General features: G+C 41.2%; 1 protein-coding gene and 2 pseudogenes across 1 annotated transcript; 1 reads left to right on the plus strand and 2 right to left on the minus strand.

Annotated features, from left to right (window-relative positions):
* Window positions 1-5,987: 5,987 nt before the first annotated feature.
* ZNF365 (zinc finger protein 365) lies at window positions 5,988-33,088 on the minus strand. Its single transcript, XM_060642662.3, has 5 exons — window positions 32,943-33,088; window positions 30,483-31,238; window positions 16,443-16,623; window positions 9,529-9,566; window positions 5,988-8,791 (listed from the first exon to the last, which is right to left on the minus strand). The coding sequence occupies exons 2-5, from the start codon at window positions 31,223-31,225 to the stop codon at window positions 8,530-8,532; spliced, it is 1,224 nt and encodes a 407-aa protein (XP_060498645.1). The 5' UTR covers window positions 31,226-31,238; window positions 32,943-33,088; the 3' UTR covers window positions 5,988-8,529.
* A 13,293-nt stretch (window positions 33,089-46,381) lies between these two features.
* On the minus strand, window positions 46,382-46,985 carry LOC132684602 (large ribosomal subunit protein eL18 pseudogene; annotated as a pseudogene).
* Window positions 46,986-47,587: 602 nt separating this feature from the next.
* Window positions 47,588-50,808, plus strand: LOC132684672 (copper transport protein ATOX1 pseudogene; annotated as a pseudogene).
* The last annotated feature ends 21,281 nt before the right edge of the window (window positions 50,809-72,089 follow it).

The following is a 72,089-nucleotide window of genomic DNA, read 5'->3' on the forward strand; positions in this document are numbered from 1 at the left end:
TTACACCACTCACAAAAATAAACTCAAAATGGATAAAGGACCTGAATGTGAGACCGGAAACCATCAAAACCCTAGAGAAGAAATCAGGAAAAAACCTCTCTGACCTCAGCTGCAGAAATTTCTTACTTGACACATCCCCAAAGGCAAGGTAATTAAAAGCAAAAATGAACTATTGGGACCTCATGAAGATAAAAAACTTCTGCACTGCAAAGGAAATAATCAACAAGACTAAAAGGCAACCAACGGAATGGGAAAAGATATTTGCAAATGACATATCGGACAAAGGGCCAGTATCCAAAATCTATAAAGAACTCACCAAACTCCACACCCAAGAAACAAATAGTCCAGTGAAGAAATGGGAAAAAGACATGAATAGACACTTCTCTAAAGAAGACATCCAGATGGCCAACAGGCACATGAGAAGATGCTCAACATCGCTCTTCATCAGGGAAATAAAATCAAAACCACACTCAGATACAACCTCACGCCAGTCAGAGTGGCTAAAGTGAACAAATCAGGAGACTATAGATGCTGGAGAGGATGTGGAGAAACGAGAACCCTCTTGCACTGTTGGTGGGAATGCAAACTGGTGCAGCCACTCTGGAAAACAGTGTGGAGGTTCCTCAAAAAATTAAAAATAGATCTACCCTAAGACCCACCAATAGCACTGCTAGGAATTTACCCAAGGGATACAGGAGTGCTGATGCATAGGGGCACTTGTACCCCAACGTTTATAGCAGCACTTTCAACAATAGCCAAATTATGGAAAGAGCCTAAATGTCCATCAACTGATGAATGGATAAAGAAATTGTGATTCATATACACAATGGAATACTATGTGGCAATGAGAAAGAAAAAATATGGCCTTTTGTAGCAACGTGGATAGGACTGGAGAGTGTTATGATAAGTGAAATAAGTCATACAGAGAAAGACAGATACCATATGTTTTCACTCTTATGTGGATCCTGAGAAACTTAACAAAAGACTATGGGGGAGGGGAAGGAAAAAAAAAGTTAGAGAGGGAGAGAGCCAAACCATAAGAGACTCTTAAAAACTGAGAATAAACTGAGGGTTATAGGGGGATGTGGGAGGGAGGGGAAGGTGGGTGATGGGCATTGAGAGTACCTGTTGAAGTGAGCACTGGGTGTTGTATGGAAACCAATTTGACAATAAATTTCATATTAAAAAATGATAATAAAATAAAAAAATAAAGTATATTCTGAGCACTCATTATTTTTGCAGTCGCAAAAGATGTTAATGCATGTTCCCTAGAACTAAACAGTTCCATGGTCTGATAAGTTTGAGAAGCATTTGTATACTTTTTCCCCCTCTAGGAGATTCACAATGCACATTTGCATTTTAATGATTCTGAACCATCTGCAGTAGGGTAACATGTTTAACCTGATTATTTATTTATTTAATTATTAACATTCTGAGAAATTAGTATTCCTGGAACAAACGTTGGGAAATGCAGCCATACAGAGCACTAGTTTTCAAACTTTGGTGTGTATTAGAATTAGAGAGCTGATAGAGAACACAGATGCCAGGGCTTGCTTAAGTAGGATAGGTCCTAGACCACCTTTGTATCTTTACCAAATTCCCCAAGTGATTATGATTCCCACCAATGTTTAGGAATCACTGCTGTGGAGTAATCTCAGAAGAGTTTGTTACCATCTGGGGACACAGGCCTAGCTGTGAGCCCGGTTTCCGTCTTGCAGAAGCCTAGGCTATCCAGCGAGAAACAACATTAGCGATGAAATACTGACATCTAAGAAAGAACATTCAGACCACATGTGGGACCCCAAAGATTCCTCCCTCTATTCTACATACTGGAGGGATTCCTCCAAGTCTTTTTTCTTCCTTTGTAACCTCCCAGTCAACAGGGAGAGATATATTACTTAGCCCTGCTCCAAATCAGATCTCCTGAGAAGGATTCTCTCTAGAGTCAATTTATTTGTTCATTGAACAAATCATCAATCAGGAATTTGGCAGTATTCAGTGAAACAGACAGGCAAAGCCCTCCCATGAGGCCAGAGTAGGGGACAGACAATAAATAATTAAACAAATAATTTCAGATAGCAATCGATGTCATGAAGAAGATAAACAGTGTCACAGGACAGAGAATGGCTGGGTCTGGGATTCTGTTTATGTACTGTGGTCCTGGAAGACTACAAAAGCCCTAAGACCAGTCAGGGTAATGTAGACACCATTCCAGAGGCCACAGTGACTGATTGAGTTCAGAACACTTCACCAGCTACCTCAAATATATGTGGTCAGGAGGCAACCTATATCTCTTATACCTACTACAGTGATTGGCTTATTCACAGTCCCCCGTGAATAGTGGTGAGTGGCTGGTTGGATGCATGGATGGATGGATTGTTGTATGTGTATAAATTCAAGTGATTTTGCCAGGCAAACATGGCCACAGAAGGTGAAATAACATTGTTTCCCAGGGCTCACTGGTCTCACACTTCTAAAATGCTCTTCTCTCTTCTGCTGCCCCCAATCGTACTCATCCTCTAAATGCCACTTCCTTTTTGATCCTTCCCAGCTAAAAGAAAATGTACCTTCTCACTCTTCTTTGCTTTTAAAAAAAAACATATCTGAGGGTACTAATGTTCACACACTCTGCAAATACTCACTCACTGAAGACTCACTCTGTGCCAGGTACTGCACCTGGCACTGGGGACATACTGGGGATAAAAGATGTAGACATGGCCTCTTGTTCATGGAATGACAGACTAGTGGAGTCAGCAGATGTGAGTCAAGGAATCATTCCATTAGGTCTAAAGGGGCATCTGGGATTAGTCCTATAGGGCAAAATTACATGGTGTTGTAAAAGTTATGAGGCTGCCTTGGGGCAGTGACAGTTGACCTGCAATCTAAAAGCTACGTAGAAATTAACCAGGTGGAGAAGAAAAAGGGCATTCCAGGCAGAGGGCATAATGGGATATAACTGCTGTGTAGGGGGACAGCAGGTTTTCAAGAGGCTCTGAAAGGGAGTCAGTGGCTGGCATGGGGCAAGTCAGCACTGCAGGGCTAGAGGAAATAGGAGAGGGAGGCCAGAGCCAGGGCACGAAGGCAAGCTCTGGGCTTTGTTCTGCATCCTGGTTACTGCATCCCTACTCATTTGCTCTTACCCACCCCGTCACCTCAAACCTCTGTGTTTATGATAGGTTACCCCTCACCCAATAAGAATCCTAGTTCCCTCCACCAGCCCTGTGTTTAGGATTATATAAGAAATTTCAACTATGCTGTCAAGTTACAGGTAGACTTAAATAGGGATGAAATTAAAAGGGGCATTCTTGACAATGAGGGAAATGAACACCTTGCCTTGAACAAAGACCAGGGATTGAGATATATAACCAGTTGTTTCTCTATACATCCAGTGAGGTAAATGCAGTGTCCCTCTCATCAGTTTGCAAACTGCAAGTTTGAAGCGTCCAAAAACGTGTGCCCTAAATTCTGAAAGATCTGAAACTCAGGAATTCCTTGCCAACCTAGGGTGGCTCTATTATAAGGAGAGTATCTACAGATTGCCAAGTGGTGATATTTATATCCCCTCACAACAACTTGCATGAAATAGGTGCAATCATTAACAATAAATATTAAACTGAATTTTAGGACACTGGGAACCATTGTGCAATCAACAAATGCACACATTTAGGGCCATGTTCTGGGACTCTTGTCAAGGAGATGGCACAATGTGGTGAAAAGAGCACTGGCTGAGATTCAGGAAGATGGTATTCTGAATCCCACTCTCGCTCAGTCATGAAGGAGGTCTTGGGCCATGGGCAACTCTTCCCAACAATTATTAAGCCCCACCTTCATTGTAAAATATGGTGAAGTCACATTCTTCAGTATTATCAAAAGAAAGGCAAAAGTATCATCAAAACTACCTGAAAAATGCTTGAGAAAGGTATGATACTGGAGTCACACGTCATCCCTTACTAAGTCAAATATTGCCAATTCCCCCCAATTTGGACAGAATTGCTATTGACGCAACTAACATCAGATGAAGTAGTTGGCTTGTATTCAGGAGCCATGTTGTAACAAAAAAATCATACTTTCTCTTTAAACCCTGAAAACACATTCAGTGAAGTGAGATGCTTCCCCAGAGTCACATGGTCCTGACTGAGGTAACAACGCCAGTGTACATCTCCCATTTCCCCTGATGCTGTTTCTGCACATGCCAAGAGAAGAAAATGATATCTCATCCCTACCTACCTCAAAAGCATCTTCTGAGGTTAACTGTGGAAACATGTTCACAGCAAACGTCACCAAGTCCAAGTCAATGAAGTAAAATTTCCAAAATCAATTTATCACATCAACATTCAGTTTGATGCAGCCAACATTTACAATAATGTAGTATCAATACATATGATAGAATCCCAGGGCTCAATGTTCTTTGAAGAATCCAGTACAATTCCTTACCCAAAGCAGAGTCCCATCAACCACAAAGGAAAGAGTGGCACAGAGACAGGGAGCTCACTTTTCAACAAGGTGACCTATTCTGTGTTGCACTTAGACATTTTTCGTTCAATGACTTAAAAGTCTGCTTTTGTAGAACTTTCACTGACTGAAAGCCACACAAAAGAAGCATTCTTGCATGTGACAGCACTTCAGATATTCTGGGATAGCAATCATGGGTACCAAAAAGCTCTCCTTCACCTTCCCACACACCTATCCTTACATATACAAACTTTACCAGTGTCCCCTTACAGTGTGGGTAGGAGAGCCAGGCCCGCCTCTTTGTGAGGTTCCTCTAAGAGAAAAACTCATTTTTGGAACGGCTTGAAATATCTTAGAATAATGGCTACAAATGCAGAGTAAACACATCATAGTGCTACAGATTAAAGATCCCGTTCTTAAATGAACTTTTCAGATGTGTCCATTTTATTGATACAGAACATGGACAGAAAAGAATGAAAAAAAGAAAAAAATTCACCACCTTAAATCCACAAAAAATAATCCTACAATCTAAAGCTCTCCATTACTTAAATTTTGAAATGGTTCCAAGGTTTGTGCTTATCCCTCCATGTACGCCATCTCTGGAGTTCACTTTTCAAGGATCCAGCCTAAGCAGAATCGAGACACTGGGATTTATTTATGTTTTCTCCTGCCCAGAGATCATGAAGAATGTCACCGTTATTTTTCAAGAATATTATGACCTGGTGAATCCATCAACCTTAACACGAATAAGTAGAAGAACAGACTAAGGTCATCTCCCTAAAAGCTCTAACAACTCCTAAACAAATGGCACCCTCTCGATTTTCCTAATTCCATGGTTCTTAAAAGACCAAATGGCTGAGTAATCTCCCAATGATATACAGTACTTCTCTCTGTTATCTATTGTAATCGCTCTTGGGTCTTGCGATGACTGAGATGTATAGCCTATATAAGCTGGGATATACACTGTGAAATCTGTTCATGGTTTTTGCTAAGAGTTGCCAAGTTTAAAAATAGAGTGTAGGAAAATTACTCATAGTGTGGAGGAAGATGGGAGAAAAGTACCAAATGGGCTTTTAGTGAGGACTTCTCAGGGTGAACATATGTAAAAATAACTTTTTGATATAGGCATTGTGATCAACAAAAACAATCAAGCTTAGTTTTTAAGAAAGCTTATAGGGGGGCGCCTGGGTGGCTCAGTCGGTTAAGCGTCCGACTTCGGCTCAGGTCATGATCTCACGGTCCGTGAGTTCGAGCCCCGCGTCGGGCTCTGTGCTGACAGCTCAGAGCCTGGAGCCTGTTTCAAGTCTGTGTCTCCCTCTCTCTCTGACCCTCCCCTGTTCATGCTCTGTCTCTCCCTGTCTCAAAAATAAATAAAATGTTAAAAAAAAAATTTAAGAAAGCTTATAGGTACAAGATCATGGTGATTATATGTGCAGTGAACAGTTTATTCACTAAAAACTATTTTGTTCACTATTAATGGACCAGTACACTTGGCTCCCCAGAAACATTTCAACTAGACAAAACATACCAACACATTAGTCATAAATATAGCTTTATTATTATAATATTTCATAATCTAAAAACTTTTTCTTATCAATTCTGGGAAAAGAACATTCCAACTTACATACAACTGATCTACCCTGCAGAATACTGGAAAACAGTGTCTAAGCAACCTGAATTTAGCATTTGAGAATCCATAACTTTGGGAAGAAAGAATGAAAGACTAGTTCAAAGAAAAATTTCTTCCTTACAAAACAAATCATAAAAATTAGATCCATTCTTCAGTTTAACCTTGAACATGTTTTCCCAGAAACTTTGGTAATTTCTTCAAAAATCAACTCACAGGTTGACTGCCCATGTGGACAAAAAATATATATATTTAAAAATAAGACCCCAGCTGGACACAGTACATGGCTTGGGCCATGGTATGTAGGTGGAATATCCCTTGGAGTGAGCCAGCTCCCATGTTTCAACAGCAAATTTATGTCTCTAAGGAAGCACAACATCTATAATGCATTTCATTGTATGAAGGTCAGAATTTAGTTGGAATTAAAAAGAATTTTTTAATATAATAAATCTTAAAATCATCTGTCTTATGTAATGTACATACAGTAGATATGACATTATGGTGCTTTCTGGAGATCACAGAGTACCACTGTCAAAGAGCGCTGCCATGCCCTCTAGGCATATTAAATAAAAATCGAAAATGTAGGTCACATTAAATAAACAAAACCAAATCTGGCTATACTACCTTTAAAAACAAGTTGTTGTCATTGCACACACGTGTTACGGGACAAAGGGCATGCAATACAACAAGTCAGTTTTTTAGTATGTAAAAGGCTAGAGTGCAATCATGGTATAAACACCAATAATAAATAACTTTGGAGGAGATTAATTCTCCAAATAAACAATAATTATAACATTACAATTTTTACAGTGTTAGCCTAAACAGTGATATTCACTTCACAGCAATGTTTTTTCCCCACTTGATAGTTGCCTGTATATCATACGAATGGCCCACCCCCGTGAGCCAGATGTCAAAGTGAAGGTTCAAAAATCAACATTTTCACTATGATAGGTTCAAAATGTTTGTATAATGATAAGTTACACTTTTCAATTTATTGGAATTTTAAGTAACTGCTTTATACCTATTTTTAATGCATTGCTAATCTGATGCTTATTGTAATAACAATCATTCTACTAACGTTAATTAGGTTACAATTTTAATTTTTAAAAGAAGAGAATTCAACTTACATGAACTAATGTATATAGTTTAAAAACCACCCACCACAAACACACACCTTTTGCATGAGTATTTAAAAATAAATTATTAATATACTTGACATATATATTTTGTTTTATATATATATATATATATGTATATATTTGTGGACATAACTACTCTTTTCTTCCAGAAGGATGTCAGCACTTGTAAACTCTGCAGAAGACCTGATGATATTGTTAACGTTAAAAAAAAAAAAAAAAAAAAAAAAAAAAAAGGAAAATGGAAATTCATTCTTGAGGGAAATCATAAAGCAGAAGGTTCTTAACAGATGGTTCCTTGTGGAAACAAAGGCTATTTTAGGGAGGGAAGAGGGACAGTCTCAGACTGTGGATCCCACGTGCACTGTTTGTTTCAGAAACTACTTTAAAAAGCAGTGTTCAGCGAACACTTCCAATACCTGGTTGAAAGGGAAGGACGTATATTTAGTCATCAAAGGGCACAGAGGCAGCAGGAGGTGAAGAGTGAGGCCAGCAAGGAGACAAGTCATGCCTGCAGCTCACGGAGGCTGCCCACACGACCAGGGAAATAGGTCTTGGGAAAGGCTGAGTAACATCAACAGTGTCCCAGGCTGGCTCTCAATGCACTACACGTGCCATCTGCTGACATTCCAACCTTCAGACCCTGAACTAGTGACGGATGCTGATCAAAGGATTTTACGGTTTTAATCGGCTTTTCAGCCCCAACCACAGGCAATAATAACGGCTATGAAGACAGAGGCTGTGGCTTGGTCTTGGGTGCAGAATACGCAGCCAAAGAAGAAAGCAGAGGCTCCCCCAAATCTGAATAAACGTGCTCCCAGAGAAATAACAAACCTGAATCGAACAAAGTAGAAATGAGAACTGAAGTCTAACTGAACGAGTCCCTGAAGCAACCCAAACACTGAAATCTTGATTAACCAGAATACTTGGTTTGTGTGGCCTTGGGTCCTAGGTTTAATCACCCCTGCACAGAAACCCAGGTACAGAAATTACTGGAGAGTGGTCTAATTATTTTACAAGTTGGAGCTTTTACTAACATTTTGGAATAAAACTGCTTTCATTTTTTTTTCAATTCTTTCTGTAATCTGCCTCTTGCTTCTAAAAGGGGCCTATAATAAAACTCTGGTTCCCCGAGATTCCCGTTTGTCAAATTCTGGTTAATCCAGGTGCTTGTACAGACACAAAATAAATGTGTTATGCCCTTCTTTTTCCCAATGTGTCTTACTATGGGATGTATCCAAAAGGGCATTATTGTTGGCCCCTAGAACAACATTCCACAAAGTCCAGCAATGGTGGTCCAGGGCCACCCCCCTTTCAGATGATGTTCACAATTGCTGTGGGCTTCTTTTTGGCCACCTTGGGCCTGATGTTGCCTTTTCGGCAAAACCCCAGAGGCTCCCCTTTCTTCGATGGTCTGCAGAGTTCTCGTGGGGACTCAGCCTGTTCGTGAATGGACTTAGTGGGCTGCATGCTGGCTCTATCATCCTTGGCTTTTTTCAGGTAGCTCCTTCCCTTTGGATGAAAATGGATCTTGAGATCAGCGTGGTTACACACAGAATGTGGGTGCCCTCGACTTCTACAGATGGTCGCACAGAGGGAGATGAGCAGAAAGAAAGATTTTGTTTAGAACCTTTAAAGAAAAAACCCATCCCTGGCACAATCACTCCTGCATGCTAGAGTGGCAGTAATGCCACCAGTTAAGTCAAATATAAATTGGTATTTTTCCTTCAAAAATTCCTGTGGCCTTCACGAAACGACCTCATGACGTCAAATTCCCAGGGAGATCTTGCTAGCTGTATTCACCAGTGATAAGACTGAGACATAGAAAATTTAAGTGACTCTCTAGGATTAAACATACACAGCTGGTCTCTGGAAAAGTTGGGACCAGAATCCATAGCCCTGGACTCTTTAAGTGACTGTATATAGTAGTAGCAAAGCAATTACAAAGTATATGAATCATAGTATAAATTTACACATCTGTTTATATTATAGATATCTAATGTAGCACACACACATTAATAGCACTGTAGAGCTATTATGACTATAACTGTACTTCAATAAGAGAAAGTTACACTACAGAATACTGTAAAAGTACTCCAGTAATACTATCATACTGCCATATGGCATTTGCTATAAGGCTATCAGCATCGTTAAAAATCATATCCACAATTTACAAAATTAGGTACACGGGCAGGTACATTTTCACTTAAGACTTCCAAGTCCACTTATAATATAGATACCATATAAAACGTAACAGGAAAATACATTATGCAAACATTATCAAATGGCCCAAGTATAAAAAGATATACATACAGGCATTTGGGTTTCCTATTTGAGGAGATATCTGTAAGCTGAAGGAAAACAAATAAGAAGAAACATTACTTCGCTTGAACGTTGGAACTGACTTTAAAAATCTTTCTCGCTTCTATTTTTAAGAAATTGTTCCCATTAAGGAAGCCAGTAACTGCTATGGGTAACACGGCCCATGGCACCTGCTATCCCAGCACTGAACGAGAACGTCTTGTCTCGTGTTCAGCCTCAGCTGACTCTGGGAGCCTCTGTGCTCCCGGTTCTGAGATTTCCAAGAAGCCATTATCAGTAGATCTAAGAAATTTCAAAATGTTGAAGAGCCCTCTAATACAGCAACATTCGAAGAAACATGTTTTATAAAACTAGAATGATATGCCATTATTTCCTGATTAATTCAGGCTGCATATGCAGCTAATTTACCACAGCTGTGGTTGGTCACAGTGTATCAACTAAAGGGAAAATTGGCATAAAATGTTTATTGCCTAAAATACATCATTTCTAAAGTGAGAGCATATGAAGACCAACTCCACAACTGTCCCTGAGGCCATCTATCACTGAGATTATTTTCCACTGCCCATAAAATATGCACTTTTGTGGTTGGGCTCAAATATCATTTGCCAAACAAATTGAAAACTATCATTTTGTGATCCAGATGTCACCATCCACTTTAGAGGCAAACCCAGCGTATTCCCAACCTTCAATTCCTGATCTCCCTGGGGTAGCCTTCACTCAAAGTAGTGGTGTCATATCAGCAGGCAGACAAACAGAAGAAGAGGAGGACAAAGAAAATATGTAGTAAGGGCCATCTTGGTCTTGGGGCCCAGTATGGCCAACACACGAGTCCCTACTGTATTCAAATAATCAGAGAAACTAAGTTCAGCATAGCAGGGTCACTACCCTGGGTCATCTGTTTGCAGCTTGAGCTTTAGTCAGAAGCAAATCAGAAAGCAGCTTTTTCTTTAATTTTTAAAAAAATGTTTATTTACTTTTGAGAGAGAGAGAGAGAGAGCATGAGCAGGGGAGGGGCATAGAGAGAAGGAGGCACAGAATCTGAAGCAGCTTCAGGCTCTGAGTTGTCAGCACAGAGCCTGATGCGGAGCTCGAACCCACAAGCTGCAAGATCATGACCTGAGCCGAAGTTGGATGCTTAACCAACAGCCACCCAGCACCCCAGAAAGCAGCTTTCTTAAAACTTTGAGGGTCATGTGCCCAGCAGGGCAAGATGGGATTCTTGGCATCTGCCTTCTGATTCAGTCAAAAGTAAGCTTTATGGTTGACCCTGCTCACACTGGCTGGATTCAACACGAGATTAATCAATGTGTACAGAAAAAGGCACCTTGCCTGCATGAGGGTCATGAGGTTCTGCAATATACAAAGAAGACAGGACAGACGGCTCAGGCAAACACTAGGCTGGCAGCTTCTGGGAACCGCAGCAGTATGAGCCGTGGCCCCACAGCCACCAGTAAGGGCTGCTCAGCCCGGCTCCTTGGATAGACATTAGTATATGCGTAAACCGTAAAAACAAACAAAAACGTGTAGGGTTTTTCTTCCTCTAAATTGCCACCTACTTTGGGGCACCTGGGTGGCTCAATGGGTTAGGCATCTGACTCAATTTCAGCTCAGGTCACAATCTCACAGATTTGTGGGTTCAGTCTCTGCATCAGGCTCTGTGCACTGGCAGCGCAAAGCCTGCTTGGGATTCTCTCTCTCGCTCTCTGCCCCTCCCCTACTCACGCTGTCTCTGTCTCTCTCAAAAAATAAACTTTAAAATAAATAAAGTGCCTCCTACTTTTTAAAATTATTCTTAAGGCATAACAAATTTTTTTCACTTTACTATATCTATGTATGTAAGCATATAGTTTGATGATATGTTGTACATGTATATGTAATACTCTGGGATTTTATGTAAAACTGTGTGTGTGTGTTTACATACACATACATACTTCCCTCCCTGAGGAAAAGGCGAACAATGTTATCAAATGTTCAAAGAGGTCCCTGACTTCCAAAACGTTTTAAGAACCAAAACCTTGGTGCCTATGAATGTCACTGATGGACCCTGCTGGGACCTCAGGAAATTAAAAGAATTTACTGTATATTACATAAAGGGAAATGCACAAGTGTGGGTGCCGATGAGCCATAAGCCTCACATATACGCACATGTACAGGTACCATAACTTGTGCATGTCGGTACATCACCCACTGGATAAAATACGGACTACATAACCACAATTAACCCTCAAAACAACCTTATGAGACAAGCATTGGCATCCCCCTTTCACAGATGTAGAAAACAAGGCCAAAAAGTGATGCAGCTGGTTTGAAGCCTCAATCTTTACCAGTGTTAGAGCTGGGCTTCAAACCCAAGTGAGCACATTCCAAGTCCAAACAAGACTTCACTCGGCACAGCCTTCTCAAAGAGTATGTGTTTGTGTAAAAGTGTGCAGTTTGTACACAAAAGTTTCGTGGAATCCATAGCTGGGCTGGAATTTCTCCAGTGATCCTATAGATCATGGGGCCTCGGGTGGAGGCAGGGCGGTTATCACAGTCCCCACAGAACCTCACATGCTCTCCTCCCTGTGAACACAAGAGGCCACTGTTCCTTCTGGCCATACAGCCGCAGGCAGACAGGAACGCTCTTCCTCCTTAACCCACCTCACTGTCTCTGTTTTCTCCTCGTCCAACTATTTTGCCTTCTTTTTGTTTAGGAAGAGGCGAGTTTGGGGATGGGGATCGAGAGAGTCCTCAAGGAAGGTTCCAGGTTGGAAAAATATAAATAAATTTGTACTGAGAGCCAACCTATGTACTTCTAAAACTCAAACGTGGTGTCTCGGGTTGTTTTGGGTTAGAGAAACTGGACACCCAGCTCTCCTCCAACCTCCCTTGGTGTAAATAGCAGCACTGCAAACTGAACTGTTCAGGCCAAAATGTTAGATCCATTCTTGATTCCTCCCTTTCCCTCACCTGCTAAAAAAGTAATCCTTCAGCAAGGCCAACTGGTTTAGCCAATTCTATTCCCATGATACACCCCATACCTGCCATTTCTCTCCATCTCTGCTCTCACCAAGCTACCATCTGCCACACCACCACAGCCTTCTAACCTGTGTCCCAGTCCTGCACCTATCTGTTCCCCCACCCCGCAGCCAGAGTGATTGTGCTAAAACAGCTCACCTCCTGCTCACAACTGTCCAATCAATGGCTTCTCTCTGTTCTAGAATGGGTCCAAACTCCTTATGTGACCCAGAAACCCCGGCATGATCTGGATCCTTCTTGAATCTCTGACTTCAACTCTTCTCACGCAAACATGCCAAGCTTGTTCCCTTCTAAGCCACTTCCCAGTGTGCACAGAGCTGCCTTCCTCTGGTTATTCAGGTCACAGTCTAAATGTGGCCTCCCGTGCAGGGCTGTTCCTGACCATAAGGACCACTCAGACACATCATCTTACTTTTTCCTTTAAAGGGGCTGTCACCACAGGAAACCATCTTTGTTGCATGTTTACTTGTTTATGATGCCGTCGCCTTCCTCATGAGAGCAGGAACCTCACCTACCTCATTCACCCAGTTTCCTCGGCACTCAGAAAGAGCTGTGTCCCCAATAAACGTGTATTAAATGGGTGGCAGCTAGTCCTAACTTAGCAACCTACCGGAAATAAATGCAACACTTAAAATAAGATTATCCAAGCTGTTTCATGACCTTCCATTTGGGCAGTTCTGTGCGTGTTTTTGGCAGATGGGATATTAGGTCACTTTAGGTCTAATTCAACAGCATTTTTCAGAGCATAAAGACAAAGGATCTGAGTAAGCATGTTACATTTTTAGAAATCAGGCAGGTGAAAAAGGAACACAAATGCTCAAGGGAATTAAGGGGAAAACAAAGAGGCTGAAAACATTATTTCAGAAAAGGCACTAACTGGGGTGGCATGCCAGGCTGTCATAAGCTGAGGTGTGGAGGGAATGGGTCAGAATGTTCTGCTCCCTCCCAGGGTGCACTGGGGCAAGGAGCTCTCCTGGGTGGGGCTAGGCTCCAGAAGCCTGGGCTGGTCAGTGCTTTGTACCTTCACTAAGGTGGGCCAAATAAGTCAATAAAGCTATGATTCAGAGCTTTTCCTGCCAAAAGCATCCAAGTTCCTCTGTGTGTGTACAACAACCACAGGAACCCTGGGAGGCCAGACTTAGCACGTGCCTTACATCAAAGACACTGTTCCTAATTTCACAGGTGCATGTATAGTGTTAAGATGACATAGATGAAAGGAAAAGGGAGAAACGGTCTGAAGGACCGAAGACTGCACTGTGATGCGGTGCATTATGGTCCAACGCAGAGTTGAGAGGACTTCCATGAAAACACGGAAAGTACTCAATCCTTTCGGAAACAAAGCACCTCATTCCTGGTCTTCTCAGGGCAATGTGTCCTCCCCACGGGAGTCCCACAGTCCACCTCACTGTGGCCTGACCATGTCCTACTCACAGTCAGTGCTCACTTCTATCTTCCCCACTATCATCTTGACTGCATTTTACTTTCTTTCCATTACTCAATTCTTCCTTAGGTGGATCAAGTCTGATGAAGGCAGATCATGCCATGTTTAGGACACAGAAGGCATAAACACAACTATGTATCAAGTTCCTGCTGTGTCTGTATATATATGTATGCACACAAATGTGTGCCTGTAGATCTACGTATTTATGTGTCATACGTGTGTGTTGTGTGTGTACAGGCAGGCACACACGCACGTAACTTCATATATACATAGCTGACTAGAGCCGCTGAGATGCTGTCCAACTTGTGACTATGTGGTGCCACTGTGATGAAAATAATGACTAGCAATGTCTTTGAAAAGATGTTTAATTTTCAAAGTGGAAAAATAAGCAGAGGAAAGTGAGCACAGAAATATAAGTAAGAGAGAGAACTATTCGGTTTCCTCTCTTCCTCCTTGCCTTCCATTATTTTCTCTCTTTAAGATCCTCTTGGCTTAGTATAGTAAAATTTTACACATTTCTTAGCTCTGGGTTACTTATAAGCCTAAATAGTCAAGCTGTTAATGCTACACTTTTATTTTAGAATTCTTAACCACCAAAGTCAGGTGATGATCGGAGAATTTAAGAGGCGCAAGACCCTAGCGAGCATCTAGTCCAACTGCTTCATTTTAGTTTAGTTTGTTATTAACTTTTTTAATGTTTATTTATTTTTGAGAGAGACAGAGACAGATAGACACAGATGTGAGTGGAGGAGAGGCAGAGAGAGAGGAAGACACAGAATCCGAAGCAGGCAAAAGGCTCTGAGCTGTCAGCACAGAGCCCGACATGGGGCTCGAACCCATGAACTATGAGATCATGACCTGAGCCAAAGTTGGACACTTAACTGACTGAGCCACCCAGGCACCCCCAACTGCTTCATTTTATAGAAGAATTACAGGTCCAGGAAGACAAATGGTCTCATCCAGTCAGGAGAGGGGAGCTAATGATCTGGAAGCCAGGCCTTTTCACCTCACATGTGAGCTCCGTGACTTCATGCTGCACTCCCTCCCAATAGAGGGCAGGATGGGAAAAAGGCAGGAAAGGGTTCAGTGTGTCCTTCCAGCCACAATGAGTTATGACTGGACTCTACAGAGGAGGGAAGTATAGGCTCCCTCTGAGACCACAGACACCAACAGGAAAATAATCAACACGTACACGGCTGCAACTGCTTTGATTACAGTAACTGAAATCTCACAGAAGTAACAAACTTACTTCTTTCCAGTCTATTTTTGTTCCTGACCGGAAACTTCTAGAGCTCCCATTGTTTCACTGCTCTAAGGCTGAGTGTACATTACAGTAAGACGGCAGGTTTCTTCACTTCTTCCTTCCTCTCTCCCTTTTTCTCCTGTTGTCTGTCTCTCCCTCTTGCCTTCTTTTTCCACCTGCTTTTCATCTCATTCCTTCTTTATTTAACATGTTTCCTTTTACTCTTGGCTTCCAGAATTCTCAAACTAAACTTTTTAATCAGCCAATAGCAACTTTTCCAACATTCTGGTTAGCATAAATGTTTCCTATTTTTCTTCTCCTGACATGGACAGTCCACGTGTGGGGAAGTGAAGAATCATTTTTAAATCTTTTGGGAAGGGGGTAAGCATAAATAAGGTTGAATAGATCATGAAAATAGTATAAGTAAACCACTCTGGGGTTTCAAAAATCCTTTCTTTGGCTTTTGTTGCTTATAAGAAAAAAAAACTGTTTGGAGGGCAAATCTGCCCAACCATCTCCCTCATCTGGAGCACGGGTGTTGTATCTCCTCCCACCCCCAAAAACACCAGAGAATCTTGATCAAGCCACTGAGGAGAATCTGGACCTTCAGCCGTATGCACGGTCCTCATCTGGGCTCTGGGGGTCTCTTAAGTCCCTGAAACGATACGTAAACTTGTATGCAGAAATCTATTATAGAACTGTCACTTGTGAAATTTTCTAAGACCTTTTCAAAATCTACTTAAAGAATGTTTCAACTATAGAAACTATCGGAAGGTGCTGTCCTTCCGGTTAAAGAAAAAAGAGGTACGTGGCTAGATCCCACTGTTACTTAAAAAGGCCAAAGCTTTCTTAAGATTCTCTTGAAGAGCTCCAAAATGGGACATACTTTCCAATCTACTTGATCGCCCAGGTTGACACCGATGATCTGCTTGGACACTTCCAACTCTGTTACTCTGTAATATAAAACTATTCCTGCCTGTTTATCTTGGTGTGGAGTCGCAGGCTGAAGACAACTGTGCATCCCAGATCTCGTCTTGGATCCTCTGGTGTCACTTCGTAACACAGGCATGGCTGGTGCAGGGCTTTCAAATGACGCCTAGAAGGTTCCTGTAAGTCATTCCCCAGCTCCCTCTTCCTCTGTCCTGGACCCAGTCTCGCCATATCCAAGGACCACAGCTTGGTGGCTGGATCTGTGTGACTTACCATGTGCTCACCGATGTCCCGGCAGAGGCCAGCGGCCTGCTGGCTTTGGTAGTACTCTAACTGCTTTTCTGCCACTTCTACCCGTTGCAGCAGATTCTCAATAAAGTCTTGGAGCCGAGCTTTCCCTTGAACCTCCTTCTCAGCTGCTGCTTCCAGGAAATGGTTGAATGTAACAACTTCTCTGCAAGGCAAAAATGTCAGAACACAGAGTGGAGAAATGAGACAGGAATTCATTCACTCAGCACATATTTATTGAGTGCTTACTATGCGTCAGGTACTGCCCTTGGCAGTATGCTCACGGCCATGACAAGAGATAATGCTACATTTCCGTGGTTACGTTTAGAGATTACATTTTAGTAGAAAGAGACAGTCATTATAAAATATACAAATCAATACATATGTCAGGTGGTGGTAAGTGCTAGGGAGAAAACAGGGACATTGGACGCAAAGGGACAGAAAGTAACAGAGGGAGGGAGCGTGTGAGTGAGATTTTAGAAAGCAGAGTCAGGGATGACCTGGATGGGGATACATTTAGACAGACACCTGAAGGAAGCAAGGAATAAGCCAGGCAGATATCCAGGGACAGCAAGCCAGGCCTTGGGTGGAAACATGCAGACAGGACTGAGGTACAGCAAGGAGGCCTGTGTGGCTGGAGCACAGGGAGGAAGGGGGAGGACAGGCAAAGTAGGGGCCACCATGAGGATGCTCGATTTTCTTATAAATGACATCAGAAGCCACTGGACGCTTTTGAGAAATGTTCTGACTTACATTTTAAAAGTCTAGCTGTTGTGGGGGAGAAAAGAGTACAGAGAGGAAACAAAAGGCCAGGCTGAGCACTTCAGTGTATAAGATGAGTCACCTTGTCCAACTGTGTGTTTCAGCTAAAAGTGAAACAGTCCAAGACATGCCATCCCCAGGCAGATGCAAGGACCGCTGGGAAAGCTATTTTAGAGGACACAGGACAATCAACGTGCAGGGTGCCCTTCCCTAAAAAGCTGAGGAAAATACCTAAAACAACATTCTGTTATCCACATAACTGTGATTCACAAATCCAGAAAAAAATTTTTTAATTTACATTCAAGTTAGTTAGCATATAGTGCAATCATGATTTCAGGAGTAGATTCCAGTGATTTATCCCCTACATATAATACCCAGTGCTCATCCCGACAAGTGTCCTCCTTAATAATGCCCCTTGCCCATTTAGCCCCTCCTGCCACCCACAATCTCTCCAGCAACCCTCAGTTTGTTCTCTGTATTTAAGAGTTTCTTATGTTTTGTCCCCCTCCCTGTTTTTATATTATTTTTGCTTCCCTTCCCTTATGTTCATCTGTTTTGTATCTTAAATTCCACATATAAGTGAAGTCATGTGATATTTGTCTTTCTCTGATGAATTTCACTTAGCATAATATACTCTAGTTCCATCCAAAGAAAAATTTAATAACCTTATTACTACTTTGTATCTTCTTATTTCCAATGCATGTATGAAAACCATACTTTTTTTGATTTATAATAAATCAGTTTTTTATACAAACTCAAACACATCAGAAATGTAAAAGAAACCCCATTATTCTGAAACAATGTAACAATTTGGTAGCCATTCTCATGAGCAACTCTACAAACACACACACACACACACACACACACACACACACACACACACACACACACGACCAATAGGTGCTTATTATCACAACTCCATCCAATTTGCCTTACTTAGTGAGAAATTATGAAGATCCTTTCAGCCTTTCCCTTTGTATGCCCTGCCACGCCCACAAGAGGCAATGAATTTCTATAATTTTACTACCTGTTGGATATAGTATTTCTTTTATAGGTCTTCAGAATCTCTCTCGACCTTCAAGGAGTGCCCCCTCATTTTTCTGGCCATGTTCAACTTATGCAGAACCAAGATTCTGAAGACTGATCACCATCCTCCCAGCCTCTTTCATTTTAGATTAAGAAATCCCACTAAAAAGGATGTAACCTCAGGGTGCCTGGGTGGCTCAGGCGGTTAAGGGTCTGAGTCTTGATTTCTGCTCAGGTCATGATCTGTTCATTAGTTGGAGCCCTGCTTGGGATTCTCTCTCTCCGTCTCTTTCTGCTCTCAAAATAAATAAATAAATAAATAAATAAATAAATAAATAAATCTAACCTCATGCAGCTGCTCTAGACAGTTGATGAAATTCATTGTCTTCTCTGTACTTTCCACTCAGTGCCATAATTTCTTGAGAGTAGAACTTCAGGTAGGTCTGGCCCAGGAAGTTTTGTAGAAGATCTTTACAAAATTGCTGGTAGTGGTTTCCAGCTCCTTTATTCTGTACAACTAGTCAGTGACTCACTTTTACAATTAGTTGTGATTTTTTTTCTCACAAATATGTCACACTTGGTCATACTGAAACTTTTCTCACATTTCCTACAGAGTCAAACGTCTCTGTAAAACCTTGGAAATTATATACTTATAAAAATAGAAAAGAGACAGGTTCTAACATGATGCATCAAAGAATTGCTTATTATAGTAGCCCCTTTTTTTCTTGTTTCCCATCCAGGATCAAATATAAACCCCAATCCCACGATAATTCTATTATCTTTCAGTAGCTAAGAAATATTCACACAAAAGAAATGAGTCCTTTTGGAAAGGAGTTTTCTCCCATCATCAAGTTTCAAGTTTATTTCCAGATGTTTCTGTATGAGGCCTGAACGGAAGATGTGCACTTTCCAAGCTGTTCAGGCCACGGACACAAGCGAATTTTCAAGCTCTACCATGGCTCATTCAGCTTTGATCTGCCTCTTAAGTAACCCTAACTAGCAGCAAAATAATGGAAGGTCCATTCAGGTGCTACATCCAGCATGCTACATGCTATATCCATCACAGCTCCTAGGAATGGCTGAGATGGAGCGCAAAAGTATCGCTAGAAAACACAGCCCGGGAAACGTCTGTTCCTTCCTCTTTCTAACAATAAGGTGCCCATTCGTTCAGAGTCAAGCCCACTGTAGATACTTCATAGGCGATATTTAGGATACCTGAATCATGACACAAGTCTCCAAACTGTACTTTTAGGGAAAGCAACCAAAACCCACAACCCTCTCCACCATCCAAAAGAAAAACACAGAGAATGAGCCAGTGAATTCTTCTTCAATTCATTTTGGTTTATAATATTTACTATATCTATCTCATTACAGAAATATTTTACATTTATTATGGGAAACATAAAAGTTGACCAATTAGAAGATCTAACTCAGCAAGGGCCGAATCAGCTTTTTTGTTCTCTGTTCTAAGCCCATCATTCAATATAATACATGAAACATAATGTTCAATATATATTTGTTGTAATGAATATTTTAAAAGGACAAGGAAGAAACAAAAAATGACCCATAATCCCAACACCCACAGGTAACTGCTATCAATATCCTTGTATATCTTTTCTAGTCTTTTTTTTTCTATGCATATGTACTATTTTGGGGCTCTCAGGCTATAAAGCTTAAAATGTAAAACAGCAATATTTGACAGCTTAATCCCATAGGATTAACATCCCAAAAGCAAGAAAACAAATCTAAGTGCAATATAGTTTATGACTGTAGCTGTATTTTTAAATCATGTAATGTTTTGCTACTGGTTCTATTTAAAACTCCTGCAAAGTAACATTAATGCTCCTAGCTGATCCTGGAGTGTTATGTTAAGTTGTAAAAGAGAAGCATCTTTTTCTAACCTCTCCCTCACCCAATTACCTTGTGCCCTGAAGCTGAGAAGTTAACACCCTTTGTATTTTTCAACCAACCTGGCACCAATACTAACTTAATTTCAGTTTATGAATGTTTCACATCAACTAAAAAAAAGAAAGACAAAGAAAAAGAAAAGACAGTTAAAACAAGTCTGATGATTTAATTTTAAATCAGAGGTTATACAAGACAATGGCTGGAAAAGTTCCTCATACCAAGAATATGTTTGGGTGTCTGTATTAGATAGAAACAGCAACAAAACCCAGTGGCTAATTATGGTATAGCATGTGTGCACAAGTTCAGATTCCCCTTTCACATCCTGTTCAATCTGGATTAACAATATCCAGAAACACCTCATATTTCCCCAAGGAATCTTGGGAATTTCCTGAATGAAAAAGGAAGAGGCTTAACTATATCGCGTTTGTAGTCTCTTTAATAATTATACCCCAGGGGCGCCTGGGTGGCTCAGTCAGTTAAGCGTCTGACTTCGGCTCAGGTTATGATCTTGCCCTCTGTGAGTTTGAGCCCTGTGTCAGGCTCAGAGCCTGGAGCCTGCTTCGGATTCTGTGTCTCGCTCTCTCTCTGCCCCTCCCCTGCTCATGCTCTGTCTCTTTCTGTCTCAAAAACAAATAAAAACATTAAAAAAATTTTTTAAAATAATTATACCCCAAAGAGTAAAATATCCATTCAAAGTGCAAGGAAGACCAATGGATTTCAATGTAAGGGAGAACAAAATATGCACTAATATGAGTACAGGTTCCATATCTCAAGTATTCTTGAAGAAACTACCAATTGTTGACTTATGGCACAGTATCGAAGCAGAATATCCTCTGTTCTCTGAAAAAGCTATTAAAGTACCCCTCCCTCGGGGCGCCTGGGTGGCTTAGTCGGATAAGCGTCCGACTTCGGCTCAGGTCATGATCTCGCGGTCCGTGGGTTCAAGCCCCGTGTTGGGCTCTGTGCTGACAGCTCAGAGCCTGGAGCCTGTTTCAGATTCTGTGTCTCCCTCTTTCTCTGACCCTCCCCTGTTCATGCTCTCTCTCTGTCTCAAAAATAAATAAATGTTAAAAAAAATTAAAAAATAAATAAATAAATAAATAAAATAAAGTACCCCTCCCTCTTCTTACTACAGACACACAAGAGGATGGATTTCCTTTATCTACTCCAACCAAACAACAAATTTGCAACAGACTAAATGCATACGGAACAAGGTCCAGCTGCCTTCTATTTAAGCCAGATATTAAAAATATTTGCAAAACTCGTAAAACCAAGCTGCCCTCTTTGCCAAATTGTTTTTGGAAAATAGTTGTTAACCAGTAATGGGTTTTTTTATTGCTACTTTTAAATAATAAGTCTTTTTAAATTTCTAAGTTTTAAGTTCTAATAAAGGAAATATTGATAGATAAAACTCACACAAACAAAAACTTTTGAAGGTCCTCAGATATTTTTTTTTAGCAGTATAAGGAGAAGTTGTGTCAAAAAGTTTGAGAAGTGCTGTCAGGCTTTGTACATGTGATTCTGAACCTCAGAACTCAGGTGAGGGTGGGCAACGAGGGCTAGAACACTAGTAAGATGTAGTCACAGATCATACACTTATTTATTTCACTATTCAGTAATTCAACAAGCATTTATTGAATGTTAACAGGTACTGGGCTTACTGGTGAGGCACTCGTGAACCCATGACTGTCTTCACAAAGCTTACTGCCTAACCCAGGGGTCAGCCCATTTTTCTGCAAAGGATCAGGGAGTAAATATTTTACGTTCTACAGCCCATATGGTCTCTGTCACAATTACTCAACTCCACCTAGCACAAAAAATACATAAAGACTGTATAACAATAAAACTTTATTTTTGGACACCGAAGTTTGAATTTCATATAATTTCCATATGTCATGAATTATTCTATTTCTTTTCATTTTTTTTCAAATTAAAAATTCTTAGCTCACAAGCTCCTCAAAAACAGCTAGCAGGCTGGGTCAGGCTGGTGGTATACTAACCCTTGATATGGTGGGAGAAGCAAACATTATAAATTTTTTTTTTATGTGTATTTATTTTTGAGAAAGAGAGAGCACGAGCAGGGGAGGGGCAGAGAGAAAGGGAGACACAAAATCTGAAGCAGATTACCTTCAGCTATTAGCACAGAGCCCAACATGGGGCTTGAACTCATGAACCATGAGATCATGACCTGAGCCGAAGTCAAAAGCTTAACCGATTGAGGCACCCAGGCGCCCTGGGAGAAGCAAACAAATACTGAAATAAATATGTAATTACAAAGCTGAGCAGAATAACCAAGAAAAAGAATAATACGATGCCATCAGAGAGAAGAAGAAGAAGAGACTTGTGTGGTTTTATTTTAGGTTCTTAAACCCTGTGACTTAGAACAGTGAGAAGGCTGGAAGGCCAGATGGGAGAGAAGATAAAGGCAAACCTGAGTGAAATCCAGTCAAGCTGTGGATACAAACCAGCTTCAGGGAAACTAGCAGACTCTAGGCCACTTACAGGCCCATTGCTAGCTTCTCATATACATATTTTTTAAAAAGTTAAATATAGGGCACCTGGGTGTGTCAGTTTGTTGAGCGTCCCACTCTGGTTTCGTCTTAGGTCATGATCTCATGGTTTATGGGACCGAGCTCCCCATTGGACTCTGAGCTAGCAGCAGGGAGCCTGTTTGGAATTCTCTCTCCCCCTGCTCTTCTCCTGCTCACACATGCATGCCTGTGTGCGCTCTCTCTCTCTCTCTCTCTCAAAAAAAAAGTTAAATATGATAGGATACAAGGTTTTAGGCTTCAGCAGAAAATACGCTTATTTAAATCACTATTTGATACTAAAGGAAAAAGTATCAGCACGGGATAAGAAACTGGCCTGAAGCTTACTGCAGAATGATTCACAGAGCTAAGCAATCTGTCAGTATCCTGAGATTCAGAAAGAGGCAATGAGTGAAAAAGCCCTTTCAGTGCTATCGAAGCTTTATTTAGAAAAACTATTTGTTCCCTCATGTGCTCATTCATTTACAGGGTGGCCATAAGGTCTGAGACACAGATAATATTTCATTTTTTTTTACAGATTGAACCCCTCAGTTACTTCTGAGGTGGGTTAAAGGCAAAATAATTCAAAAAAAATCAAAGATATACTATCATGTGACAAACCCACTCTAGAAGCAGGTGTAAAGAAGGGCACCTGGGTGGTTCAGTTGGTTAAGCGTCCAACTTGGCTCAGGTCATGATCTTGCAGTCTGTGAGTTCGAGCCCTGCATTGGGCTCTGTGCTGACAGCCCAAAGCCTGGAGCCTGCTGCAGATGCTGTGTCTCTCCCTTTCTCTGCCCCTCCCCCACTCATGCTCTGTCTCTCTCTCAAAAATAAACATCAGAAGGAGATGTAGCGATAGAGGGAAATGTGCATTAATGTACCACAGTGTTCACTGCAATTTTACATAGGCATTGAACCATGCGTTGTTAATAAGAGGCAACACACTGATCACATCATGTATTATAATTTATAGTTATTTCCCTATGTGTCCAGCTTTCATGGCCACCCTGTAGCCTCACGCTCCCCTTGGGCCTCATAAATGCACAGCACCTCCCTCTCTGCTCCAGCACCAGGGAACTCCCTTCATTCAGCCTGTGAACCAGATTCTTATTTCTGAACATGCTGTTCTTCCACTGGGGTCCCTTCCTCTGCGTCTCCCTAGTCCCCACTCTTCAGGAGCCTTCTAACCTCAGGGCTCTCCTGTTAGGAAGCTTTCCCACACATGCCTAGGTGCGGGGTAGGTAACCTGCTGTGTTCTCCTGCTGTGTTCTCCCGCAGAACGCTGCCCCCTATCGCACTGCACACTATAGAGAGGGTTAGTCATGCCATTTGTCCCATTCCACTGTGAGATCTGTAAGGTCAGGGACCTTGCCTGCCCTTCTGCTGTGCTACCCCAGTATCGAACATGAGCCCAGCACACAATACGGGTGCAAAAAATTCCTGCTGAACGCACAAAATGTAAAACTACATCTCTAGTTGAAACTCTGTAACTGACAAATAGATCCTGAGGTTTCTTTTTATCTTTTTCCAAACAAGTACTGGGGCATAAAACCAAAAAGTAATCCACAATACAGGCACCTCCCACAAGGCTGAGGGTGGGATCTAAAATTGATGCCTCTCTTCTATTCTTAAATAACACTTTAAAATCATATTCTCCTCCCAAAGGCAAAGCCCTACCAAGTTATTTAAATTTCATTTTACATTACTGATTTATGAACCTCTTTGGAGGTATGTGAAATGGTAAAAATACCTCTAGCTAAAAATAGTCTAGCTATTGATCACAGAGCACTTCAGACAGACCGTAATGTCAGCCACGAGGCAAATCCTGAAGCTGTTGTCAACCCCTTTCCAATGCTGGGAGCCTGGCTGCAACCTTGGGAGCTCAGGGTTGGCTCCGATGTACCCCAAGGAGCCCCCCATAGGGTGGAATCCGCACCCACAGCCCGTCTGAAGTCACGTCATCCCTACTTTTGGTGACCCTTTGCCTCATCTTTCTCTTTCGGCTTCTTTGACTAAACCAAAAGGTATATAGTTCTCATTAAGATCTACCTAAGTAAGTCAAATTACTCTTATTGGTAATAAGTAGGTCAACACTACATTCTAAGCCCCTCAGTCCAGAGAGAGAAAAAAGATGCACTAACGTGAGACACACAGAAAAACTGAGTATTTTCCTTGGTCTCCAAATTTTACCATCCATAAAAGGGCATGTTTGACATCTAGTTTTTCCTATATTAGTTTGTAAATCTTCATGGGAAACAGCCTGGAAAGAGAGGACCTCATTTATCTAAACACATTAAAATGTGGAGCAAACAGACCCCTTCCTGTTCCACTGAACCCTACGTGTAACATGATTTTTCCTGGCCTGTTTCCTAGCAATGGATCCATCTGGAGACCAAGTTGTCTACTCACTGCTTTAGCTGATCAAAAATAGGAATGTTGTAATTAAGTGGCAAGAGGGTTTAGCTGTGCAAAGCAAGTTACCAAGTCAAACTTACCTTTAAATTTTTTTAATGTTTATTTATTTTTGAGAAAGAGAGAGAGAGAGACAGAGCGTGAGTGGGGGAAGAGCAGAGAGAGGGGGAGACACAGAATCCAAAGCAGGCTCCAAGCTCTGAGCTGTCAGCACAGAGCCCGACACGGGGCTCAAACCCACGAACCGTGAGATCATGACCTGAGCCAAAGTCGGACGCTTAACCGATTGAGCCACCCAGGCACCCCCAAACTTACTTTTAAAAGGCCAGCATCCCACAGCCAGCTTTGGGATAGAAACCTATTTGGATAGAAACCTAAATGCACATTACCTGGCTCAGGCTACCCCTGTATGCCTCTTTTATCATATCAAAATGTGTAATTTTACCTCCTGGTCTCTTCCTGCCATGAAAGGAGAAACTGGACTCATTTGGTTTACTACTGTATGACCTAGAACAGCACCTAGCATTCAGCAGGCACTTAGTGGAAGGTTTGTCTTCTGGCCAACTCCCAGCCGAGAACAGGGCAAATAATGAAGGAAGAAGGGAAAGATTATATCTATCGTAACCTGCAAGGGAGTAGGATGGAAATTAGGTAGAATTACAAAGAGGCCCCTCACCATAATCAAGGGCTGGCAGGGGCACGTGCTCCATTTGGACTGGCCTCGGACATCCAGAGAGTCAAGTTAAAAGCCCTTGTGGCAAGTTAAAAGCCCTGGGCTGGTGCTCCAGAAGTTTAATATCATAACCACACTTATGACGCTAGCATTTCCCTATTTCCCACCACCTTTGATGCCAGCTGACATTTCCTTTAATCTCATCAGAAAAATACATGATGTCACCATTGCGGCTCTCTCAAAACAGCAAAGAAGCAAGCTCATTCCAAAATGGACCAGCTTCATTATTACATAACTCTTGACGCTTTGGGCAAATACCACATTTTCAAAAGTCTGGCTGAGACAGTGAATTAATGGAAAAAAGCACTCAGCAGAGACACAGGGAATATTGGTTTCAATTTCAGCTCCACCACTAAATTTTTGGGTGAGTCATTCCACTGTGCTGGTCCTTATATTCTGCCTCTATAAAATGAGAGCGTTATCTTGAAGGAGACGAGGAGTACCTTCTAGTTCCAAAATCACATGATCTCCTCGGGGCCATCTCCAATAGTCTCCCTTCTCCCTGCTATTCCCTTCAATGTCGATCTCCCCTGGTCACCCCGGCCACCAATGCAAATACTCGCCTTCCTCCTCATTCCCCAGTGTGGCCTTGCCACATAAAATGGTTTATCTCTAATAGTTTATCAATTTGAAACCATGGCTTGTATTTAAGCATTTGTTCAAACTACCTTGGGTCTGAACACAGACATGTTCACAGATACGTTTTACTCTTCCAATGAAGAGTGTTAGCCCCTCAGGGGAAAAGAGCATGAATTTCATATTCCCTATATACACCTAGCACAGTGCTGGGCACATCACGGGTACTCAATTAGGACTTTCCAGCCTTACCTGCAGGAGGAGGTACAAGAAAACTTGGGATTACTGTTATTCCACTGATGTCCTCCAAACTTTGGGTGACCAACTCGGCCACAAATCAGCTAGTATCCAAGTTTATCCTTTCTTGTTAAGGGATACCTTACAGCAAGGTTGGCTGGGATTGATTTACCTGATTACGGGCAGTGCTACCCTATAGCTCTGAATACTCCTGAATAAGTAAGTACCTGTTTCAATAGGACTTTTTAAAGTGGCAGAGACTTTGTGAAGACAAGGCACACTTTTTTGGATGTGCACTCCAGAAACATACAGATACCTCTCTACAGACGTGTGATGAGACTCACCAGCACCAGAGTGTAAGATGCTGCCTATTCAAACAATCTCCTCTGTCATCGAGTGTACACAGGACTTCCACAGTCCAAGGGGTTCAGCCTGCAGACGGCTGCAGGGCAGAAGCAGCCCTGGAGTCTTTTATTTCAGTTCAAAAAAAAAAGAGGATTTTAAAGTTGAGAGAACAAATCCGTAAGCAGAGGAGCCTCATGTGAAATCCATTAGCAAGAGAGCCTCATGTAGATGTTTGCATTTTTTTAAAACACCATCTGTGTCTCGAAGGGTCCCCAGAGTTTAAGGCAATTTCGAATCGGACTGTAACCGCCTACTTCCTCTCACAAATGAGTCTTGAGAGCTCATTCGGAGGGGGTTAGCAGGGCAGTGCAGTTCCTGGTTAGTTCACGGCCAAATAGGATCTTCTCATATCTAAAAGGTCACGTCTCTGGTGGAAGGCACAGCTCTGTGAGGGATGGTGAGGAGGGAAGGCACACATCCTAGCCAGGCAAATCCAGTCAAATTAACGCAGTTTCAGCGGTATGGCAGCTGCGCAGCTGGCTTGCATCCCCATTTTGGGGGCAGGGGTGGGCATCAGGGAGGCTGAACACTACTATAGACTCCGAGGGGGCTGGCCACAGTCACCCTCTCAGGCCAAGAGCTCCAGTGTCCTTTCTGGAAACAAGACCCTTTCAGTGCTATTTTATGTACAGAAAGAGTGATTATTTGAGGCCTGAATACAGAAACTGATACGACAGACCAAATAAAAGCTTAAAAAAAATGACGACTTTGTTAATTTTATGTTTAAGAGTATAAGGCAGTTTCACTGTATTTTCATTTAAAGTTTTTTTTAATGTTATTGCTTTTTTCCCTGATAGTCCAAAATGACCTACTAAAAACCAATTCATAATTTATCTCCAAATATATTCACAAAAACGTGAACAGAGATGTATGTACAAGGATGTTAAGGGAGGCATTATTTTTAATACCAGGGAAATGGAACAAAACTGTGTATTCATTAATAGCAAACTGATGAAATCAGCCATGAAGCAGCCACACCACAGAATACCATGCAATAGCCAAAAGGAATGACATAATCCTATATTTAATGCATGAAAGATGCCTACAACATACTATGTTAAAAGCAAACTCCACACATAAGTGGTAGAACAGTATGTGCCATGATTCCGTTTGGGAAAATAATTCTCTCTGCATATAAAGTACAAAGGGCTGTGTGTACACAGGAAAGGGCTGGAAGGACATTCACAGAGCTAAACAGTGGCTGTCTCTGGAGGAAGGAGTAGGGTACGCTTGGAGAAGAGGGAGACTTTTAGTACATGCAGTTCCACCCTGTTAAATCTTTTTTTACAAGTATGGATTACTTTTTCAATTGGTCCTCAGGTGACCACACTGGATTAACATTACTACAACTGATCCATGCATGGCCCACTAAGTCAGTTAACCACATGTTTTTCATAAGAAAGCACTCTTGAACCCACAACCCAAAATAAAAGTTAGAACCTTGCCAACAACCTAGATCTAACTATCTGATCCTCCCTGCCATCATTCTGTCTTCCCTCCAGGCAACCATCGGCCCAAATCCCACATTCATTTTGACTTGTGTAATTAATAAATAAAACATGACAATAAATATGTGCAATTAGTTTGTTTTACTTTTCTTAATTTTTTTTTTTTCCAACGTTTTTTATTTATTTTTGGGACAGAGAGAGACAGAGCATGAACGGGGGAGGGGCAGAGAGAGAGAGGGAGACACAGAATCGGAAACAGGCTCCAGGCTCCGAGCCATCAGCCCAGCGCCTGACGCGGGGCTCAGAGCCTGACGCGGGGCTCGAACTCACGGACCGTGAGATCGTGACCTGGCTGAAGTCGGACGCTTAACCGACTGCGCCACCCAGGCGCCCCAGTTTGTTTTACTTTTATTTTTTTATTTATTTATTTATTTTTTTTTATTTTTTTTTCAACGTTTTTTATTTATTTTTGGGACAGAGAGAGACAGAGCATGAACGGGGGAGGGGCAGAGAGAGAGGGAGACACAGAATCCGAAACAGGCTCCAGGCTCCGAGCCATCAGCCCAGAGCCCGACGCGGGGCTCGAACTCACGGACCGCGAGATCGTGACCTGGCTGAAGTCGGACGCTTAACCGACTACGCCACCCAGGCGCCCCTGTTTTACTTTTAAATTCACTGCTCGTCAATCAAACAGAAATACCACAAATGTAATTCTAAGCTTTTCTTTGCACATAGGGGAACCCATCTGCCATTTTTCCAGTGACGCAGTATTAATCACCCTGGTGGCCATAATGGGTATTGGCACTAACTTCCCACCAGGAAACTCCCCACGCCAAGAGAGAAACTTTTTGTTAGAGATCATTTCCCTAAAAGCAAATAAATCAGTGGCTAACTCAAATCTGTCCTCACTCTGTAATTAAAAAAATTTCTAGTTGATCAGAGCAGGCTTTCCCTGTAGGTCAAATGTAGGCATTTAGTGATACCGGGTGATGATCTCTTTAATACACACGGTTTCTTATCCTCTTGCCAAATGAAAGAAGCTTTAATTACTACACTTTAAGAGGCAATGCATGATAGAAGAGTGCCAGTGGGCAAAGAGAGTATGAAATTAAGTCCATCTCTATAATATAATCTAAATTACTTGAAATCTTCCTTCTAGGTTGTCTTAGAGTACCAATTTGTATGCCCTTTGATTCTACGAATTCTGAACCTCCATTTAAAATTAAATTCAACACTCCGCATTTGGGAAATACACTGCATTGTTATGTATGCTTTTCTAGTTTGAGTGGATGCCATAATTAATGATAAGGAAATGCTTTCCCAAGTATGATGTTTTTTAAAGTAATAGCTTGTCAACTCTTTGCAAGCAGGCCTGACCTACTCTAGTATCACGTACCATTTTACAAAAAGAAAATTCTCAAACTTAACTCATGGAAGTCAGTAGTATCAGGAAGTTTCCTCTGGGTTTCCTAATATCTGCTTCTTCCAAATAAAAACTATAATTAAATGGATTCTCAGTTAATTAACACTAGCAGATAATCCAAAATGGCAAAGAAGCCAGAACCACTGGTATTTACAGCATATTTTTACACTTGAGTAAGACAGCATCTCTTGTTCCTGACTCGACTGCATGGAGCCTATCAAGGAGGACTGGCTCCCCTAGGGCCCCTCTCTGCCTTCATGTTCAACTCCCCCCCACTCCCCAGCTGGTGCTGGATCCCACCATGGATAGAGTGCTACTGCTCTCGCTAAAAATGTTCTGTAGCTTCTAAGGCGAGAAAGAACTAAGTATTTTGACTTTCCTGCTGCTGGGCTGCAGGCTCTACACAGAGAGGGTATATACTATCAAAAAGCCTTGTGCCTCCGAAGTTCAACTGTATCAGTGAGAAATGCAGCCAAGGTACCTTCAAGTAATAAAAACCAAACCTCGCCTTAGATGTGCTTGTAAGCTGGGGGGAGGTGCCTAGAGCGATGGCACAGCACCACTTACTCTTCCTTCCTGAGCAGTTCCTCCTCCGACTCGGTCAGGCGCTGCCTAAGCGCTGCAATCATCTCCACGGCCACATCCACCTGCCGGTTCAGGGCCCGCTCCCGCCTCTGCACCTCCTGCTTTTTCTGCGTCAGCTGCACAAAGGCTGCCCGAACTTCCAGCAGTTCGGCAGTTTTCTGGGCCAACTCTTTGGTGAGTTTATCGATTCTCTTCTCGATGGTCCTGTCCACGGCCTCGACCATCCGGTTGAATTTTTCTCTGACGTGAGCCTCGAAAGCAGCCTTGGTGTCCGAGGTGGGCAGGCCGGGACTGGCCCGTGGCCCCTCCAGTGAGTCCGCACGCAGGTCCACCGTGGTGTAGGTCTGCACGTAGGACACTGGCCGCTCTGCCACCACCTCAAATGGCTTCCTGTCCTTGGAGTGTTCGTGTGAAATGCTATACAAGTTAACATAGCTCGGTTTCTGCTTCACCACGTTGCCAGTGCTCTGCAATTTTCCCTGTTTCAGGGGTTCTGCGGAAGTGACTAGGTCTGTGTCTTTGAGGGATGGAAAGAGGCTGCATTTTGTCAAGAGGGTTCTTTCCTGGTAGCTGTGACTGAATTCCAGATGGGCCCTCAGCGAAGACAGGCTTCTAAATCTGGTATGGTCTCCACACCTCGGACAGCGGAATGGCAGGCACACAGCAACATTCTCAAAGGACTCCTGCCAGGGGTATCTGCTTTCCTCAAAAGCCTTCTGTTGCATTACTCTTCAAGTCCTGGGCAGGGCCAAATGAAACAGGTAGCTTACATGTCTGTTAAAAAAAATGCCTACTAAAATGCCTGTTGCCACCCATGTCCATGAGGGCAGGGACTTTTGGCTTCAAATTACTTTTGCATATAATATCTTATATTAAAATAAAAACCTGTGATCCGTGGGCCAAATCCAGCCACATTCACTCATTTCTGTATTGTCTAATGCTGCTTTTGCACTAAAGACAAAGGTGAGTGAGGCGTTGAGACAGAGACTATTTTGGTAAAGCCAAAATTACTACTTGACCTTTACAAAAAGAGTTTGCCAACCCCACCCAGGATTAAAAAAAAAAAAAAAAGGAAAAAAAAAGGTGGGTAACATTCTCTTTTACCAGATATGAAAACTGAAGCAAGGAGGTAAAGTAATTAATTCAAAGCCAGATGGTAAATGACAGATCCAGAAGTGGAATTCAAGTTTCCTGCCCTCCTGAATTTAGTACCACTAACTGCAAACCTGTGCCCTATTTTATGGATACAATCCTGATAAGCATGAATTCCAAACGTGAGGAAAACTCACATGAGTTGTCAACATTTGTCCTGAGAATGCAAGTTCAGCGATCTTTCTTCAAGCATAGGAAAAATATCACTCAAGCTAGACGCAGTGGCATTAAGCACACAATGAGCTGGAAATTTTTCAACCTGAGATTTCGCCTTTAGTTATTGTTGTGATGACATAAACCAAAGTGTTATCATTGTCCTTCATATTACAGATTTACTGACATTTGGGAACTCAAGATATCAGATATGTTTTGACCCAAGTGGGGCCATGGCCGTGGCCAAGCCTTTATAAAAATACCGTGCTCTCAATGGATTTTTCTCTGTGATCCTGTTTTCATAGGATAACCTCTAGAGATGACCAATGTTTGAACCATGCAGGTATCAGCGTAACTCTTTAGTGAGTTCTTGTTTCGTTGAAGGAATTTATTATCTTAGCCCTAGCAACAGATGACTGGTAGCAACCCTATTCTGCAAACAGGGCACACATATTCCCTCCAGGAGTAGTTTCTGCTTAAATGTAACAAGCATTGGGCCCCCAAGAGAGGAAGCTCAGCTAAGGGTCAACACTGTAAAGTGTTGTTATTGGGCCCTCAACCTCCTCAAAAGCAGAGGCGCAAATGGTCCCCAGCCAGCTAGGCAAAGCCTCCAGGTTAATAAGCCTCTGGCCCCCCAGAGAGGGGAAGCTCTTCCTGTGCTACACCTGGCTGTTTAACGACCAGTTTTGTGGACACAGGATGCACAGCTTGGCCCAAAAGGCCCAGGAAAGGGAAGTCTGGATTCCAGGTGGCAATGGGAAAGTGGTGGCATCCCTGAATGGGGAACCGGGTTATCACGCGCTCTGGGAGTACTCCCGCTTTCAAGGGCCCAGCGGGAACCCCAGTCCACAGGGTTGGCCGAAAAGCCCCAATTTCCTCTGCCTGAGCCGGGCAGCTGGCAAAGACGCTGCACGGAGGGTCCCGGCTCCCCCCGCCCCCGCTCCGCCGCGGGCCGGCCCCAGGCGCCAGAGTGGATACATGCGCGCACGAGTTTCCGCAAGTGGGGGCCGCGCGCCCAACTCCCGGCCGCGTGGAGGCGACAGGCCCCCTCCCCAGCCCGGGACGGTTCCGCCGGCCCCCTCCGCCGCGCCCTGCGGGCCGGGCCGCAGGCGCAGAAGCCCAGCTGCGGCCACTTACCCGACTTGTTGCTGCAGCTGCAGCCGCTGCTGCTGCCGCCGCGGCCGGTGCTGCTGCTGCGGGAGCGAAGCGGTTTTCAGCAGAGCCGTAAATCAGGCTGAGCCGGGGCCCGCTCCCACCCCCCGCGCACCCCCGCGCCGGGACCAGCGGCGTCCAGGGCGGAGCGTGGCGCGGGCCGGCGGGGGCGGCGCGCGCGGCTGCCGGGGACCCCGGGGCGGGGGGAGAGGCCTCGAGCGCTCTGCCCGGCGTGCGGGATCACGGTCAGCCCGCCCCCCAGCCGTGGAGCGGATGGGGCTCAGGATCCCACTGACATCACGCGGGGAGCTGCTGGGATCGCTCCCCGGGGGAGGGAAGGGGAAAAGCGTGCCAGGCTCCGAGGCGCTGCGCTTTCTGCAGGCCCTGGCAAGCTTTTTTGCACTTTACAGTTACTGGGGAGCGGGAGACTGTGGGTGAAGATGAGGCACGGCTGGGTATGTTCGCGGATCTGCCCGCAGGAAGGTCCAGGTATTCGTTTTAGGACCTCTTCGTCCTAAACAACGGGGCCGAGGATGTCCCCAAATAATAACCTAATCTACTCTAGCGGTACCAGCCGAGCATCCTGGTGCTAAGTTAACCGGCAGAACTAAATCTAGTAAAGTATAAATGCTGTGAAGAAATAAGGCGAGAAGCCCCCCCCCGCCCCGCACCCAATCTCTGATGGACACGCCTCCTCCCCTCCTTAGTCCCCAGGCACTCAATCTTCGCCCCTCCCCGCAGGAGCCAAAATTTCCCAACCTAAAGAGGTTTCTTTCCTTCTGAAAGACCCTGATGACTCAGCTTTTTTTTTTTTTTTTTTTTTTTAAAGCCTGTTTTGGTGTATTCCTAGGCAAATTCTTGAAATGTGAAACCAGGATAAGAGTTACTGCTGAGTTTTCTTGTCGCAAAGAGATTCTCTTCATCTGTAGAGTTATTTCAATGCATCTTCTTGACTCCTAAGGGTGTCTCTGTTATGGGCGCTTACTTAGTGCTTTCCATGCCGATTTTATTTGCATTGTAAACATCTCCGTAAGTATCTTAGATTTTGTTTCTTTATTTACTTTGGGCAAACGAATCATCACATCAGTGTATTTAAGAACCCACGCTCTGGAGTCAGACATGATTCAAGTTCTAATTCTAGGACTCAAAGCCTGACTTCTAAGACCTGCATCAAGTTAGACTTTTCTGTGCCTTGGATTTCTCATCTGTGAGATGGAGATAATGAGGACCTACCTCTGAATATGGTGATGAGGTTGAAACGAGGTGATGAGCACACTGTCTGACCCAGACCTACAACCCTACACAGATAAAATCAGTGCTGCTATTTCACTTACAAGAGAGGAGCCTACAGAGAAGGGGAACGAATGTGGACTCATCTCCACCTAAAGGGTGATAGAGGCGGTTGTGCTGGGGTTTGTTCTCTCTGGAAAAGGTTATATTGCATTGAATTTATCTGGTGACTCTCTTAATATGTTTATCCCCAAAATCGAGTCACTTAGTAAAATATTTGTAAGGATGAAATAAATGTGCATGTAAGTGAAAGCGGAGTCATCTTGGTCATCTAGCTGATGCGAGGGAAATACAGGTGAGCCTCTCTCAGGGGCTGCCTTGTGAGCGCCCCACAACAAAATGTGCCAAAAGTAGCTCTTGAGAAAAAAAAAAATCTCTTGGGTTCAGGCTCCTCCCATTTCTCAGGCAGCTTTCTGGCTTCTGGTTCTTGAGTTCCTTCCCTGTAAAAATAAAAGGATGGGGATTTTCAAGGTCCTTTTTTCACCCTAAAAGTGCCCAGAATAGTATCAGATAATTGTGGAGAGGTTGTACTATACAGGATGTAGAGCTGAGCATTGTGGGAGATTCAACTTTGATGGAAGGCATTTGGGACCTTCTAGTTTACACCAATTGTTCTCAGGGGGTGTCCTTGCATGTCCAATGGCAGCCTGAGCTGCCTGAGGTAACTAGTTAGAAATGCAAAATGTAGGGGCTCCTGGGTGGCTCAGTCAGGTTATGATCTAACGGTTCGTGAGTTTGAGCCCCGCTTCAGGCTCTGTGCTGACAGCTCAGAGCCTGGAGCCTGCTTTGGATTCTGTGTTTCCCTCTCTCTGCCCCTCCCCTGTTCATGTTCTGTTTCTCTCAAAAATAAATCAACATTTAAATAAATAAATAAAAAAGAAATGCAAAATGCAAATCATGTGCCTCACACCAAACATTCTGAATCAGAAATTCCCAAGTGGGAGCAAGCAATCTGTGGTTTAACAAGTCCTACAGGTAATTCTGATGAATACTAGTTTTGAGAACCTCTCGTTTACACTGTACTTTTCATACATTATCTACAAACCAAAAGGTGTGTTATCTCCCTGATCATTATGTTTGTGCTAAGCACTGTGCTGAGCACTTTATAATCTCATTTTATCTTTCCAACACCTGTGAGGGAGGGGGAACCTTGTACACTCAGTTTAAGCGCATTGACATCCCTTTACTTCTCCGAGAGTCCAGTTTTTCCATCTCAGGTCCTTCTTCTCTGGCTAATGCCTACTTATCCTTCAGGACTCTGCTTATGTGTCCCCTCTCCCGGGAGGTCCTCCCTGATCCTGCTGGATTATCTCCTGAGGCTCAAAAAAGTTAAGTAACTTTCCTGAGATCACACACCTAGAGGGTATTAGAGCCGGGACTCCAAACTCCAGACTTTTAGCCACTATTCTCATAGCCTTTCCAATTTCGGAAGAAGAAAATAAAGTTCTGAGATATAAAATGACTTGCCTGAAGTCATATAGCTAGTAAATAATAGAATCAGGATTAGAATTCATGTCTTCTAATATTTATGTTCTTTTATACCACATTATTCTGCTTTACTCTGTCCTTCAGAAACTTACAACTAGTGGGATGGACAAGGCATACATATAGGACAAGTTAAATTCATAGTAAGAGAAATTAAAAGGGACATATCTATAGGGCCTGGTATCTTGCCTGGTACACAGTAGATGTTCTATGAATGTCTCCTGAATGAATAATGATCATATGGCATCCAACCTTAGAATATTTACAACATGTCTCATGCTACTGTTTATGAGCATATCCAATGGGTTTCTCAAAGTAGGGCCCTTGAAGTCTGGGAAGCTTGCTAAAACGCAGATGCCTGGGACTTAGACCCATTGACTTGGACTCTGTGGGCATGGGTCTTGAGAATCTGCACCTATCTCCAGGTGACTCTTATGTCCACTAAAGTCTGAGACACAATCCACTACTAAATAAGCATTCAAGACAGACATCGGTAGCACAAGGGGAAATGCTGCTCTAGATGTAATGAAAGTTGTTGAAGGTCACACCACTGATAAGTATCAGAGATAATAAGGAATTGCATTGTTTTGACTCCAAAAGCCTGTACTCTTTCCGTGCCACTGTGAAAGAAGGGAGGGATGGGTAGAGGAAAAGAGGATGGGCAGAATGGAAGAATAGGCAAGGAGGAATGAGGGAATAAGGCCAAATGAGTAATAAGGAAAACAGATTTCATAGAGAAGGGAAAGAGACTACGATCTGGCTGGGTTGTCAGAGAATCTTTGCCGCAAAGGAGTGGGAATTTACTGGGAATGGAATAGAGATTTACGAGCTGCCTTGCCCCTCACTTTATCTAATAGCATTCACTCATTGTGGCCAGAGGGACAGCCTTTCAAACACAGGGTTGTCGAAACACAGAGGCTTTTTAAATGAAAAATGCATTTTATTAAATACAGCGCTTGCATTTGCCAAAAAGTGACTTTAGAAGGACCAGACACAGACCGTCTCAAATGTGAATAAGCTGCCCAGATAAAAGCAGGACCCCAGATCAGATTCCTGTTACCTTTTCCATGTCTGCAACAAGCATCTGTGTGCAGTTGGGCCCCTGAGTTGCAGAGCTAATAAGAGGCCTGAAATCAGAGGCAGTCCTTTGCCATCAGACAAATCATTTCACACGGTGTGTCAAGTAATTATGAAAATCGAGGGATGATATGAGTAAACTTGCTCCAGACTGACTTTAAGTATTGACTGTAAGTAGCAGAGAAGTTCTCTGCTGCTACATTTGCATCTCCCTAATGCATCTCATTGCATTTATGTATTCTGTTTTTCAACAGCTATAATAGAGGCATGCCTACTATGTTCCATCACTAATCGCTTGCATCATTAAAACTTCAGAGTTGGAGCTCTAATCTGGCTTTAAAGCCTCCGCCAGAATAATCTACTAGAAAACTCTATTTCTGTTAAATTTTGTTGGCATGGCAACCACCAAGCAACACTGTGGAGAGTGCCTTAAATCCCACAGCAGCCGGTTAGCCTGAGTGAGTGTGCCGAGAGGAGGCCATATATAGAGGCTAAAAATAGACAATTTACAGCAAGGTGCCCTGCCCCCCCACCACCTGGGAGGATTATGACTTACTTGCTCCCCTTGGTGGGGTAAAACGTGAGCGGTAGGAGAGAATGCACCAGTCTTCCAGCGTGTGGGTTTTTCCAGCCCACTGCCTGGACTAGAAATGTGGAGACCCAAGGGCTAATGCCAACTTCACCCCCCTAATTAGTTGTGTGAGATTCTGTTCAAGCTGGGCAACATCTCTGGGCTTAGTGTCCTCATTCATAAAGGACAGGGAGCTGGTATGGATTAAGGACTTTCCAGTGCCACAGTCCTGGCTGCTAGTCCAATGTGTTGGTCATTTCCCTGCTAACGTGGGTTGGGTGGCTGGGGGAGAAGACATGGCAGGCAGTCATGGTGGTAGTGAAGTTTGTCAACAGGCAATTTGGCAAAAATCATCAGTTGACATCTCTTCTGGTAATAACATGTCATATTTATCAAGTGCTTACCAAGTGCTTACTAACAAGTATCAAATGTATCAACTGTGCCAAGGATGGCCCTAAGTGATTTTCACATAATATGCTATTTTACCTTCCTAACAAACCTAGGAGAAAGGCATTACTGGTATCCCTATTTTATAAATGAGTAAACTGAGTCATAGAGAGGTAAAGTACACAGATCATTTCCACAGAAGCAGCTAGGATTCAAACTCGGAACTGCCTAAATACAGAATCGACATGCTTGCCCACGATTCCATTGTATCTCTGGTGCCTCCATCATTGTCTGGCACCCTGAGGGCTCTCAAAAACGAATTGCTGAATGTGCAATAAATGACTAGTATGCTAGAAGGTTCTCAGTGCCTGAATGCTTCAAGCCTTTTTCTTTCTTTTTAAAGTTTTTTATGTTTATTTATTTTTGAGAAAGAGAGAGAGATAGAGCATGAGTGGGGGAGGAGCAGAGAGAGAGGGAGACCCAGAATCCTAACCAGGCTCCTAGGCTCTGAGCTGTCAGCACAGGGCCTGAGGTGGAGCTGAAACCCACAAACTGCGAGATCATGACCTGACCCGAAGTCAGACACAATCAGCTGAGGCACCCAGGCGCCCCAAAGCCCTTTTTTTTTCTTGGTAGTTTATTATGTGAAGAGAAACCTTTGAGACATTGCCCTTAAGTGAAATGGTTGTGGGAGAGCTAGAAAGCATGTTGCTATGGAATAAAATATACAGAAAAAGATACAGTTAAAATAGTGTGATTGTTAGATAATGAGATTGAATTATGTAATTATGTGACAGATCAATTATGGAACTGATGTTCTGTCAAAATAGGGCCTGTTTTCTAGGAGCTAGAATACATAGGCAATTTTATTCTACAATTTTAGGCAAAATTTTGTTTTTAGAAGCAAAGAGGGAAAAGAGAGCACTTATAACTATAGGCAAGAGAGAATTGAACTTGAAAATAAAATATATGCTATGGAAATAATTTTTTTAATACTTGTTTATTTTTGAGAGAGAGAGAGAGAGCGAGAGAGAGAGAGAGAGCGCACAAGCAAGCAGGGGAGGGACAGAGAGAGAGGGAGACACAGAATCCAAAGCAGGCTCCAGGCTCTGAGCTGTTAGCACAGAGCCCAAGGTAGGGCTCAAACTTACAAACAGTGAGATCATGACCTGAGCCAAATTCAGACATTTAACTGACAGAGCCACGCAGGTGCCCTGGCTATAGAAATAATTCTTATAAGGAAGGATTGCTTCCCTCTTGCCCTCTCCCTCCACCTCCGCCCTCCAACCCCAGGAATACAGGACTGATTCCCCAGGTTATGCTAAAAGATGTATTTTACTAGGTGGCTCGTAATCATAAGGTCATTTAAAAAGATAGCTTCTTGGGCACCTGGGTGGCTCAGTCAGTTAAGCGTACAACTCTTAATTTTGGCTCAGGTCATGATCTTATGGTTCGTAAAATCGAGCCCCCAGGCACGTTCTGTGCTGACAGCATGAAGCCTGCTTAGGATTCTCTCTCTCTCCCTCTCTCTCTCTCTGCCCCTGCCCTGCTTGTGCTTTCTCTCTCTCTCTCAAAATAAATGAACATTTTTTTTTTTTAAAAGACAGCTTCTTTGAAACATGACTATTATAAGGTGAAAATAAGTAGTGTTTTTCAGTCTCTACTGTCTAGTGTAATTCCTCTCTAAAAATGAGTTGTTAGATTAGTTTAAACTTTTTATTAGAGATGAATAGACAGGTAATAATTTTTCATATTGTAAGTGTAAATCGTTATGAATTCTCACAAGTAGATACACTCATGTGACCAGCATCCAGATCAAGAAACAGCAACTCCCTCTCCCCAGAACACTCCTTTGTAGTCCTATCAAGTACTCGTCCTTTCCCCCCCTGGGGTAACCAGCATCTTGAATCCTAACAGCATTGGTTAGGCCGGCCTCTGTGCGCTTCACAGTAGTGATAACCTCATTGTGGTTTAGTTGCCAAGCGCCAGTGGCCAGCTAGGTGGAAGCACTCATTCACACGTTTTTTGGATATTTGATATTGTCTTGTGAAGCATCTGTTCATATCTTTCCTTCATTTCACCCTTGGGTTGTCTGCCTTACGATTAATGGAAGTTTGCGTGTGTTCTGGATATGAGTCCTTTGTTACACATACATGTGGGATTTTTCTCTATGGTTAGTGCATTTTGTGTCTTGCTTAGGAAATCTCCACCCCCTCCAAGGTCATGAAGATGTCCTCCTATGCTCTCCTCCAAAAGCTTTATTTAATTTTCACATTTAATTCTGAGATCCATTTAGAATTAATTTTTGAGTAATAGTAGAGAAAGGAGTCCATACATATATATTTTCACATCTCCAATTCATCCAGCAAAATTTATTGAAAATTTTTTTCTTTCACCCATTGCATTATGGCTTTGGTCATGAATCAGGTGACCATTTATGTGTGGGCTCTCTAATCTAGTTCATTGGTTACTTTAATATAACTTAGTGTCAATTCCATGAGTTCTTCACTACTGTAGCTTAATGATGGGTTTTGTTCTCAGATACGATGAATATTCCAGCTTTGCTCTTCCTCTTCAGTTACCTTAGATATCTTTGGCCTTGTGCATTTCCATCTGAATTTTAGAATCAGCTGGTTAGCCTCTCTTAAAAAAAAAAATCCTGCTGGGATTTTAATTGGGATAGTGGTTTTGTTTTTTGAAGTTTATTTATTTATTTTGAGAGAAAGATAGAGACAGAGAGCACAGGGGAGGAGCAGAGGGAGAGGGAGAGAGAATCCCAAATACGCTCCACACTGTCTGCACAGAGCCCGATGCAGGGCTCCATCCCAGGAACCTTGAGATCATGACCTGAGCCAGATGAAGCATCAGATGCTTAACCAACTGAGCCGCCCAGGTGCCCTGTGATAGTGTTAATTTATAGATTATTTTGGGAAGAATTAACATCTTTACAATATTGAGCTTTTTAAATACTAAAAGTTAATTTCTAAATGTATTTATATATTTAGTTTCCCTCAAGAATATTTATACTTTTTAATATTTGGGCATTGCAAATCTTTTGTTAGAATTATTCCTCTATAGTTTATATTTTGATACTATTATAAATAATACTTTTTAAAATATAATTTCCTCCTTGTGAGTGGTATATAGAAATACAAATGGTTTTTTTTTTTTTTTTTTTTTTTTTTTTTATTTATTTTTGGGACAGAGAGAGACAGAGCATGAACGGGGGAGGGGCAGAGAGAGAGGGAGACACAGAATCGGAAACAGGCTCCAGGCTCCGAGCCATCAGCCCAGAGCCTGACGCGGGGCTCGAACTCACGGACCGCGAGATCGTGACCTGGCTGAAGTCGGACGCTTAACCGACTGCGCCACCCAGGCGCCCCACAAATGGTTTTTAAACAATCTTTTATCCAACAACATTGCAGATTTCAATTCTTAGTTCAAATGGTTTATGGATTCTTTTGAATTTTCGTGGAATATAACCATGCAGTTTACAAATACTGACAGCCTGTTTTCTTCCTTTCAAATTCTAATGTCTTTTAAAATATATGGCAATGGTTAGGACCTCCAGAAAAATATTGAATACAAGTAGTAATAGCTGGCATTCTTGTCTTGTTCCCAATCTTAGAAGGAAAGCTTTCAGTATTTCACCTGTTGGTATGATGTTTGCTGTTGATTTTTTGTAATATTCTTTATTTGTTTGACAGAGTTGTCTTTTATTCCCAGTTTGTGAAGTTTTTTTTTAATGTTTATTTATTTTTGAGAAAGAGAGTACGCAGGTGGGGGAAGGGCAGAGATAGAGGGAGACAGAGGATCTGAAGCAGGCTCTGTGCTGACAGCAGAGAGAGCCCAATGTGGGCTCCAACCCACCCATGAACTGTGAAATCATGACCTGAGCCGAAGTCAGACACTTAACTGACTGAGCCACCCAGGCTCAGAGTTTGTTTGTTTTTTAATATATTATAAATGAGGGAGAGATAAATTTTGTCAAATTGTTTCTCTGCAACTATTGAAATAGTCATATAAACTTTCTCCTTTTTTTAGTTAATATGGGTGGGTTAATTTTTAAATGTTAAACTAATCTGGAATTCCAGAACAATTTTAATTTATATGTCACTAGATTCAAATGTCTAAAATTTGGTTAAAGATCTGAGGCAGATCATTTGAGAGACATTTGAGAGACTGACCTGTAACTCTTCCTTTCATGAAATGCCTTTGTCAGGTTTTGCAATTGTGGTTGTATTGGTTTTACAAAAGTTGCATTTGAAAAACAGTTGTCTCTCTGTTTTCCTGAAGAGTTTGTGCAAGGTTTGTGTTATTTCTTCTCCGTAAATTTTTTCAAGAATTTACAAGTGAGACCATGTGGGCCTAGAATGTTCATTGGGGGAGATTTTAAATAATGGACTGACCATCTTTAATAGGTATTGAACCATTCAGATTTTCTACTTCTGACAGTTTTGATAAGTTGTATTTTTCTAGGGATTTATACATTTCACCTAAATTGTCAAATTACTTGTTGAAGTGTTTGAATTGTCAAGTAGTTGGCATTATTCTAGTTATATTTTTATTATTGATTTCTACTTTGATGCTATTGTGGAAAAATAGCAAACTATCAATGACTAATTTTTTTTTCAAATTCGTTGAGACTTTCTTTATGATTTCAATAAAAGATCTATTTGCACTTGAAAAGAAGGTGCATTCTATCATTGTTTGATGTAATATTCTATATAAGCCAGTTAGATCAAGTTGGTCAATTGTGGTATGTTTCTACAGATTTTTTTTTTGTTAGACTATTTTATGAGCTAATGAAGTATGCTAAAGTTTTGCATTAAGAGTATGGATTTGTCCATTGCTTCTTTTAATTCTGCCCATTTTGCTTCAATAGTTGAAGTTCTGTTACAGAGTACATACAAATTTAGGATTGTAATAGCTTCCTGCTGGATTCACCCTTTTATAATTATGAAATCTCTGTCTTTATCTGTGGTAATGCTTTTTTGCATTACATCTACTCTGTCTGATTTTAGTATAGATATACTACCTTTCATTGAGTGTTTTCGTGGCTTTTTGTTGTTGTTGCTCTTTTGCTGTCAACTCTTCTGTTGTGTTCTGTGGTCTCTTTTTATCTTTAGTGTGACTCTTTAAGCAAAATATAGTTGTTGACTAATCCAACCTGACAACCATAAACCTTGGTGTATTTAGTTCATTTATACTTAATGTAATTACTTGCATGGTTGAATTTATATATACCATGATGCCATTCATTTTCTATTAAAGCTGTAATATGTTACTCTTTTTCTATTTTATTTCCCTCTTTGGGACTAATCAGACATTTTAAAAAGTATTATTCCATTTATCCCTTCTATTATCTTGTAATTTTTGTCATTAACTATTCATATAGTGATTCTCCTAGATATCCGATATACATTCTTACCTTACAATAGACTAATACAAATTGTAATGTTGACTGTTGCCTATCTCTCACTTTGTGTTACTGTTCTACATATAATGCAAACCTCATGTGATTTATGATTATGATTTTGCAGAGTTCATATTTGTATTTACTGATTTAGTTTCCCTTTCTAGTGTTCTTCATTCCCTTCTGCATGTTCACGTTCCTATTTGGGATCATTTTCTCTCTGCCTGGAGATATTTCTTTAATTTACCTTTAGGGAATGCCTTCTATCAACAAATTCCCTTAATTTTGTTAGTCCGAAAATGTGCTTGTTTCATCATCCTTGCTAAAAGATATTTTCACTGAATATAGAGTTAGAAGTTAGAAGTCATTTTATGTTAGTTCTCTGAAGATTTCATCAATAATCTTCTAACTTCTATTGTGGGGGGGGGGGCAGGTGTAGTGTAATACCAAGATTCTTCTTTGAGAAGGGAGATACTTACCTTCCTCTTGCTGGGAGTATTTCATGCTGACAGAACATAGTTTGGTCCCTCCTCAGGAATCACCCTTGGAAGAAGACCCCTGTTCAAAGTACAGCAAATATCTATGATGTGGAAACCAGCTAAGTGCTTGAGTGATCTTAAAGGCTTACTCGTTTCCTTTTCCCTGAGCAGAGGCTCTCCTTTTGGCTAAGCCAGACCTTTATCCTGAACCCAGGATCAGCAATGCTTCCAGGGAAAGGAGAGCTGGTGGCTGGCAGTCATCTGGGAAATTTCTTTGCTCTCTATAAATACATCCTATTCACATAGTCCTTGTTATCAACCAAATGATTGGATCCCCACAAAATCCATATGTTGAAGCCCTAAGTCCCAATGTGATAGTATCCGGAAATGGGGCTTTGGGAGATAATTAGTGTTAGATGATGTCATGAAGGTGGGACCCTCATTATGAGATTACTTTACCCTTATAAGGAGAGACACCAAGGAGCTTGCTCTTCCTCTCCCTCTTCATGAGCATGCACCAAGGGAAGGCCACGTGACCACACAACAAAAAAGCAGCTATCTGCAAGACAGAAAGAGACGTCTCACAGAACCTGATCATACTGGCACCCTGATCTTGGACTTCCAGCCTCTAGAATTGTGAGAAAATGAATATCTGTTGTTTAAGCCACCAGGTCTAAGGTATTTTGTTATGGAAGCCTGAGCAGACTAATGCAGTCTTTATTGCTCCCATGGTTCACTGAGGTTTCTAAAAATCTGATTTTTAGAATTTATTTGGCCTTTTCTAGGTGTTGTGGTAGAGCGTTAGCCTGACATGACCTATTATGTCCCAGTGCGAAACAGAAGTCTGATTTGCTGCAGTTTTTAAGCCAGATTTTTCTATTGCTCTCAGTATGTAAATTATGTCATGGTTTCACTACATACTTTCTGTTGTCCCCAGCATCCATTCTCCCCTTCTTCCATAGTGAAAGAACCCTCCTCAACCATTACCTGGGACATGTCTTCCCAGAGTAGAGACTACATTGTCCACCCTCCTTTGCAGAGAGGTGTAGGTCTTCTTTCCCTTAGAATGTGAGAAGAAATTTTGTGGACAACTTCCCGGTGGTATCTTCAAAGAAAAAGGATCTGTTCTTGCCTCCCTCCTTCCACCGTCCAGAGTTTGGGATACACACGTGGTAGTGTGCCCTCTTGTCCTACATGGACAAAGGCAACTCCTTAGGAAAAGGGGGGGAGGCTCGTCCCCACATTTCAGTGAGCAGAGCCACCATGCCAGCTCAGAGTTTGACTTGAGACAGAAACTTCATTTTTATATTTTTATGGTTTGTACCATTAATGCTTTTTTTCCATTTATACTCTTGCCCTTAGTTTATCTCTTTTTAAAAACAGTTCTCTTGAGGTATAATTGACATACAATAAACTTCACATATTTAAAGTGTACAATTTTACAACCATTAATATTTTTGTCTCTGTCACATGCTGAATTTATATGCCTACAAATATACTTACAATATCCTCATTACTTGGTGTTTAGAAAGTTGGTATTTGTGAGTACATTGATTCATTTGACACAGTATTTACTGTGTGCTGTGCCAGGCATTGGTTGTGCTAACTTGGAAGATTGTAGCCCAGAGACTAAATCTGAACCCCAGATATTATTTATTTGGCCAAGTTGGTGGGGGGGTTACATGGCAATAATCGCCAGGAGCTGAGTAGAAGTTGCCCTCGTTAGATGACACTTTCACTGTTTCATCCAGGCCACTTCATTCCTTTAATTTACCTGCCTGGTCACTATTAGAATTAGAATTTGAGACCTTTCAGTTATAGATTCTAAGATATAAGACATACCCCTTGTTTTCAGTACACGTATGTTCTAGAGGGTGATGATCAGGTATGACGATCACCACCTCATAACATGGGTTGTCAGTCTACAGCCTGTGGGTCAAACCTGTCCTAGCATCCCTTTTGCAAATAAAGTTTTTATTAGAACACGATTATGCCCACGTGCTCACATCTTGTCCACACTGCTGTGACACTACTGTGGCAGAGCTTCATGGCTGTGGCTGGCACTGTGGAGCTCCCTACCTAGACAGGTTCCTACGGCAGCTGTAACAAGTTGGGTGGCTAACATAGCAAAAACTAAATCTTTGCCAGTTGTGAAGGTCAGAAGTCCAGGGTCAAGGTGTTGATAGGGCCACACTCCCTCTGGGGACTCTAGAAAACAATCCAGTTTTTGCCTCATCCAGCTTCTCTTGGCATTGCTTAATTCCTGGCTTCATTGCTCCAATCTCTGTCTTTGTGGTCACATGGCTTCCTCCTGTTCTCCCTGTCTTCTCCTCTGTGTGTCTTCTACAAGAACATTTGTCATTGAATTTAGGCCTCACCCAGCTAGTTCAGGATGGTTTCCTCATCGTAAGATCCATTACATCTGCAAGGATCGTTTTTTCAAATAAGGTAACATTCTCAGGTTCCTGGCTTTAGGACATGGATCTTTTTGGGGCACCTGGGTGGCTCACTTGGTTGAGCGTCCAACTTTGGCTCAGGTCATGATCTCACGGTTTGTGAGTTTGAGCCCCGGTCAGGCTCTGTGCTGACAGCTTGAAGCCTGGAGCCTGCTTTGGATTCTGTATCTCCCTCTCCCTCTCCGCCTCTCCCCACTTGCGCTCTCTCTGTCTCTCTCAAAAACAAATAAACATTAAAAAAATTTTTTTTAAGCAGTGAAAATCTTTTTAATAACAAGGCAGTGTCTGGGGTTAGTTTTTGTAGCCACAGCTGGCTCTGCGGCCTCTGGCGCGCTTGAACTTCCGGCCCTTGGATCGCATGTAGGGTTTGGTGTGGCTGTGTGGGGTTCTTGGGGCCTTGCCAAAATGCCTGTACACCTTGCGCGGACCAGAGAGCAAGACGGTGCCACAGCCTTCGGGGGGTCCAGGGCCAACTGGTCGAAGGTGAGGATCTTGCCTCAAGCTTTGAGGATGCAGCTCCCGGCAAGGCTGCTCACATGCGGCGCGCACACGCGCACACCTTTACTTTGGGCACCTCCTGGACCCGCACGTCATTGGTTACCCTCCCGGCAACCACAGAGGTTTTGTTTCCCCGGCCAGGCAGCTCCATCTCCCAGATCATCCGGGAAAGGGACAGAGGTGGCCGGTTGGTGCGACTCATGAACTTGGTTAAAGGTAGAGTTGGTCCGTCTGGCCAGAAACCAGTGCAGCTTGACCAACAGTCTCAGGTAGATGTCCTGGCTCTTGGGTTCCTTGCGCAGAACCTTTTGGTCCTTATTGTGGTGGATGTCGACTCCCATAATAGTGCCTCCTGCTCGGCCAGGTCCGGAAAGCAAACATTTAAAAATTTTTTAAGAAGACATGGATCTTTTTGGGGCACCAGGGTGGCTCACCCTGTGAAGCGTCTGACTCTTGATTTTGGTGGAGGTCGTGATTTCACCATTGAGATTGAGCTCCATGTTGAACTCTGTGCTGACAGCACAGAGCCTGCTTGGGATTCTCTCTCTCCCTCTCTTTTCCTGTCCGTCCCCCACCTCAAAAATAAATAAACTTTTAGAAAAAGAAGATATGGATCTCTCCAGGGTCTGCCATTTGGGCTACCTATACTTTCAAAACCTAAAATACTAATTATTTAGCCCTCCTCAGAAAAAAATCCCCAATCTTTACTACAGGGTAGTGCAAATGCAAAGAAGAAGGCCATTTAACTCAGACTACTGGAGGTGGGAGATCGAGAACACTTTATTCCCAGGGAAAGTGATGCTGGAACTGAATCTTGATGGTCAGATACAATTTAGCCAGGCTTGGGGAGTGTTGGAGACATGAGAGGAGAAGAAAGGGGGAAAGTGCTTCAAGCAAAGGGAATAGCAGCATGTCAGAAGGCCAGGAGGAATAAAACAGTGTGGTATGTAGGTCAATACAAGTAGCTCAGCATGGCTGTTGTGTCAGGTACGTATCAGAGAAAGGCAATGGTCGGTTCATTAGAAACCAAACTAAAAATTTTGTATATAATCCAACATACTGTAGGAACAATGATGAAGTTTAAACCAGGGAGAAAGGCAATGAGATTTACATTTTATAAGAATCACTTGGCACTAATATGTACCAAATACACTGGATAAGGGTAAGAGTTGAGTCAGGAGACAATTAAGAGGTTATCACAGGAATCTGAAAGCTGTTATGAGCCCCTAAACTGAAGTAGTGGCAGCAGAGATGGAGGAAATATGGGACTTAAAGAACCAACAGGACAGGGAGATTTAATTTTTACAGATGTGGCAGGAGTTGAAGAGATAAGATGACTCCCAGATTTCTGAATTGGGGAAGCAGGTAGATGTTTGTGTTGAATATGAAGATAGAAAACATGGAAGAGTGCATTTGAAGGGCAAGAGGGAGAATTCCATGGTGCACTTGATGAGCTGAGAGTAGGATGATGGCTAGCATTTTGAACATGTTTGAGTTGTGGACATCTAGCAGAATCTACTGAATAAGTCCTTATATATGCAGGTTTGACAATTAGGAAAATATTAGGAGTGGAAGTATAGGTTTAACTATTATTTTTATGCCTTTTGAAGGCCACATTCTAATGATCCTTGTCTGTTCCAAATCTTTCCGTGTAGAGTAGGTAAAGACATTTTCTTTAAATTGGTAAGATTAAAGGTCAGTAGGATGTTATTCTTTACAATAATATTATGGTATGTTCATTACTATCAGGTAATGAAAATCAACCACCACTTCACTTGTATTTCTCCTCCTACTTTACAAACACTAATTAGTATTCAAATTGCTAATGTGTGGTGAGTAAGAGCTTCACAGAAATTATTCATATACTTCCTGGTTGCTGGGGATCCAATTTATCCACTCAGTTGATGGGACACACAGGAAGTGACTAACACAGGGGTTAAGGTGCACGAAGAAATAAGCAAAGCAAGTAGAATTTCCCTGATTTGAAAACTTACAAGGAATAAAGAAAAAATTTTCCCCTTTGGAATAAGTTTTCGGGTATTTTCCAGGGTTCGATTATCCAGTTGTATCTACATATAATATTTTAATAGTATATATCTTAACAATGAAATGTATTTCTTATTTCTCCGTCTTATTACCAACCTGTGGCTATTTGCAAACAAAGATTCTGTAACATCATTCATTCTCTTGGGCATTGTACTACCCCGTGTACTACTCCTGGTTTACTGAGTCCTGGATATGGAAACAGAGTTCAGCATACCATGCTCTTATCTAACCTTGAGAACAGTCTGGAAGTCTTCCCATTGCCATCCCCATATGTCCTAAACCATTTGAGTCCTTCTCATCCTTCAATTAGGAAAACTGCCCCCCCCCCACATGCTATCATTATTAGTTCAAGTGAGTTAATTTTTCATCACAGGACCTTGTTTGCTTCCTTATTAGAATTGAGCATAACCTGATTTATCTACATTATTTTTTCTCAATTAGACTCAAGAGGAATTTAATTTCATTGATCTTTTCTATTTTGAAAGACTTGTCCTTTGAAAAACTTTTAGCTTTACATTTATTAATTTTTTCTTTCCTAACCTTAAAATCCCATCTTTCTAGTGCTTCTTGTTAATTTTGCTGAACTTTTTAATATTCTTAAGATGTATGCTAAGAATCTACTCCTTTTTTGTTATTTCTTCTTTAATAATGAAAGCATTTAAGGTTTATACTTTCATTCCTTACTGTGGCTTTTGCAGCAGTGTCTCATAGGTTGTTGTTTTGTTTTGTTTTGTTTTGTTTTTAAGTAGTCTCCATGCCCAGCACAGAGCCCAGTGCTGGGCTTGAACTCATAATCCTGAGATCAAGACCTGAGCTGAGATCATGAGGTGGATGCTTAACTGACTGAGCCACCCATGTGCCCATCATAGGATTTGATGTAAAGTGGTCTCCTTGTATTGCTGTCTAAACAGTTCATAATTTGTTTTGAAATCCATTGATTATTTAAAAGTGTATTTCTCAGTGTCCAAGTGGTTGGAATGTAAACACATTTCATTATGTAATATCTGATACATTCAATAGACTCTACGTAAGAGTCAGCACCCATCAACAAAACTAAAAAGTGGAGCATTAACAATATCACTAACGCTCACCTATGCACTTTCTTTTCTTCTCTACTGATCAATTGGACCAACCCTAAAATAAAACCACACTCTCTCATTACTCTGGCTTTATAATAACTCTTCGTAACTTATGGAAAGCCCCCATGTTATTCTATTTCTATTGTATTCTATCAGGGATAATGGCACGGTAAGGAGCTTCAAGGTCCTGATCCTCAACGGAAACACTGAAAACTGACAAAAAATGTCAGAATGAACTTTATAGGAACTCTGGAAAGCAGTCAGCTGCTTACAGCAACCAAGCAAACACTTAATCAGGAAAAAGCAACTGAAACCTGGTAGGAAATCTTTGCGGCATTTCTAACCTACCCTTGCCCCTGGGGTAAAACTGCCCCACTTCCCCTGCTCGGTGGTGCTCTGGAGGACTCAGCCCATGGAGAGAGCAGAGCTGACCTCGTTCTCAAAGAATTGTGGTTGTTCTTGAAGGTCTAGACAAAAGTTTGCCTTTCCTTTGCCTGACTTGGAACTCTCTCAAGGGCAAAGAAGCTGCAACATGGAGGAGTTTTTCAAAAACATTTACAGGCAGAATTATTACTTTCTGGCACTAAGGATATCAGTTGAGGCAAACAACTGACACTCCACAAAGCCTGGGAGAGAGCCGCACCTGCGCTTGGAACTGGCAGAGGCGTCATTGCAGCCGCTGCCTCCACCACCACATCCACAGTCCTGCTGAAGCACGAGTTGTCTGTGGACGTGACCTGTGAAGGTTACTCTAATGCAGTCAGTCGGGCGCTCAACTAGCTGGGAGGAGTTGAGTCTGACATTCCCCTGCCCAACAAGGTTTGCATAAACTCTGAGCACAGCATAGACACTCTGCTGGAGACCATGGGGAAAACAGGAAAGGCTGTTTCCTACCTCTGCCCTAAGTAGCGAGGGCAAGGGTGTGGACCCCTGGGCCCAAGATGGACCAAAGAGGGCAGGACACTAATCCTTTTCTGCCTTCCAGACAGACCTGGGGTCTGGCAGTCTTGCTCAGTGATGGGAGTTCCTGCTGAGACCCTCACTAGCTCTGCTCTTCCCTAGTGTCCCTGCAATAAAGTTGAGTCACTTTTGTTGGGGGGGGGGAAAAAAAGCCTGAGAGAAAGGCTGGGAAGTGAGATACTTTGAGGAATAAGAGTTTCAAAAATCTTCTACATACACCTGAGAATCTAGAAGGCTACATGTGTGCCCAGAGTGGAGCTCTCACACCTTGTCAGTAGGAATGTAAAATGGTATAGCCAGTGTGGAAAATAGCTTGGTATGTCTTTAATAAGTTAAAATAGAATCACTGTATGACTCAGAAATTACCATATGATTCCACTCCTAGGTATATACCCAAAAGAACTCAACACAGATCTTCAAATGAATTTGTGCAAAAGGGTCCACAGCAGCACTATCAACCCAGAAACTAACAGACAAATGCAGCATATCCTACACAATGGGATATTATCCAGCCGTAAGGAAAGCCCTGTCACGTGCTACCACGTGGATGAACCTTAAAAACATTATGTTAACTGAAATAAGACAGACACAAAAGGCCACATACTCTATATTTCCATTTATATTAAAGACCCAGAATAGGCAAATTTATAGAAACAGAGAGCAGATTAACACTTGTGGGGGATTGGGGGGTGGGGTGGGAGAAAGGTGAGTAGGGATTAACTACTTAATAGGTTTGGGATTTCCTTTTGGGTGATGAAAATGTTCTGGAATAGGTGATGATGATGGCTGGTCAGCAATGCAAATGTACCAAATGTCTCTGAACGGTACATGTCAAAGTGGTTACGATGAAGAATTTTATGTTCTGTGTATTTATCTGCAATTAAAAAAATAAGTGAAAACATAGTGTCTGGGTTCATTTTAGGTCATGTTTCTCCAAATACAATTTAAATTTTTTTTTAACGTTTATTTATTTTTGAGAGAGAGAGAGAGGCAGACTGTAAGCAGGGGAGGGGCAGAGAGAGAGAGAGAGAGAGAGAGACAGAATCAGAAGCAGTCTCCAGGCTCTGAGCTTTCAGGACAGAGCCCAACGCGGGACTCAAACCCACGAACTGTGAGATCATGACCTGAGCTGAAGTTGGACCTTTAACCGACTCTAAATACAATTTTTAAATAAACCTGTCAATATCCTTGATATCTGCACATAGTAAATCTTTCAACTGATTAACTATTAACATAGTATAGCTCTCTAAGTTGTCTTTACACCTTTTACTTACTTTAGTTTTAATTTTTGCTCTTTAAAGACATTGCTTTCTTTGTTAGATTTTTTCCTAGACATGTTACATTTTACAATAATGTTTTTGTAAAATTTCATATATAGGAAACAGTATAACTCATAATGCGTGGCTTGATGAATTAACACAGAATACACAGAGAATACTAACCAAATCAAGAAATAGAACATTGCCAGCACACCCCTGCCAGAAGCTTCCTTTGTATTTCTCCCCAGTCACCAACTCCCACCCTTGGCCCAAAACGAGCCACACTTTTCACTTCTAATTTAATGTAGTTTGATTTTTCATTACTTCGGTTGTAATGAGTGCTTTTTGTTTCCTATTCAAGAAATCTTCCCCCTCAAGTTTACTAAACTCTTCTTTCATGTTATTACATTTCAGATAGTTCCATTGTGACTTCTTTTTTGACTCATAATTTATGTAAATGTATTTGCTTAATCTTCAAAAATCTGGGCTATTTTCTAATTTCCTCTTTTTTTTTTTTTATTATTGATTTCTGGTTTAATCTCACCATGATCAAAGAGCATATTCTCTGTTTTCAATCCTGTCAAATTTGTAGAGACGTGCTTTATGCCCCAGCATAAAGGTTTATTCCACACACATCCAGAAAGATGTGAATTCTTTCCCTGTTGGGCTGAGTATTCTATGTATGCTATGGATGTCATTCAGGTCAAATCTGTTAATCCTATTACTTAAATCTTTACATTTAATGAGTGTTTTAATCTTTCCTTCCTTCCTTTCCTTTTTTCTTTCTTTTTTCCTTTCTTTCTTTGTAAGAATGCTTGACACCTATTCAGCAAATTTCAAGTATGTAATACAATATTGCTAACAATAGTCACTGCTATATATTAGACGTTTGGAACTCATTCACCTTATAACTGAAAGTTTGTGTTCTTTGACCTACATCTCCCCTCTTCCCCACTGCCAGTCCCTGGAAACCAGCTTCTTCTCTGTCTCTATGAGTTTAATTTTTTAGATTCCACCTGTAAGTGATACCATATAGTATTTGTCTTTCTCTGGCGTATTTTACTTAGCAAAATGCGCTCCAGTTTCATCCACATTGTTACAAATGGTAAAATTTCTTTCTTTCTCATGGCTGAATAGGATTTCATTGTATATATATATCAAATCCTCTTTATCCATTCATCTATCCATGGACCTTAGGTTGCTTTCATATCTCGGCTATTGTGAGTAATCCTGCAGTAAATATGGGAGTACAGATATCTCTTGAGATACTGATTTCATTTCCTTTGAATATATACCCAGGAGAAGGATTGTTGGATCATATGGTAGCTCTATTTTTAATTTTTCGAGGAACTGTTTTCCATAACGGGTGTACCAATTTACATTTTCACCAACATTCTACAGGGATGAATTTTTGACTGCTTGTTTTACCACTCAGTGAAAGAAGTATGTAAATTTTCTCATTATCCTTGTGGACTTGCATATTCCTCTTTTTAGGTCTGTAAGTATTGTTTTATATATTTAAGAGACATATTGCCAAATGCAGTATACAGATCTTGTTTCTACTCTGATTGAAAAAATATATTTTAAGACACCAGGGACATTGGAATACAGGCTATATGTTGGATGATATTAAGAAATCATTGTTAAATTTGTTGGATGTGGTAATATCTACTAGATATACCGACTAAAGGGTTTATGGGTTAAATTTTATAACATTTTATAGAATTTCTCATAGAGTAAATCATGAAGACTGAGAAATATATTTCCTTTAAGATTTTTATACCAAGACCTCTACTTACAAAGGTATGATGAAGACATGATTGGCGAAGATATGATTTGTCACATGATAAATAAATCAAGTTGGTTGACATGGAGAGCTGGCCTCTGACAGGCCTTGGGCAAACATAGACAAAACCTGCATTTTTTAAAAAACCACTAACAGATAGTTTTTCCTTTTATTTCTACACACATTAACAAACATTTTGGGAAAAAAAATAATCCAGTATATATACTTGTGGATGGGTGGAAACATTTTCAGAGTAAACTAAAAAAATCCATGTAATGGTTAATTTTATGTGTCAACTTAACTGGCCTAAGGGTTACCCAGATAGCTGATAAAACATTATTTCTGAGTGTATCTGTGAGGGTGTTTCTGGAAGAGATTAGCATTTGATTCAGTAGACTTGAGTAAAGAAGATCCACCTGCACCAACGTGGGCAAGCATCATCTGATCCATTGAAGGCCCAAATACAACAAAAAGGAGGAGGATGGATGATGTCCCTCCTCCCTTCTTGAGCATGGACATCCGTATTTCCTGCCATCAGACATCAGAGCTCCTGGTCCTTAGACCTTCCGACTCTGGAACTCATACCAGTGGCCCTCTGGTTTTGAAGCCTTTGGCTCCAAACTGGGAGTTACACCATTGGCTCCCTTCATTCTCAGGCCTCTGACTTAGGCTAAATTACACCATTGACTTCCCTCCTTCTCCAGCTTACAGGCAGCAGACTGTGGGAGTTCTTGGCCTCTATAACTGTATGAGCCAATTCTTACAATAAATCTCTTATGCATATTCATATATATTCTGCTGGTCCTCTTTCTCTAGAGAACCCCGACTAATAAAACCCATAAGAAAATTTTTGTTTATTTATTTAAAAAAAAACCCACATTGGGGCGCCTGGGTGGCGCAGTCGGTTAAGCGTCCGACTTCAGCCAGGTCACGATCTCGCGGTCCGTGAGTTCGAGCCCCGCGTCAGGCTCTGGGCTGATGGCTCGGAGCCTGGAGCCTGTTTCCGATTCTGTGTCTCCCTCTCTCTCTGCCCCTCCCCCGTTCATGCTCTGTCTCTCTCTGTCCCAAAAATAAATTAAAAAAAAAAAATAAAAAAAAAAAAAATAAAAAAAAAATAAAAAAAACCCCACAAAACACACGGTCTGACTGAGGTGAGATTTCTGACTAAAATAAGTTTGCTAAGATGTAAGCTGTCATCAGTGCCCAGGGATGTGAGCCAGCAGCTTCAACACAGGAATCAGCTAACAAGGCTGTGAGCCACACAATATAAGAAGAAAATGCCATTGGGAGGACATTCAACTAGATGTGGCTTTTGGAGACTGACCATGTGATGGATGAAATGTAAACTAATATTTTTCCTCTATTTCATGAGTTTGAAACCACTCCCAAGCAGTATTTAGGACATTAGGGCAGAGATACTAAAAGTATCATTTTCCAATTGCCTGAGCCCACCTCTTTATAGCTCATATAATAAGTACTAACTTTTCCTGTTTTCAGATGTGGAAACAAGAGTTGAGACTTTAAGACATTACAGCCTGGGAGCAACCCTTAACTGGGGAAATACTGGCAAGCAGAATGCCAAGTATTCTATCAACATAATTGTAAGGAATGTATGATTATATCCATTAGACAGATGTGAAAACTGAGTTTCTGCAAGCTTAAGTGACCTGCCTAAAGCTAAACTCTAAGTGCTGGGTAGCTGGGATTTAGTTTGGCTCCAAACTCTACATTCTTTCTTCTGTATAATAAAGTCATCAATTGCATGCGCTTCAGATTAAAATGATCATTTAACCACATTCATATAGGATTGCTTTAGGACATATTATCTTTAAAATGCTCTTTTTTGTTTTCTTTGCTAATTGTTTTATTTCTTTGCCATTAAATTCGTTTTTAGAAACTAAAAAAGTAATGCTTGTGTGCCTGGGTGGCTCAGTCGGTTAAGCATCCAACTTCGGCTCAGGTCATGATCTCATGGTTCCTGAGTTCAAGCCCCATGTCGGGCTCTGTGCTGACAGCTCGGAGCCTGGGGCCCCCTTCAAATTCTCTGTATCCCTGTCTCTCTGCCCCTCCCCCACTTGTGCACTCTCCCGCGCATGTTCTCTCTCTCCCCAAAATAAATAAATAAACATTAGCAAAGCAATGCTTGCTTGTATTGTTTTAAAAAAGATCAAATACTAAGAAAAATATAGTTAAAAGTAAAACTCCCCCAAACTCTTTGTAGAGGTGACCATTGTTAAATTTCTCACATAGTCCATTGCAGAAAATTTCTGCCGGTATTCAAATATACACACATAGATTTATTTTACTTCGATGAACCCATATTTTGCATACTGTTCTGCATCTTTCTTTTTTCACTTAACATAACTTACACATCTTTCCATACAAGTATGTACATCTACATTTTCGTTTTAATGGTCACGTACATTGGCATTCCATTTATGGGTGTATATCATTCAGGCGACCAATCCTGATTAGAGCTGTTTCCCCCTTTTTATTGCAAACAATACTGCAATGATCAGTCCTGTACCAATATCTGTTCATACTTACATGAATTTAAACCGAATTATAATCAAGGATTACCCTATAAGTCAGTCCTAATTTTGGTTATAATAAGTAATGGGACATAAATTTCAGAGACCCAAGAGACTCAACAGTGAGTTAAAAAAGAGTTACTATACAACATCTTTATTTTCCACTCAAAGCAACATATTTAACATTCAGATATTTCTACATTGGCTTCAGTCTGCTTGGGTGAGCAGAATTCTTTCAAATATCTGAGCTATCTGGACTCACCATGTTTTACCAAGATGATCACGGAAGGTTTTGTCTATAGGCGAATGGTACCTTCCAAGGGCAAGTAGGTTTTCATTCTTCTAATTACCTTCCTGAGGTCGGAATCATTGGGGTGTCCCAAGTCCCACATTATAATTTGTTAAAGTTATATTAAACAGCATGCTGGATTAGTTTCTTGAACAGAGATTTTCCATAAACTCTATAATCATTGAATGTTCAATTTGTGGCAAACATGTGAAGTTCTTTCTAAGAAGGAAGCATGGCCTCTCCTAATATGACTTACTTGCAAACAGTTCTTATCTCACAACTCGATATTTCTTTTTTCTCAAGAGACAAAAAGATCATTAAATACAGGGAGTGTGCTAAAAGGGGAATTTGGATGGACATAGAGGACATAATGCTAAGTAAAATAAGTCAGAGAAAGACAAATACCATATGATTTTACTCACATGTGGAGTTTAAGAAACAAAGCAAATGAACAAACAAAGAAAAATAAAAATGTACTCTTAAATACAGAAGGGGAGGTGGAGGATGATGGATAAAATACATAAAGGGGATTAAGAATGCACTTAATCTTGATGAGCGCCGAGAAACGTATAGAATTGTTGAATCACTGGGGCGCCTGGGTGGCTCAGTGGGTTAGGTCACTTCAGCTTAGGTCATGATCTCAGGGTTCACGAGTTCGAGCCCCGCGTCAGGCTCTGTGCTGACAGCCCAGAGCCTGGAGCCTGGAGACTGCTTCAGGTTCTGTGTCTCCCTCCCTCTCTCTGCCCCTTGCTTGCTCCCACCCCCCCCCCCCCACACTCCCTCTCTCTCTCAAAAATAAATAAACAGTAAAAAACTAAAAAAAAATTGCTGAATCATTATATTGTAGACCTGAAACTGATATAACACTGTATGTTAATTATACTTAAATAAAAAAAATTAAAACTAATTGGAATGAGGATAAAATTCCTCTAAGTGGAAGTGCTGACTTAAATAATATGCCTTTCAAGTTTTGATAATATTGTCAAAATGCTGTCCAAAAAGTTGTTTAAATGTATATTCCCACAAGCTTATAGTGCCCTGAGTCCCATCCCTTTCCACACACAAATTCTCATCCTGAAAGTTACTAACTACAAACAATGTAATTAATAAAATATATTGTTTTTCAGTTGCATCCTTAAATTATGAATGGGTTTTAGCATCACATATTTCCTTTACTTATGAATTGGCCATTTTAAGAACTTCTTTTAAGCACCTCCAAGCAAAGTGGGGAAGTCATCTCATGATGTGTAAATATGAAGAGAGACAAGTCCCAATTGCCTTTGCAAGACAGCTTCTTTTCTGCAAGACTGCTCAGATTTTTTAGCACACTCATGTGCACCATGACTCTCTAGGAGACCAGGTTGAAGAGGGGTTTGAAGGAAAATCTTCATTCCATACCCCTCCTCCACAGCAGTTTATAATGACTCCACCTCTGGGTCCTAGATGCTGTGGAAATATTATTTATGACTATATATTACTGGGTAGGAAATCTGTAAGGTAAAAGTTTATCTATTGTTATTCATTGTACAGTTGTGTTCTATATTTATCCTCAAGAACTTTCTTATGTGAGGACCAGAAAGGGGGTTAGATAATGTAGTAGATTGTCTGCAAAGATAACTGTCCCTCCCACCAAGCACTTAAGACTGTTTTACTTCCCCTTGCCTCCAGTTGATCTTGGGACTTCTGTAACCTACAGAATGCATTGGGAGCGTTAGGCAAGAAGCCAGGCATTAACGACAGGAGGATGGACCTTGGACACTCTTAAAGGGAGCCCCGACCTAGGACCACCCAGGGAGCATCCCATTCCACCCATCTACCAGTCTGTCTGGTCCGTGGTTACAGCATTCTGGCAGCGGAAGAGTTAAGTTTGTTGTGCGCGTTGCACTGGTGCAGAAAGCAGCCGCTTGTCCTTACCTGACCTCTGCCTCTAGAATAGAAATAATGTTGCGGTTTCCTACCCCTGCAGGCATTTCGAATACGTCTTGGGAAAGGACATGCGTAGTTGGTTAATTATTATATAATCCAGGCCTGTCACTCAAATGTTGTAACCCAAGGACCCACCCAAAAGAAAAAAGTGTCTCAAGCCCACATCCTGGACTTTCTGGGGCCTTTGTCTCTTTTGGAGACCTGCTCCTCCCTTGAAGCGTACTTTAATAACACTTTGCTCTGCTTTGTTTTAGTTTCACTGTCCTGCGATTCTTTACTGTGGCAGTGAAAAGAACCTTGGCTTCTTTCTTTTTCCATCTCACTCCTGGTAAAGGAAGCGACGTTGGGCAAGTTCTAGTGCCAGCCCCTAAGCGCTTTGGAAGTTTCTGCCTTCCCTTGTTTATCAGATGAAATAAGAGTTGAACCACAATGTAAAAGAGAGAGAGAGAGACGACCCAGTCTGCTCCCGGCCATGCTGGCCACCTAGTTGAGGTGCCTGGCTTGTAGGCAAAGCCATTTTGGACACCCCAGGTCACACACAGCTTCCAGCTGACCGTAGTCACAGGAGGGATCCTAGTTAATGCCAAGTGAAAAGAACTACCAGCTGAGCTCAGCTAACTCTCAGAATCATTAAAATTAAATAGATAATTGAAACCACAGTAGAGACTAAAAGAGAACCTGGAGAGAGAAAATCGTGTGAAATATAAAATAAAAACCAATTGTCAGGACAAGGGTGCTGGGAATAGATGGATGGGGAAGGCCCCAGGCCAATAGGAGAGTACAAAACTCCTATCCTGAGTCCTATCCTGAGTTACGGTTCAATTGCTAGGACTGTATATTGCAGATGGAAACATTGATTTGTGGCTATAGGGCACCTGAAATATGGCTAGTACTGGGGTACCTGGGTGGCTCAGTCAGTTAAGCATCTGACTTCAGCTCAAGTAACAATCTCAAGGTCTGTGAGTTCCAGCCCCACAATGGGCTCTACCCTGACAGCTCAGAGCCTGGAACGTGCTTCGAATGCTGTGTCTCCCTCTCTCTCTGCTCCCTCCTACCCCACTCATGCTCGTTCTCTCTCTCCTCTCTCTCTCAAAAATAAACACAAAAAATATGGCTAGTGGAGCTGGGTTTTAAATTCTGTGTAATTTTAATAAATTGTATTCAAATTTAAATAACACTGTATGGCTAGTGACTACCATACTATAGTGCAGCTACTATATCACACGTCAAACTTTACCCTGATGAAGGGGTGAAAATCAATAACTTGCCCCCAAATTGTGCCTTTTCATCTGCTTCTTTCTCAGAATTCTGATAGGAACCTAATTAGTTACACTGTGATCTGCTTGAGTCCCAGAGAACTGCTTAGAATGACCACATAATCTGTCAACATTTCCATTTGCAGAACAAGAATCAGAAGTGGGTTCCCCCTTGTAGTGGTTTCTGAGTGAGCAGAGATGAGACTGGGAATAACAACTTAAAAAAAATCTGTCTTTCTATGTTTATAAGTAGTCTTGAAGTGAAAGTACCTATTATGAAGGACATTTCTAAGAACTTTAATTAAGGTATTGAAATTCAAACCCATATATATATGTATGTACACACACACACACACACACACACACACACACATATGGCTGCTGTGTTTCCCAAACTTCTTTTAATATAGAAATATTTTGTGTGTATGCCTTCCATTAACCTTTTACAGCAGCAATAGGACACATTTTGGGAATGCTTTTTTAGAAAATGGCAGAATTTTTATTAAACTGGGCTAAATGTCATTATGAAATATTGAACCCTTCAACCATGAATACTACATGATAACTTTCCAAAATCAATTCCATTTCCTTAATTAGAAAATTAATCATTTGAGATTATTAAACAAATATGAGGCAAGATTAAAATGATGATTTTCATTTCCTTATGGGTTAATTTTTAAATATTTAACAAAAATAGGATAATACCCTTCTCAGGGAAGGCAAGATTTTAGCTGAGATTTAGTTTAATTATATGGTAACTAGACTCCAAAATTTTAAAACACTGTCTTTAACATTCCTACCTCCTGAAGGCAATATTGACATTCACATGAACAAAATCGTCTTTCTTTTATACCCACCACTTGGCAATAGGCCATGATTTTCCAAGGAGCCAAGGACAAACGATTATTTCAAGGACAGTTTTTGCTAGAGAGAAATTCTTGCTTTCTTAAAGAGAGAATAGAATTTGTTCTGCTTCACTGTCTGATTTAACACCCCTGAAATTGAAAATGTATTATTTCTACTTCTGTGAGTCCTCAAAAGACTCTCCTACCCTCTGGAGCTTGTCCTAACTGGATTGTCAAATTAAGGTACTCCTCCCTAAATTCCTATTCATGTGAATTTTATTGTTGGTAGCAGTCCTCAAAGATCATCTTCCTTGATGGTTCTCACGTTGGCTGCATATTGGGGGGGGGGCGGCTTTAAAAATATGGATTTCTGGGCCCTACTTCAGACTAATCTCAGTGGGGAGTTGGGGAGGGTGTGGGGAGCCAGCATAGACATCCTTAAAGCCACTTGGGAGATTTAATGATAATTACACTATTGAGCTAGTCCATCCTGTTCACCTAACAGATGTGGGGACTGAGGACTAGCCACCTAAGTGAGATGTCGCCATTTTGTTTCTTATTTATGAGGCTATTAGGACTGAAGCAGCCTGAACAAGCATTGGCTTCCAGCTTGTGCACAAGTTACCAGGGTTACAACTGGGTATCTCTAGGGCCACCTTGGGGGTAAAAGGGGACAGTGAAGGAAGGGGAGACTCTGATCTCCCACCAGAACATCTCTCTTAGCTGTTTGTTCATATTTTGTTTGAAGAGATGGTTCCACTGCTAAAGTATGCCCAGTCTGAAAAATCACCCCTCAAAAAATGTGAACATTGTGTGTCCATTTCTGAGATTTTTATCAAAATATCTTCGGAGCCAGACACCAGTTCAACTATTAATGAAATGTAAAAACACTTAACAAAACAGAGGACTGTTTATTCTTAAGTCACATTTCCCCCCAAGTGTTTGATGAGCAATAAAGGGGCTGTCTAAGCTCAAATATTTGCATCCATGAAAAATATGTGTACCAGGTAAGAATGTCAGGACACAAGTGCAAATTTTTAAAATGCATTTCATTTTTTTGCAACTAACTTAATTTCTATTTTATGTCCTATTACTTTGATACCTGATGCAGCCTGCCCCTGCCTGTGGTTGTGTCTAATCCAGGGGGTGTCGGGAATTCTAAAGCCTCATGGAAGAGGTCTGGTCCCTGGTCCTCTTCTGTCCTGGATGGCATCCTCTGAAATATACTCTTTTCTATCTGGCCTCAGGTCATGGGTACATGTGGTTTCTATTTACTCCTCACCACAAAGTCACTTATATCCGGCTCTATCAACAGCCTTTGTCCATACGTGGTCTCTCAGGAAAGCATTCTGTTGCTCCCCCAGTCCTCCTGGGTTTGGAGAACCATGTCAGCAAGTCTCAGGCTCCTCTGTGCAAGACCCCTCCACCACATCTATTCCATCGCTTCCCCCATCATGATGCTGAAAGGGAACCCATGAATCTTGCTGCGTTTCCTCGCTTCAGGAGGAGCTGTCCCAGCAGTGGGGACCAAGGCACAGGGTCGGTGTCCTGAAAACAAATGTCTAAGTGTCCTCTGATTCCTCTTTCTTATGGATACTGTGGTTGAAAGGATGGGAACATTGTCTTGAACTGAGAACACTTTCTTCTGAAACCATTATTCTGTACTAAAGCCTTCAGAATCCAGGCTCTGGCAACTCAAAACACCTTTCCTTCAAGACTGTTATTTCTGCTATCATTCCAAAGGTCTATTTTAATACTCAAGCACAGAGAATCGCCTACTTATTCTTCCTTTCTCTTGTGTCACCTCGTCCAAGAAGCCGCCCCTGTGGTGGTGAGGAGAGTCACAAGAGGCAAAGGAGGATGGTGGGGGTGGGCATGGGGGGGGGGGAGGGGTGTACACACACACACACACACACACACACACACACCAGTTAATACATCAATATCATACCTTTCTACATATGCGTAAGGGGGAAATATTGATCAAAACCTGACCTCCCTTCAATGCTTTCTTGACCTCCCTTCAATGCTCATCACCATTTCATCCTTTTCCCCTTGTTCCTTATATTTTCTAATGCTTAGTAATAGGGATTCATAATATAAATTTCAGAATTTCCATATAATGGACAACTATGTAGTTATTTATAAACATATTAAGTTGATATTAAATTGCATGAAAAAACTGCCATGATTCTGGACATTGGAAATGTTAGTGTGCCCGCCCTGACCACACCCAGTAGTAAGGGAAACAGCCCCACCCTCTCCTCTGACAGCAGGGAGTGGGAGGGGAGCTTGTTTGACCACTTGGTCTTCCTTCCAGTGTCTCTGATTGGCTAAGGAGTGAGTAACAGATGCAAGGAGTAACCAAACAGTAAACTTACCAACAACGCAGTCTCTGTGCGGACTTGACAGAAAAATGAGCCGGGCAGAATTTGAATTTGTACTAAAACCCCAGAAAATCATGAGGCAATAAGGGTGAGGGCTCAGTTAAAAGGTCATAAGGTAAAATGGACACTAGAGGAGACAATGTGAGAAGTAGGAAGCTGAAAATATGGGGGAGCAGACATGAAGAACGAGAAAGTGGTTGAGAGAGTGAGTGGTTGAAAGCAGAGCGAAAAAGACAGAGATGGAGGGCAGCCACTAAACTCCAGCTCCCAGGGCTGAGGTCTTGGCAGCTGCTTGGGGTACAGAACTTTACTCCAGCTTGTTCCACACGGGACGTGCCCTAACCCGACCCCAGCTCTTAGATTTCCGAGACAATGTCCTCGGCATTCTTTGTAAATCATTTCAGTAAGCCCTTTACGTGGTCTATGCTCAGTGGGTCCCTAGCTTGCAACTGTTACAAGAGTATATAAACTATGAGCCCAAGTATATATCTTTAATGTGTGCTTACAAGTATGTGTGGATATGAAGCAGAGTCACAAACTTACTAACAATATTCTTAGATGTACCAAGATATGTGGCTCCTTTATTTCTTCATTAACTAATTTGATCACCTAAAAGATGATAATCACTGGGTGCAACTCAGCAATGTTCCAGTATTCTGTGGCACAATGTCTCCATCCAGTTTACATATTCATTTAAAGTTCAATTACCTAGGTTTTTGTTAAAGATATACCTCGTGTAGACAAAAAATGACATATTTACAAGGTCATTCATTGCACTACTGTTTGTAATAGCAAAATTTTATCTATGTCCATCCATAAGGATAGAGTTGAATAAGTTATGAAGCATCCTTACAATGGAAGACTTTCCAAAAAACAGTGACTACATTATATACCATACAGATATGAAAATACCAGTGATGTATTTTAAATGAGAAAAAAATAGTTTTGTTCCCTTTGATTTAAGAAAATGAAAAACAAGATTAAGACTATATATTCACATTTGCTAGTAATAGCATAAACTCTGGAAAGATATATCAGAAGCCAATTAAAATAATGCACTTCGGAAGGAGTGCTCTTGGGGGACTAGGAATAGGGTGGAGGGAAGCAGGTCTTTTTCCTGTAAGTCTCCATACAATTGTATCAGTTTATGGACCATGTAAATTACACTGTTATAAAAATGAGGCCTGTTTTGGGGCACCTGGGTGGCTCAGTGGGCTAAGCGTTTAACTCTTGGTTTTGGCTCAGGTCCTGATCTCATGGTTCATGGGATCAAGCCAAGCCCTGTGTTGGGCTCTGCACTGACAGCATGGAGCCTGCTTGGGCTTCTCTGTCTCCCTCTTTCTCTCGGCCCCTCATCCCTCTCAAAAATAAATCAATAAAATTTAAAAAATAAAAATAAAAATGAAGCATATTTTAAAAAGCAATTAACATCCAACCTATGAAAGTGATTTAAATAGTATCTTTCTGTGACTCTGGGTAAGAAGACTGGTTCCCTCAGACTTACCCTAATTCTCTGATTAGGCATAAATGAAGTCATCTCCCTGGGGTGGAGTGAGGGGAACTTGGATCCCTGAAGGTGATCTCTCTTTTCTGCCTGGTCATGCTTTCCTTGCTGGCATCTGCAGCTGAAGTTGGCATTTGCTGTCCTCTACTGTCTGGACTTTCTTAATGGGTCTGGCTGAGTGGTGCTACCAGGCTGACTTGGTCTTACCTTAGCACTTGCTGGTGCTCAAGACTTCCCGGGCCTCCCCCATATCCTCCCTCTGGCTCTACTTGAGTCTGATCCCACAGCCTCTGCCATAAGACCGTCCTGCCCAGGCCTGCCGACTTCTGTGGAGCCATCTTCGTATTTGACCCCTATCCCCTACCGCATTCCCCACCTTCACATTCAGGAAACCCTGGGCCCAATCAGTGGCACACAGGAACTGGAAGAGTTCTGGAAAGCTATACTTCTGTTCCCTCTGTATCTACCATGGAGAACACTTCCCAATTCACATTGATGCGGCCTACTCCCAGGTTGGTATGTGGAAAACTTGCAAAACTATGTCCCCCAGGGACACAAATGTGAACCTGGACAAGAGCTGCTGCCTTAGTATTCCCTTCCACTTTTCTTACACAATTGGCTTTGGCCCAGAGAGGGATTTTGTTTTATAATTTTCATTTTGAAAATGTTTTTAAATGTTAATTTTCTGTTATTATTGGAGAGAACATGAGAACTTAATGTATTATCCTTTGTACTCTCCTGAATTTGTTTTCTTCTTCTTCTTCTTCTTCTTCTTCTTCTTCTTCTTCTTCTTTAATTTGAAGACAAAATATTCATTTGAGCCCTAGGTTTGATGATGTTTGGGAATCATGTTTAGAGCTATTTCTTGGGAGATAAGCTAGGATTTGATTTAGCATAATGACTGGTTTGTGAACTGCACAGGTGAGATGGAGAGGGATTTAGAAAATTAAAAATGGAAGATAACACCCCCCCCCACACACACCACAACATATACACACACAAAATGCATCAGTCATTGTTGTTGTTGTTGTAGTTGCTGTTTTACTATCCAGAAAATTGTCTCAAATCACTAGTTATTTGACTAATTCAAATGCAGCCTAGGAAACAGATAAGGCAAGATCACTCACATGGCTCTTCCATAACTATCTTTTCTCAGGTCTCAAAATGTGGTGTTTGAAATCCATCTGTTTGGTCAAGAGAATGCTGACTGTGTTCCTTAGTAATAGCAGATTTTATTTAAGGTAAAAATGTACTCAGAAAAACACTACCTCTTTGGAAATCTTGGCAAGTCTGCCTTCAGATTTCTTTAATGTAGAAAATAACTCTTGTGTTTTTAAGCCACTGCAGTTGGGTTTCTTTTAATACCAACCCAACTTAATGCCTAACTGAAACAATCATGGGTAGGAATTTGTTCATTCCTTTATTCATTTATTCAACAGATTATAATTGAGCATCCAGATTCCAGGTACTGTATTAAGTATTGGGTATTCTGTTACCAGATACTGGAATAATGGAGATTTAAAAAGAATAATGGTAACAATTAACAATATTATGTTGAGTCGCTTTTCTATTTGCCCCTCCAAATCCATTCTTCATGCAGCCTGCATTGTGCCCCTGGGGCAGGGGTGGCTGACCCATGTGGATGTTGTCAGTGGACCCCCTAACTCTTTGGCTCCAGTTGGATTATTTTCCCCCAACTCCCTCCGTGTGGGATTTTCATAAACTGGCTTCATCTCTCTCCTGAAAGTCACAGCTCCTGTCAGTCAGGCCTCTCCAACTATTTCGTCTTCAGGTTCTGACGACTGTCCTTTTCTTGTTAATTTAGGCCTCAGGTGGTCATACTGTCCTGTTATACCCAGCTTGCAGTCTCACTACATTCTTCCCATGCCTTTATAAAGAGCTCCTTTCCAAACCTCTTCTCAAATCAATCAATAGGAATGTCTGTTTCTTTTTGGGAACTTAATAACACAGCCCTCATTTATCAAGAACTCCTTGTGTGCTACACACTGCTAGGTACGCCATTTTGTTGAATCTTGTCCACACTTTATCATGGTAGGCTGACAAATAGAGGTTCAGTTAACTATGACCAAGTTGTTGGCTAGATTCTTTTATTTTCCTAACCAGGACACTTGCAGACATAGGCTCACCCTTATATGAAACAGTATAATCAACAGTCAGCATGGGTGAACCCCTCCGTCTTGTTCCCCACCCCAGCTCCTCTTTCTGTGTCTCTTGCTCACAGTATCGTGTGCTCCCTCTTGGGATTCACTTTTGTGGTGTCTCTCTCTGGTCTGTCACATTGGCAATCCTCCTTGCTCGGACCACAGTTACCTTCCCTGTGGAAGGAGTGGCAGATAATTATTATTACCTCTCTGGATTGGGAGGGGAGGGTAGCAAGAAGCTTAGTTGACCCATTACCTTAATTTAAACAAAGGGCTTAAACTGTACTGGTAGTTTTAGAGACCGCTGTGATGATTTAAAGACACATTTTGATGGTTATGTTCTTATTGGCTGCAGACCCAGGAGTACAAGGGGGTCTTATGAGAAGACACTAGAAAAACTCTCATATTTGGTTTTGTGAAAAAATTCTGTGGCAAATCTCCATGAAAGTAACTTGATTCCTGAAATTGTCTTCCCATATGTGTCTTCAGAAATTCTGAGTTACATATTCTACATTAGGGGAGGAATTCTCCAGGCAACATGTGGATTAACAGAGGTAAAAAAGAAAATCATTTTTGGTGGTGGAACGATACTCCCTGTTACCTTTAATTTGTGTAGAAAAAGCCCAGCCAAGTCCATTTATTGTTACCAAGGACAATAAGTAATTTCACTTCCGAAACACTTTCACATTCTCTTTCCGCAATTGTAATACAATTTTTAAAAAGAGCTTGTCCAAAAGTACATTCAGTATGTTTCCCCAGACAACGTACATCCTATAGTTTCAACTTATTTGTTTCTAGTATTACTGGGAGGCAGAGGGGAAAAAATCCAAATGGTTTGAATTGCATAACAAAACCTACAGGCTGAGAACTCTTTGAGTCACAATTCCAAAAGCAGCCCTCCAAATATGTATGTCATGTTTCCATTATCCAAACAATTTTTGAGTGGTTTAGTGTATCCTAACTACAGAAGCCTTGTTTGTAAAGAATGATAGTGATGGCAAAGAATTCTGCCAAAAACATTCTGTAGCACAGGTATGAGGCTTGCCTGGAACATAGAACTCAAGAAACCCAGTAGTCATTGGTGAAGTTTGGAACATTTAATCCCAATATAAAATTTTCAAGGATACATGGAATCCCTTGCCATATTCTCTTCCTATGACAGTGGAGAGAAATGTACTACTCACTCCTACTTTTCCTTGACGACTGCAGTAACAAGACAGATACTGAAGAGCAGAAAGGCTTCGGCAGTTTTAAGACATGGCTGCAAATTCTTTGACACTCCCATTGAGAGATGGGAGCTCAGCCCTTCCCCTTGAATTTGAAAAGCTTGTGACAGTTTTGACCAAGAGAGTATGGCAGAAGGAATGTTATGTGATTTAGAAGTCTGGGTCATAAAAGGCCATGCAAGGAAGCCTTCTTTGCTGGAACATTCTTCTTAGAGCCGTGAGTCACCATGTAAGAATCGGACTGCCTTGAGTCTGTTGTGCTGGGAAAGTTGGAGTAGGCATTCCAGTTGACTGAGTCCAGGCTTCCAGCCTATGCATCCCTGCTAAGGACACCTGAATGAAGCTGACTTGGACCCTCCAGACCAGCCCACATTTTCTAGCCGAATACCATCAAGCAAACAGAAATTTCCCTAGACAAGTTCTGCCTGAAATCCTGAACCACAAAATCATGAGATGATATTTTGACCACCAAAATTTTGGGAAGTTTGTTTTATAGCAATAGATAACTAAATTATCTAGTCGCTGGTCAGCACACCTATATTTAGTAGAATAGTAGAATATTTACTATAGTAGTATAGTAGAATATCTCATAGGCAAAAATCTGAACCACAATGTCACACAGTGCCGCAGGGCTGGCGCATCATTTCAGTGATTCCTGAGAACTGTGTGTTCTTCCTTCACTATGGCATCTCTTCATGTTGGTTATAAAATTTTCAAAGTAGAATATTAAAAACAATTAAGTCCATTGGCTTTCAAATTGTGTTTTCTGGACCCTTAGTGTTCCAATAAAGGTGACTCAAGGATAGAATTGCCAAGAAAGGGAGGTTCTGGCTCTATTTCAAACCAAATTTACTCTGCTTTTAGTAGCTGTATAAAACATACTCATATTCCACTTAAGAGATCTTTAAAAAATGTTTCATTGCTAAAATTATCAAACAAAAAAGTTTTCAGAGTAGTGATCTCATCTGAAATTCTCACTTTACAATTAAAAAGCCAAGTCTTGGGGCGCCTGGGTGGCTCAGTCGGTTAAGTGACCGACTTCAGCTCAGGTCATGATCTCTCAGATCATGGGTTCGAGCCCCACATCGGGCTCTGTGCTGACAGCACAGAGCCTGGAGCCTGCTTTGGATTCTGTGTCTCCCTCTCTCTCTGCCCCTCCCCCACTCGCACTCTGTCTCTCTCTCCCTCAAAAACTAAACATTAAAAAAAAAAAAAAAAAAGCCAAGTCTTATGATTACGCTTATCGTGGTGAACACTGAGTAATGTATGGAATTGTTGAATCAATATGTTGTATGCTTGAAACTAATATAACATTGTATGTTAGTTATACTTCAATAAAATAATAAAAAGCCATATCCTGAGAAACAAATATTTTATTCAGTATTATATCTAGTTATGGGCTAGTCAAATTCTGATTCCTATCATAGTGATTTTACCATGATTATACAATTAGCCTATGTCATGAATATTAGCAAGACCAAAGATTAAGATGAGTTCATTTATCCAATTAATATTTAACTGAACACTTGTCAGGTACCAGCTCCCATACCAGGTGGAGATGAGGTCTTGAACGCGATGGGTGTGGTCATTGCTCAGAATGAGGTTACCACTTGACAGGATAGAATTATCAACCAGTAATCCATAAGCTTCTTTTCTGTAAATGGCTTTGGTTTCCGTCACCATCTTACTCATAACAAGAGATAGCAATAGGGAAATGTTTAAAGTTGTAGCATTTAGTATCTTGCTGAGGAAAAATGCCGAGTTGTGAGAGAAAGAAAAGGAAGGATGCAGGGAACTATAATAATCCAGAAAGAGTGATAATTGGGTCCCAATTAAGCAGAGAGGGCCATGTGTATAAGAGTACAAGGCAGTCTGGAATTTTTAAATCATTATAAAATTACCGAAATGAATTTTCAAGAAGTGTTACCCACTTCATTGAGTTGTTTATTCAATTTTGTTTGAGAATATGTCCTTAATTGTTCCAAGAATTTTTTTTAAGTACTACATGATTCAGGTAGCATTTACATAGCCTGCTCTATAAAGATTAAACTAAACTTAAGTAGGAATGTGAGACGGCTTTGAAAAAGGAATAGGCCACTTGAGAAGTATGTGGACGTCGATAATTTCTGAGCCGCTCCAGGTACAGAGATAACATATCAAAATATCTCATTAATTGAGTGATAAAAATTCAATCTCTTTAGGCAAACCCATTATAGAACTTATGAACCAAGTAACTCTTAATGACTAAGTTAACACCATGGACTCTTCATTTTTAAAGGTGCAAAAGAGATATTTTAAGCTTTGTATTTTAATTTTAATTTTAATTTAAATAGGCAAGGGCTCTGGTTGAACTCTTGAGAAAATCTAGTTGTAGGAACAATCTTTCCAACACATTCTCTTCTTTAAAGACTCCAATTTTGGCAAAATCACCTTCACTTCATCTACAAATCTTTTACTTTGCATAACCCACAACTTAAACTGAAAGTATTTTCCCTTTATAATAGAAAAAGCTCATTTTTCTGGCATCGTCATCATGGGATAGTGTGTCACTGCAAACTAAAATTCCAGAGAGTGATTTTTTTTTTAGTTTATATAAATTATTGGTTTTCATATTTATAAAATAGAAACAAAAATACCTCACACAAATGTATTTTTTCTTTTTAAAAATTGCTATTTTATTTGTTTTTATTGGTGTATAATTGACATATAACAGTACATTAGTTTCAGGTGTACAGGATAATGATTTGACATTTGTATACATTAAGAAATGATCACTATAAGAAGTCTAATTAACATCTGTCTACCGTATATAGTTACAAAAATTTTGTCTTTTTTTTTTCTTTATGATGAGGACTTTTAAGTTCTACTTTCTTAGCAACTTTCAACTCTGCAATACAGTCTTATTAAATATAGTCACTATGCAGTACATTACATGACCATGAACTCATTTATTTTACAGCTGGAAGTTTGTACCCTTTCACCACCTTCACCCATTCTGCTCCTCCCCTCCCTCATCCTGGCAACCACCAATCTGTTCTCTGTATCAGCTTGGTTTTTTTAAATTTGTTTGTTTTGTTTATTAGAATCCACCTATAAGCAAGGTAATACAGTATCTGCTTTTCTTTGTCTGACTTATTTCACTTAGCATAATGTCCTCAAGTTCTATCCATATTGTCGCAAATGGCAACATTTCATTATTTTTTATGGCTGAATAGTATTACAATACATTCCTCTGTGTATAAATATCACATCTTCTTTATCCATTCATCCATATATGGACACTTAGGTTGTTTTCCTATCTTAGGTATTATAAATAATGCTGCAATGAACAGAGGCGTGCATATATCTTTTTGAATTAGTATTTTTTTTTTCTTTAAATAAATATCCCAAAGTGGAATTGCTGGATATGGTAGTTCTATTTTTAATTTTTTAAGGAACCTCCACACTGTTTTCCATGGTGGCTACACCAGTTTGCAATCCCAGCCAGCAGTACACGATGGTTCCCTTTTCTCCATACCCTTGCCAACACTTGCTATCGCTTGTCTTTTTGATAACAACCATTTTAACAGGTGTGAGGTGATAGCTCATTGTGGTTTTGATTTGCATTTCCCTGATGATTAAGGATGTTGAGCATCTCTTCATGTACCTGTTGACCACTCGTATGTCTTCTTTGGAAAAATGTCTACTCAGATCTTCTGCCCATTTTTAATTGAATTTCTTAGTTTTCTGCTAGGAGTAGTATAAATTCTTTCTATGTTTTGAATATTAACACTTTATCATATATATGATTTGCAAATATCTTCTTCTATTCAGTAGATTGAATTTTAATTTCATTGATGATATCCTTTGTTATGAAGAAACCTTTGAGTTTAATGTAATTCTGCTTGTTTAATTTTGCTTTTTCTGCATTTTCTTTTGCAGTCAGATCCAAAAAATCATCACTAAGACTCATGTCAAGGACCTTATGCCTGTGTTTTCTTCTAGGAGTTTTATGGCTTCAGGTCTTACATTCAAGTCTTCCAGTTTGAGTTCATTTTTGTGTATGGTGTAAGGTAATAGTTTAGTTTCATTCTTTTGCTTGTGCTGTTCAGCTTTTCCAACACCATTTATTGAAGAAGCTGTCCTTTCCCCATTACACATTCTTGATTTCCTCCTTGTAAATTAATTGACCATATGTGCATGGGCTTCTCACACAAACTTATGCTGATGATTATTTA

This window comes from Panthera onca, chromosome D2 (assembly GCF_046562875.1).
Source record: "Panthera onca isolate mPanOnc1 chromosome D2, mPanOnc1 haplotype 2, whole genome shotgun sequence".
Lineage (NCBI taxonomy): Eukaryota > Metazoa > Chordata > Mammalia > Carnivora > Felidae > Panthera > Panthera onca.

Coding starts and splice junctions, on each gene's coding strand:
- ZNF365 (XM_060642662.3), bottom strand. CDS start 31,225: ATGCAACAGAAGGCTTTTGAGGAAAGCAGATACCCCTGGCAGGAGTCC. Junction 16,624..30,482: donor GAACTGCTCAGGAAGGAAGA/GTAAGTGGTGCT, acceptor TTTGCCTTGCAG/AGAAGTTGTTACATTCAACC. Junction 8,792..9,528: donor AATAGGAAACCCAAATGCCT/GTATGTATATCT, acceptor GACCATCTGTAG/AAGTCGAGGGCACCCACATT.